General features: G+C 41.5%; 4 protein-coding genes across 11 annotated transcripts in view; all 4 read left to right on the forward strand.

Annotated features, from left to right (window-relative positions):
* Positions 1-14,500: 14,500 nt before the first annotated feature.
* LOC115205886 (uncharacterized) lies at positions 14,501-17,185 on the forward strand. 3 transcript variants are annotated; one of them, XM_029772296.1, is made up of 9 exons: positions 14,501-14,723; positions 14,869-15,192; positions 15,575-15,625; positions 15,786-15,893; positions 16,028-16,052; positions 16,167-16,189; positions 16,284-16,334; positions 16,433-16,545; positions 16,843-17,185. In XM_029772296.1, exons 1-9 carry the CDS (start codon positions 14,675-14,677, stop codon positions 16,999-17,001), a joined length of 903 nt encoding a protein of 300 aa, XP_029628156.1. In that variant the 5' UTR covers positions 14,501-14,674; the 3' UTR covers positions 17,002-17,185. The 3 variants fall into 3 exon arrangements, with proteins under 3 accessions (XP_029628156.1, XP_029628158.1, XP_029628157.1); XM_029772298.1 differs by lacking the exon at positions 14,501-14,723 and having other exon boundaries at positions 15,116-15,206; positions 15,575-15,666; XM_029772297.1 differs by lacking the exon at positions 14,501-14,723 and having other exon boundaries at positions 15,160-15,192; positions 15,575-15,666.
* A 71-nt stretch (positions 17,186-17,256) lies between these two features.
* On the forward strand, positions 17,257-41,247 carry spa17 (sperm autoantigenic protein 17). 4 transcript variants are annotated; one of them, XM_029772293.1, is made up of 7 exons: positions 17,257-17,391; positions 17,667-17,844; positions 17,951-18,021; positions 22,620-22,675; positions 24,267-25,926; positions 37,222-37,435; positions 40,449-41,247. In XM_029772293.1, exons 2-7 carry the CDS (start codon positions 17,691-17,693, stop codon positions 40,502-40,504), a joined length of 2,211 nt encoding a protein of 736 aa, XP_029628153.1. In that variant the 5' UTR covers positions 17,257-17,391; positions 17,667-17,690; the 3' UTR covers positions 40,505-41,247. The 4 variants fall into 4 exon arrangements, with proteins under 4 accessions (XP_029628153.1, XP_029628151.1, XP_029628154.1 ...); XM_029772291.1 differs by having other exon boundaries at positions 17,670-17,844; XM_029772294.1 differs by having other exon boundaries at positions 17,670-17,844; positions 37,222-37,389.
* A 9,273-nt stretch (positions 41,248-50,520) lies between these two features.
* On the forward strand, positions 50,521-56,545 carry LOC115205885 (hepatocyte cell adhesion molecule). The gene is made up of 7 exons (XM_029772295.1): positions 50,521-50,752; positions 52,322-52,669; positions 53,196-53,477; positions 54,302-54,395; positions 54,852-54,931; positions 55,170-55,249; positions 55,360-56,545. Exons 1-7 carry the CDS (start codon positions 50,659-50,661, stop codon positions 55,693-55,695), a joined length of 1,314 nt encoding a protein of 437 aa, XP_029628155.1. The 5' UTR covers positions 50,521-50,658; the 3' UTR covers positions 55,696-56,545.
* Positions 56,546-64,078: 7,533 nt separating this feature from the next.
* The window catches only part of LOC115205888 (high affinity cGMP-specific 3',5'-cyclic phosphodiesterase 9A), a 14,595-nt gene continuing 7,172 nt past the window's right edge, over positions 64,079-71,501 (forward strand). For all 3 annotated transcript variants that reach the window (XM_029772299.1, XM_029772300.1, XM_029772302.1), the window contains exons 1-9: positions 64,079-64,239; positions 64,691-64,893; positions 69,861-69,931; positions 70,297-70,374; positions 70,578-70,621; positions 70,819-70,873; positions 71,000-71,070; positions 71,190-71,277; positions 71,434-71,501. The exon at positions 71,434-71,501 is cut by the window's right edge and continues 17 nt beyond it. In XM_029772299.1, the coding sequence (XP_029628159.1) occupies positions 64,825-64,893; positions 69,861-69,931; positions 70,297-70,374; positions 70,578-70,621; positions 70,819-70,873; positions 71,000-71,070; positions 71,190-71,277; positions 71,434-71,501 (544 nt within the window). In that variant the 5' untranslated portion in view covers positions 64,079-64,239; positions 64,691-64,824. The remainder of the gene's footprint in view (positions 64,240-64,690; positions 64,894-69,860; positions 69,932-70,296; positions 70,375-70,577; positions 70,622-70,818; positions 70,874-70,999; positions 71,071-71,189; positions 71,278-71,433) is intronic.

The raw sequence follows: 71,501 nt of genomic DNA on the forward strand, positions 1-71,501 counted from the left end.
TCGACCACCAACATCTGATATCTAATTTTATGACCATCTAAATGCCATACTAAAAGAATGTGAACATAAGGAGATCATCTTCATGGGCGATTTCAATATAAACTGGGAAAACAAAACTTGCAGGAAAAAACTGAGAGATCAGACTATTTCAACCTGACTCAGATAACACAAGGTCCAAAGAGTGGCACAGTCATCCCAGACTCAAATTGATCTGGTGTTTACTAACATACCTGATCAAATAACTAACTCCACTAACTAGCATATCTGACCCCAATGTTACATTGGTGGTTAGAAAGCTCATTAGAAAGAGATTTAAGAACCATATCAATGTGCAACAGTACAATAAAAAAAATCCTGAAAAGTGAACAGAGTAACTACGATGCAGCTATAAGTCAAATTGACAGGTTTGATCTGTTAACGCTTGTTTTGTCTTAAGGGTCAAAAATGACCCGCCACTATGTTTAACAGTAGAGAAAACCCTCTAAATGATATTTTTTCAATGTGAAATTTGATGACTTTTCCTAGAGTGACCCCAACGTTAGAAAAAGTGAAACATCGCCTTTGTTCATATTTCCATGAAAGCTGTACACCACCAGGGTACAAAGATTGTCTTAGGGTCATTTTTGACCCGGCAGTTATAAAATCATTTACACACCACAAAAACCACAAAGACACACACACACACACAACGAGAAATTGAGATTATGTGTGCTACTGACTGAACTCAGCCAGCAACTCCTGAAGAGGAAGTTCACCATGGGTAGCACAGTTAGAAAGAACAACCCTGAGCTTCCTCCTGCACTCCTCGCAACAAGGGGGAAAGAGGCCTTCTCATCAAAGTTTGCCTTCACCCCCACCACCACTCTAGTATCTTACCTCCCAAAGAGGAACAAGAATGTGGTCCTCCTGAGCACATTGCACAAAACGGCTGAGATCAGTGATCGTGAGGACAGGAAGCCAGCCATCATCCTGGACTACAACCACAACAAAGGAGGCGTGGACAACCTGGACAAGGTGATTGGAACTTACAGCTGCAGGAGGATGACTGCCTGCTGGTCCCTGGTCATCTTCCATAACATCATTGATGTGTCCTCATACAATGCTTTCGTGATATGGAACAAGATCTACCCTACCTGGATGCCTGATAAGCGGAACAAGAAGAGGGTGTTCCTGGAGCAGCTGGGAAAGGCACTTGTAACCCCACACATTCACAGAAGGGAGCGCCTCCCCTGCACAGCAGCCTCGGCAGCGCTTATGAAAGCTGTTCGGGGGCTGAATCTTGTCCTGATCCACCTGAGGCTGCAACTGGGGCAGGCAAGAGGAGAAGAAGCAAATTATAATTATATTTATTTACACATGTTAAGTTTGCTGAAAATAAACTCAATTGACAGTGAGAGGATGTTTCTTTTTTTGCTGAGTTTATTACCTGTTAGATACTCCTGCACTGTCGGATCTAGAAGCATAAGCATTTTGCTACACTCGCAATAACATCTGCTAACCATGTGTATGTGATCAATAACATTTTATTTGATTTGAGATGCTAGTTCTAGGTGCGAAGAAAATTGATATTTTGTTTGATCTGACAATTCATCTTGATGGTTGTACAGTCGTCTCAAAAAAAACTGCAACGGACCTTGGTGTTACTCTGGACCCTGATCTCTTTATTGATGAACATATCAAAAATATTTCAAGGGCAGCTTTTTTCTATCTTCGTAACATTGCAAAAATCTGACATTTTTGGTCAACAAATTATGCAGAAAAGCTAATCCATGTTTTTGTCACTTCTAGATTAGATTACTGCAATGCTCTACTCTCCGGCTACCCGGATAAAGCACTAAATAAACTTCAGTTAGTGCCAAACACGGCTGCTAGAATCTTGACTAAAAGCCATGTGATCATATTACTCCAGCGCTAGTCTCTCTACACTGCCTTCCTGTTAAGGATAGGGCTGATTTCAAGGTTTTACTGCTAATCTACAAAACATTACATGGACTTGCTCCTACCTATCTCTCCGATTTGGTCCTGCCATAAATACCTACACGTACGCTATGGTCAGCCTTGTCCTCAGACTACCAGTCTGAGTAAGTTGGTGATCTGTTGACATCCCTCTAATGGTGTGGAGGCTGTGCTTTGGCAAAGTAGGTGGGGTTTTATCCTGCCTGGATGGCCCTTTCCGGGGGTATCGTCGGACAGGGCCACGCTGTCTCCCGAACCCCCGTCTCAGCCTCCAGTATCTATGCTGCGATCAAGGCAAAGGGTGGCTAATTTGAAGAATTTCAAATATAAAATAGATTTTGATTTCTTTAACACTTTTTTGGTTTCTACATGATTCCACGTATTTCATAGTTTTGATGTCTTCACTGTTATTCTACAATGTAAAAAATAGTACAAATAAAGAAAAACCCTGGAATGAGTAGGTATGTCCAAACTTTTGACTGGTACTGTATATATTAATTAACTTTTTATTTATTTAATTTTCATTGTTGGACATAATAGACTCTAAAAACATCAGGAAATCAGCAGCAAGTGATTTTAATTTGAAAAAAATCTGTTCAAGTACTCCCACGCATCGTATACAAATTTAAGCAAGTTTGGACATGATTATGTTTCAGTCAAACATATCTGTTTGGGCTTCGTGCAGTCAATTTGCAGTCAACAAATTATGTGTAATTATGTTTATATTTTACAGATCTCGGGGTCTCTGGCCAGGCCCTGGGAACACAGGAAGCCTGGAGGGCAGACCATGACACTCAGCATGGCCTCCTCGTTGGTCGTCTTGTTACTGCAGTAGTGGACCTGCAGACAGGGGAAGCACTCCACGAGCCCTCGTCCTAAATAAAAGAAAGAAAAGAGAGCGACAAGAGAAAAGGGGAAATGTATACATTTAGCATGTTCAGGGTTGAGTCTGGGTGGCAGCAGGTACTCTATGGTAACACACATTTGTGACCTTGGCTCATAGAATTCACACACAAACCTTAATGAGTTAATGAAAGTGAAACATCAGATATCGCTAGCCCTTAAAACTGAACCAAGACCATCAAAAAATATTGTTTTACTGGTAAGAGCTACTTTTTCAGATACTTAGTGCCCCCGCAATTAGAAAAGGAAAATGTCAACCTTTGTATTGAAGTAGAGCAATCAGAGTGGCTTATGAGAAAGCCTGAAAAACATTTATATTCATATTGGTCTTGCAGTCAGTCCACCACTCAAAGTGGACGTCATGTTGTGAACTGGGCCTTACAGAGTAACTGCCAGCTTCACACACTCTGGGGCTGATGGTGGCTGGGAGGGGACAAAAATAGCCTGCTGGGTACCCAGAGCAATCCTCCAGGCAATGCCCTCCCTTCAGACGGTGAAATGTAGAGTTAGAAGAGACTGGAAAAAGCATTAAATGACTTGTAGCATCATCCCCATTATCTTCCTTCTTGTCCTTCAAATCATTCATCTTCACCATCATGTATTCATTAGCCCCCACACCTCAGCCAGGCAGTCCCGGCCATGTGGACATTGGCGACACTCACCCTCTTCCTCCAGCCCACTGCGCTCACTCCACATGCCTACTGGGTACTTATGCTGGGTAGGGAACATGGTTCCAGGTTGGCAGTAATTCCCGGGAAAGAATGCCCGGGAAGCCTCTGAGAACCACCTGTACCTGTGTAGGACAATACAAAAGTATGCAGCTGGTGACACATTTTCTAATGTTAAATCTAGGCATTTTACTGTATTTAGCATAATGTATATGTACAGGTTATGAACAACACATCTGCCACGCTGATCCTCAACACGGGGGCCCCTCGGTGGTGTGTGCTTAGTCCCCTTTTGTATTCTCTGTTCACCCACGACTGCGTAGCCACGCACGACTCCAACACCATTATTAAGTTTGTTGACGACACAACGATGGTAGGCCTGATCCCCGACAAAGATGAGACAGTCTATAAGGTGGAGGTCAGAGACCTGGAAGTGTGGGGCCAGGACAACAACCTCTCCCTCAATGTGAGCACGCCCCCATTCACATCGACGAGGCTGTGGTAGAGCGGGTCGAGAGCTTCAAGTTCTTTGGTGTCCAACATCACTAACAAACTATCAGAGCTTAGAATAAACAAATTACTGTGACTAAACGGTCACGTGGAATTTGAATGCCTTCATGACTCGTGACCACCTGGCGGTAATACTGTCACCGCAACAGCCCTAACGGCAACGCCTATTCCCCCTCTGGAGACCGAAAAGATTTGGCATGGGTCCTCAGATCCTTTAAAAAAAATCTACAGCTGCACCATCAAGAGCCTCCTGACTGGTTGCATCACCGCTTGGTATGGCAACTGTTCGGCATCCGACCGCAAGGTGCTACAGAGAGTTGTGCGTATGGCCCAGTACATCACTGGGGCCAAGCTTCCTGCCATCCAGGACCTCTATAGCAGGCGGTGTCAGAGGAAGATCCTAAAAATTGTTCAAGACTTAAGCCACCTAAGTCATAGACTGTTCTCTCTGCTACTGCACGGCAAGCGGTACCGGAAAGCCAAATCTATCTCCAAAAGACTCCTTTAAGAGGTTCTACCCCATGCCATAAGACTGCTAAACAGTTAATCAAATGGCTACCCGGACTTTTTGCATTAACCCCCTTTTTTTAATGGGTTAAAAACGTACAGGCAACCTAGCCAACCCAATTTTGAATATAAACTAAATTTGATCACATTCACATTTTCTCCTGACACACAAATGGACTATAAATACATAACGTTACCAATTAGTTTACCCTGACCAAATGGACAGCGCATAGTAGGCTGTATGCAGCTGCTCTTATTAGTAGCCTACAGTTGATCAGACTGAAAAATAGTTTCGTTTTCATCCCATACAGCATGTCAAGAGTTTTTTGCTTGTGTCTGTCCGTAGTGATTATGTGTTATCATCTTTGCTAAATAAAAACCAAAGTGGAAAACCTACTTGAGCGCAAGCAAAAAAATGCGCTGCGTCAAACTCTCTTTAATCTTTTAATGGATGATACGATGGAAGCGATCAAATCATTCGGAATTGTTTTCGACATCCTGCAACATGGTGCTACCCCAGAGAGTGCTGCAAAAAAAGTTATTTAATCAATTATTTGGTGACATATGAATATATTTAATACATTTTATCTAAAAAGGATAATCTTTTAATGTTTCACTATTTTTTATTTTATTTCACTGAGGAGGATGGTCCTCCCCTTCGTCCTCTGAGGAGCCTCCACTGCTCAAATACCTTGACTAACTTGTACCCCCGCACATTTACTTGGTACCAGTACCCCCTGTATATATCCTTGTTATTGTTATTTAATTTTTTACAAATATTTTCTTACTTACTTTTCTTTTTTTAAATCATTGTAGCATTGTTTGTAAGTAAGCAGTGGCATGTAAGTAAGCATTTCACGGTAAGGTCTACACCTGTGTATTTGGTACATGTGACAAATACAATTTGAAGATGGAACAAAGAAATAAGCATGCTAACAAGCTAGCTAATTGACTAGCAGATAGAGTGGCACCTCGAAGACAGGCGTATCGCGCACATTACAGAGGGGTCATTTAGGTCAGTGTGGTTGCTAAGGGTCCCAGGCGGGCAGGCATTTGTCGGAGCACTAGGTCTCGAAGAACCAGGAAGACAGAGATAATCTAAAAGAGACAAAAAAGTAAGTTGGGCGAATATGATGAAAATCATTCATATTCTATACAATTCAAGGGATTCACAATTCCAAGACAAATCTACCAAGATGGCAAAAAGATAAGAAAACAAAACCTAAGTAAGAACAAATGTACAGTATCGTCAGGAGGATAGCTGTTACACAACATGATCTTTTCAGCCAGTAAGAGTCTGTCAGAAGGAGTTACCCTTGCATGCAGTCTACATCCGGAGCCTTCAGGGCTAATTGTGTGCAGGCCTTTCCCGGGTAGCTCTCCCTGCAGTCAGTAGCCTCATCCTGCCCTTCCAGGGGGTTGAATGCGCCCGGCTAACAGGGCATGGGGTCACGGTACCCTCTCGGCAGTAGAAACAGCTGGGCATCTTAAACAGTCCTTCACATCTAAAGACGTTGAAGACTAATTGTGTTGAAGTTACACTGAACAGAAATATAAACGCAACATGCAACAATTTCTAAGATTTTACTGAGTTACAGTTCATAAGGAATCAGTCAATTGAAATAAATAAATTAGGCCCTAATCTATGGATTTCACATGACTGAGAATATAGATATGCATCTGTTGGTCACAGGTACCTTTAAAAAAAGGTAGGATCAGAAAACTAGTCAGTATCTGCTGTGACCACAATTTGCCTCATGCAGCATGACACATCTCCTTTGCAAGCAGTTGATTGGGGCCTGTGAAATGTTGTCCCACTCCTCTTTAATGGCTGTGCGAAGTTGCTGGATATTGGCGGGAACTGGAACACGCTGTTGTACACGTCAATCCAGAGAATCCCAAAAATGCTCAACGGGTGACATGTCTGGTGAGTATGCAGGCCATGGAAGAACTGTGACATTTTCAGCTTCCAGGAATTGTGTACAGATCCTTGCAACATGGGGCCGTGCATTATCATGCTAAAACATGAGGTGATGATGGAGGATGAATGGCACAGCAATGGGCCTCATGATCTTGTCACAGTATCTCTGTGCATTCATAATTCATAATCAATAAAATGCAATTGTGTTCGTTGTCTATAGAGTGTGCCTGCCCATACCATAACTCCACCGCAACCATGGGGCACTCTGTTCAAAAGATTGACATCAGCAAACCGCTCACCCACACAATGCCATACATGCTGTCTGTCATCCGCCCGGTACAGTTGAAACCACGATTCATCCATGAAGAGCACACTTCTCCAGCGTGCCAATGGCCATCGAAGGTGAGCATTTGCCCACTGAAGTCGGTTACGATGCCAAACGGCAGTCAGGTCAAAACCCTGGTGAGGACGACGAGCACGCAGATGAGCTTCAATGAGACAGGTACTGACAGTTTGTGCAGAAATTCTTCGGTTGTGCGAACCCACAGTTTCATCAGCTGTCCGGGTGGACGATCACAGACGATCCCGCATGTGAATAAGCCGGATGTGGAGGTCCTTGGCTGGCGTGGTTACATGTGGTCTCAGGTTGTGAGGCTGGTTGGATGTACTACCAAATTCTCTAACATGACGTTGGAGGCAGCTTATGGTAGAGAAATTAACATTCTGTTGTATGGCAACAGCTCTGGTGGACATTCCTGCAGTCAGCATGCTAATTGCACACTCCCTCAAAATGTGAGACATCTGTAGCATTGTGTTGCTTGACAAAACTGCACATTTTAGAGTGGCCTTTTATAGTCCCCAGCACAAGGTGCACCTGTGTAAAGATCATGCCATTTAATCATCTTATTAATCTGCCACACCTGTCAGGTGGATGGATTATCTTGGCAAAGGAGAAATTCTCACTAATAGGGATTTAAACTAATTTGTTCACAAAATTTGAGAGAAATAAGCTTTTTGTGCGAATGGAACATTTCTGGGATCTTTTATTTCAGCTCATAAAACATGGGACCAACACTTTACATGTTACGTTTATATTTTATTTTAGTATAGTTAAAGAGATGAAGCAAGTGATGCCTTACGTAAATCCCCTTGGTGAGGAGTGAAGGTACCCCCGGGCATATCACTTCCTCCAGTGTGCCAGCTGGGCAGAACCTCCCACAGAACCTCCCACATAAACAAAAGGATGGTAACAACCATTCAAAGAACAGCCAACAACATAGTCTTATGTACTGTTTAAATTTTTAAAAACTCGGAGACATCGGTACAGTACACTACATAATACTTTATAATTTTTTTAAACATCTCAAATATATTTGTAATAAATAGATACAGATATATTTCTGCAATAAATGTAATGTTCCATTCCAGTAGTTAAGTGCAGTGTGTTAGTACTGTGCCTTACCTGCAGGACGCAATCGTCCCTCTGAACATCTCAGGCTGTCCTACTTGTCTGGCCCAGTTGTTCTCCTGCAGTGGCAGCGGGGCAAGGTGACCCGTGGGGCGTTTCTGTGCCCTCCTCACAGTAATACCCTTATGGGCACATGTATTGGGAGCCCGGTCTCCGTGAGCTGTCTTCCAAACAGTTCAACCCTGATGAAGAGTATTATTATAACTGTCACAATTACTCATCCCTTCCAGACAATAGAGATAACATAAGATGACATGACAAAACATAGCATAGCACACATAACATCACGAAACATACCATTGGCATAACATCACATAAGATAAAATAAACCACAAACGCTGCAGATCTCTGCAGAACAAACAAGAAGCAGGAAACGTACATTTTTCAACTGTATGTTTTACATGTGTATTTTGTTTTTTATGTCAGCCTCTGGTACAACTTGTATATTAATCGACTATACATTGATGTTGGTATTGTAACTTTACTGAATCCTCACTGTGCAGATGACCTAAGGTCATGGTCTGTAAGCCTCTTTGGGTCCGTAGGTTCCTGCTGGGCATGGCAAAGCAACACCTCCAACACAGTTATGACCTGTGAGAATACAATTCATAGATTTCCATTTATACCGTGCACTGTCAATCAAAATATTAAAATCAAAGAGTATTAGTGGAGTCTACCTGTAATGTATTTTATTACAGAATTTTATGAAAATCTAATGACGTCACCTAAAGGACAAAAGATGCAGGCTGCTCCCTCCTTACTGTCCCTGTGTGTCCCAGGAGGGCAGGGGGGGACAGGCTGTCTTGACCGCTGAGTTAGCTCTGCCCCTGTCCTACTCCAGCGAGGTACCACAGTGCCTCCACATAGAGAGGTCCCATTGCAGCTCTTGCACTGTGTTTGGCAAGACAGGTCAAAAGGCTGGGCATGGGCAGTAGCTCCCTAGAGTGGGGAGAAATTACTTTTAGTTGATCTAGTTAAAATGTGCCATGCGGAATTGAACAATCCTTCCACTAAAAGATCTGGGCTGGTTTTTCTAAACATGTAAACCAGATCAAAGTGAGCCTATGTTGTCTCAATCCTGTTCCACCCCATCTGAATTTGTTCCCCCTTCATTTAGAAAGGAGTGACCACATCTGGATTATATATGTATTTTTTAAATTAGCCCAGAAGGTAATAACTGGATCTATAAACTGATGTCTGTATTGAAACCAATTAATTGAGGGAAAGGCAGAGGATTGTACCAGTATACACTTTTGTCCAGGAGTTTTTCCTGACCTGACCAGGAACAACTATGTGCTTCTACTTACAACTTCATTATTTTTCCATAACGGACAGTCTTGGTGACTTGCTGAACATGGATGACACTGGACACTGCACAGAGTGGAGAAGAAGCCTGCTGGGCAGTATCTCTAAAATGTTAGTTAGTGTGCATTTCTCCTTGGCCAAGATCATCCATCCACCTGACAGGTGTGGCATTTCAAGAAGTTTATTGATCAGCATGATCATTACACAGGTGCACCTTGTGCTAGGGACAATAAACGGCCACTCTAAAATGTGTAGTTTTGTCACACAACACAATGCCACAGATGTCTCAAACGTTGAGGAAGCATGCAATTGGCATGCTGTCTGCAGGACTGTCCACCAGTGCTGTTGCCAGAGAATTGAATGTTCATTTCTCTACCATAAGCCGCATTCAACATCATTTTAGAGAATTTGGCAGTACATTCACCTGACTTCACAACCACAGACCACGTATAACACCAGCCCAGGACCTCCACATCCGGCTTCTTCACCTGCGGGATCGTCTGAGGCTAGGGGGGTGGGGGGTACTGAGGAGTATTTCTGTCTGTAATAAAGCCCTTTTGTGGGGAAAAACTATTTCTCATTGGTTGGGCCTGGCTCCCCAGTGGCTGGGCCTATGCCCTCCCAGGCCCAGTCATGGCTGCGCCCATGCCCAGTCATGTGAAATCCATAGATTAGGGGTTAATTTATTTATGTCAATTGACTGATTTCCTTCTATGAACTGTAACTCAATAAAATCTTTGAAATTGTTGCATGTTGAGTTTATATTTTTGTTCAGTACAAAACCAGTCAAAAGTTTGAATACAAACTCATTCAAGGGTGTCAATACTCTCTACGAGTGGTGGGTGTGGAAGTCAGGCGCAGGAGAGGAGTAAATACGTGGAAAAGCGTATTTAATAAAGTTCATCCAAAACCTACAGGTATTGAACCAAAATAAGTCCTTAAATCCACTAGGACAAAACACTAGTGATAAACACCTGAATGAAAATAAAATGAACAAACTAACGTCACCCAAAAACAAACAGGGAAACGCCAACAACCCCGCACGAATCAGAGTGGGTAGGGCGAGAATAAATACCCAAAATAATAAACCTAAACAAGCCACAGGTGAACAATCAAAACAGACATAACCAAACGAAAAGGAAAAAAGGATCGGTGGGAGCTAATAGACCGGTGACGACGACCACCGAGCGCCGCCCGAACAGGGAGAGGAGCCACCTTCGGTAGAAGCCGTGACAAAGGGTTTTTCTCTATTTTTACTATTTTCTATATTATAGAGTAATAGTGAAGACATCAAAATTATGAAATAACATGTCTGGAATCATGTAGTACCAAAAAAGTGTTAAACAAATCTAAATATATTTTATATTTGAGATTCTTCAAAGTAGCCACCCTTTGCCTTGATGACAGCTTTGCACACTCTTGGAATTATCTCAACCAGCTTCATGAGGTAGTCGCCTGGAATGCATTTCAATTAACAGGTGTGCCTTGTTAAAAGTTCATTTTTAAAATTTATTTTCTTCTTAATACGTTTGAGACAAACAGTTTTGTTTTGAAAAGATAGGGGTGGTATACAGAAGAAAAACACCAGTCTCAACGTCAACAGTGAAGAGACAACTCCGGGATGCTGGCCTTCTAGGCAGAGTTCTTCTGTCCAGTGTCTGTGTTCTTTTGCCCATCTTAATCTTTTATTTTTATTGGCCAGACTGAGATATGGCTTTTTCTTTGCAACTCTGCCTAGAAGGCCAGCATCCTGGAGTCGTCTCTTCACTGTTGATGTTGATACTGTTGTTTTGCGGGTACTATTTAATGAAGCTGCCAGTTGAGGACTTGTGATGCGTCTGTTTCACAAACTAGACACTCTAATGTACTTGTCCTCTTGCTCAGCTGTGCACCGGGGCCTCCCACTCCTCTTTCTATTCTGGTTAGAGCCAGTTTGCACGCTTCTGTGAAGGGAGTAGTACACAGCGTTGTAGGAGATCTTCAGTTTCTTGGCAAGTTCTCGCATGGAATAGCCTTAATTTCTCAAAACAAGAATAGACTGATGTGTTTCAAAAGAAAGTTTTTGTTTCTGGCCATTTTGAGCCTGTAATCAAACACACAAATGCTGTTGCTCCAGATACTCAACTAGTCTAAAGAAGGCCAGTTTCATTGCTTCTTTAATCAGAACAACAGTTTTCAGCTGTGTTAACATAATTGCAAAAGGGTTTTCTAATGATCAATTAGCCTTTTAAAATGATAAACTTGGATTACCTAACACAACCTGCCATTGGAACACAGGTGTGATGGTTGCTGATAATGGGCTTCCGTATGCCTATGTAGATATTCCATAAAAAATCTGCCGTTTCCAGCTACAATAGTCATTTACAACATTAACAATGTCTACACTGTATTTCTGATCAAATTGATGTTATTTTTTTATTTTTTTATTTAAAAATGTATTTAAAAAACAAGGACATTTCTAACTGACCCCAAACTGACCCCAAACCTTTTTATATATATACACACTACTGTTTGTAGTGTATATATATATATATATATATATATATATATATATATATATATATTCAGAAAGTATTCAGACCTCTTCCACTTTTCCACATTTTTCTACACACAATACCACATAATGAAAAAGCAAAAACTTATTTTTTTTTGTGTGTGAAAATGTATAAAATGTATAAAACAGAAATACCTTATTCCCATAAGTATTCAGACCCTTTGCTATGAGACTCGAAATTGAGCTCAAGTGCGTCCTGTTTCCATTGATCCTACTTGAGCTGTTTCTCCAACTTGATTGGAGTTCACCTGTGGTAAATTCTATTGATTGTACATGATTTGGAAAGGTACACACCTGTTTATATAAGGTCCCACAGTTGACAGTGCATGTCAGAGCAAAAACCAAGCCATGAGGTCGAAGAAATTTTCCGTTGAGCTCTGATACAGGATTGTGTCGAGGCACAGATCTGGGGAAGGGTACCAAAAAATGTCTGCAACATTGAAGGTCCCCAAGAACACAGTGGTCTCCATCATTCTTAAAAGGAAGTTTGGAACCACCAAGACTCTTCCTAGAGCTGGCCGCCTGGCCAAACTGAGCATTCGGGGGAGAAGGTCCTTCGTCAGGGAGGTGACCAAGAACCCGATGGACACTGACAGAGCTCCAGAGTGGCTCTGTGGAGACGGGAGAACCTTCCAGAAGGACAACCATCTCAGACTTCTGCTGAAAAGTAGGTTCCCTCAGGACATGGACTACAGTGTTACTCAAGACTGAGGCCCAAATCAAGATTCACTTCCGCGAGACCTATATGAATGAATGAATGTTAGGGACAAAAAAAGAGGTCAAACATAATTCATCATAAGTTTGTCTCTTTACAAAGTTCTGTTATTGTATTATTATTTTTAAGTGATAACAAATGTATTGCACAGTACCCTGTATGTCAAGTGAGGGAGCTTTTTAGTGAACAGAAGTATTACATGTAAAGTACTACCGTATATAAAACAATTTGAAAATATACCTGAAGCAAGGGGAGGTTGTTTCAGTAGAGGATTGATCCGTAACACTGACAGACCCAACAACACTATACCACTCATACATTCTTAAATAAATTGTCAAATAAATTACACATTGACCTGTTTATCTGTATCTCTGTTTGCCAAGTGCAGTCAAAGGGTATGAGGCCGTTTGATCCAAAGGATGAAACTGAGACCTCAGTCACTGAAAGTGAAATGTGAATCATGATGCAACCGGATTCCAAGAGGTCTCCTGTTCAGTCATATTTTGGTATTCAATGTGCTCTCCTGTTACCTTGCACTTTCAAAGTGAATGCAATGCATCTAGAAAGCTATGCCAGTCAGGTCTGTTTTTCTATCTAGACTGATAATTCTTGAGGAGGGAATAAAGGATTCATGATGACACAATATGAAAACTAAAAAGCACTTTTAAGAAAGTTGATGCCAATAATCAATCAAAAGTTCTGTATGAACAGTTTTTTTTCCTGTATGCAACACCTGTCACAATGTGGAATATCAACCGTGACACCCCGGTAACCTTCACACTCAGGATGTTCCTAAAATGAACCAAAGCTTAAGTGTAAAGGTGAGGTAAAAAAGTGAGCAACGAATTATTGTTTATTAACGCAGGTCAGACTCAGACATGCAATCATCCTCTTCTTCACCAAGCTTTGGAACAAATGCGGTGACAAAACTGCAATAGGTTTATCAATAGTTGCTGCACCAAGCCGGGAGACATGGGCACAATGTTTCATTTGTTTTGGTGCTTCGAAAGGCCTTGTTTTCACTATCCCTACTTTCCAACAGTACAAACAGAGAGCCAAAAGACAACCTACCAAGCAACACTTAAATGAAAGGATTGAATTAGTCGTGGGCTGAACATTTTAATAGACTTTTGAGTGTTACTATCAGCCTAATGCAGCAGCAAATGTTGTGTGTCTAGAGTTTTTGTATTTTGTCCTCGACACACTCAATAAAATACTGTAAAAATACAGTATGCATGGGTTTTAGCTTTCTGATATAATGCCGGTGTACCTTTGATTGGTGTTTTGAGTTGTGTTTGTGTCCAACAGAACTACCCTAAATACCACTCATAGGTATATACTGTATAACTTACATTATGTGCAAAGTACCAAACATTAAGTCAGAAGAAACAATGTTAGACTGACAAAATATAATTATTCAAAATGTTGTTACATGAAGCATTATTTTTCTGGTGGTAAAATGAACGTAGGATGTTTCCTATTTCTCTCACCCTCCAGCAGTGGGTCAATTGCTGTGCATATCTCTAGCTGCAGTTGTGCAGTCCTGGAGTGAACACAAAGCCTACTATTGTTTGTTAGTATCAAAAAGTAGACATTGTAAGTCACAGTACTATAGGCCTACAGTAATGATAAAAAAAATAGTATAATTTATCATATTATTTTAGGTGGTATTGAAGCCCACAAAAAGACTTGTGTATATTTAACCATAATGTACATTTAATATCTGTGTTGACGGCTACATACAGTACAGTCAGTACCCAAACAAAACTGTAATTGGATATGTGAAATTTGTACATTAACATTACATGAAGTACTTTATTCTAGCAACGAATTACCATTAAAATGAAGAAAATAACATGGGTATACTGTAAAAACCATACCAATGTCATTGCATATTAAAATGCTGTTTAGTTTTTATGTTTCCTATGGCTCTTTCCATTGCCTAAATCTACAAAAGCAGGTGTTTTGAATGGAAAGTTAAGAACACTTTTATCAGGCATCCTGTTGAACACCACTTCCTGTACCTTCTACCTGGTGCATACTGCAATATGATGGCACATCCCACTGTGACACCAGTGGTGCAAGTGTCTTTTTTAATCAAGCAAATACCTAGAGCTAACCTATTCATATAGTTGAAACATAGCGGATCTGGACACATTTGGACAGGATGCTAATCTTAGCCCACTTGTCATTGCTGCTTCTTTTGGGAAGCCAAGGTAAAATAAATTCCTCTACTTTTTTACTTGATGTGTTTTCGGTTTCTGGCAAAAAGATGATAATCAAATGTCCTCAAGCTATATATTTATATCCAAGGCCTACTGACTGAAGAATTGTTGCCTTAATTTATGCCTTTTTCATTAGATTCAGTAACCTGTACCGACCTGCAGAAACAGCATGAAGTCATCCATGCAGCAGTTGGAGAACCTTTAGTGTTGAACTGCACCTACAACTGCTCCTCTGGATTTGTCCGTGGACACTGGCTCAAACTCCCAGACTGTCCTCGTTGTCCTAGGCCAAGGGAAACAAAAAATGTCACAAAGAATGGTGACCTCTGCACTCTACCATTGTATTTTCCACATCTGTCCAGGGAAGATTTTCAGTACAACTATACCTGCTTTTCTGAAGATCATGAAAGCGAACAGTTCCCACGCAAGATAGAGTGTCTGGTATCACTGCAAGCACAAGGTCGGCAAAAACAGGTTGAAATGACCTACCCTATCAATTTTACCTCTAAAAACAAATTGTGTTGAAATGTATTATATTAATTATGTTCAAAAAGAGACTACATTTATACATCAGTAATTCAATTATATTGTATTATCTTTTGCCAGCTCGACCTAGTGCCCTGGAGAATGTTTTACTGAGACTTTATAAGGCTCTGGTCAAAATAAGTTCACTATATAAGGAATAAGGGTGCCATTTGAGACTCAACCTAAGTCTCATTTTTCGTAATAGTCTAATTTAAATTGCTCTGAGGCTGTTAAATGACATAGGCACAAAATAATATAAACCCAGCATATTTCATTAGCTTATTTGATCCTGATGTCTAGCATTTTCTGTGTTTTAGATGAATCGGTGACAGCGTTGGGTAACCATGAGGACTCAATAATAGATCATGGTGAGACAAAATGCTGCTATTCCACTCCTTAAAAAGAAAAGGTGAAACATGTTTAAATGTATTGCAAACAACAAAAGTAACACCCTGTTTGAGGCAATGACTGATGAGTTGCAAATTGAGTTTCAATGATAATATTGTCTCTGTGCTGTCTTCAATACAGAGAAATTCACAGGCGTCAAGGTGTTGGCAACAGTGACAGTTATTGTGGCTGCGGTGTTGGCAGCCGTGTCTGTCTCCTTATGTATGAGCCGCAATCGATATTGCAAAGGTGCTTATAGATGTTGTAAAAACAATTATGAAGGCCCAATTTCTGAATCAAAAATGTTATAAAATACTTTCCAAAGTTGTTATTAACAAAAATTGACAGTATGTTTCATTAACGTGATTTCTTGTGTATTTTAGGAAAACCTGCTGTTATCTGTACAGGGTATGTTTTTTTCATACAAATGTGGTATGTTTGCTAAGGCATTTTAACACACTTTTCATTGGCAATTAGTATGCGGACTCCTTATGTGGAATTTGTTTATTGGTCTTTTATCAGCACAACATCAAGAGAAGGATCAGGTAAATATTAGTTTAATTGTACAAAATTGCTATCACGACCAGTTCACTCAATGTTGTGAATTGTAATTCTAATGGGTTACCTCATATCTTATAGGTGCATGCTCAACCAATTGTGAGAGGGTGGCACTGCGAATAACTCCGGCTGGTAAGCTAATGGAATGTACCATTTATTTCAGTTGCTAAGCTGGGTGAGTAATAAGAGCATCTACTGTACAAAACATTGCATTTCCTGTTTTGACCTAGATTGCCAGAGTGATCATGAGGTTCCTTATGCTGACATCATGATTACTATGCGAGGGGCCAGCACACCTGAGCTCACACAGATCTCCTACCTGGCTCCGGGGGACCATAGAGAAGTGAGGATTGGAAACAATCGCTTTGTGATTTCTGTGTGAAATAGAAAGTGCTCTACAAATAAAATATGATATATTATTATTATATATTCATCGACACCTCACTACATTATTTTACATCAACACAACCATATGTCACCACATGTGACCATACTACTGACATTCACTATATTCAATATAATATGTCAGCGGAGGTTGTATAATGGCTATTATTGGCTAATGCAACCACAGTCACAGGTTTAGACTTTATATAAACCTCACCTGAAATGGAATCCTGTGTGTTTCATGTCCCCCCTGCAGAGGTGGAGAGAAGAGGCAGGCCCTGGCCCCAGCACCGGCCCTGAAGCTAGATCCCACCTGCAGGCCTCCCGCTCAGCTGACAGACTGCATGTCCAGCCCCGAGAAGTCTCAAGGAAGATGAGCACAAACTCTGAGTATGCTGTTATCACCTACTCTTAACCAGTGGGGATGGAGAAAGGATAAAAGAGTGAACAAGAGAGAGCAAGTGAGACATGACTGTCACTGTACTCATGTTAATATTCTCTGGCTTTGTAAGCATTTTTTTTTACTGTAGCAAGTTGTATCTATAACCGTATAAAAAGTGAAATGAACAGTCATCCAATAAAGTCATACTTTTGTGTCATGTGGTTTCATGTGTAATTTTTGTTATCGCACTCATGTGTAATTTGTTATCGCACTCACTCAGTTTGAACCTCTTTACTTGCCGTAGTTTGACTGAGCCTTGTTGCCTAGCAACAAGTATCAACACTCCGGCGTCAACACTTACTGTTGCTGATGCAAAACAAACTTTTTGCGAAGCTGTTTGAGGAAAAAAAACATTAGCTAAAGGTAATGTAATATTCAATACTATCTTTATTACTCCGTGCAGCAGCCTCCTGCTAGCATTACATCCGATGTTGCACTGCAGAAAGTTAGCCAACTAAAACATTTAAGAAAGTTAGGTAACGTAGCTAGCTGACGTTAGTTAGCTAACAAACGTTAATTTCACAACATTAGTTAGTACTTACCATGATAAAGTTGTCAAAATAAATACATTTTAAAAGTAACATAAAAGCCAATATTGCAGTTAATATCTATCTATCCAAATTACTGTAACGCGTTAGCAGACCTGTGTTTGACCAAGGACGATGTCTGTGCCTTTTTCAAACACTCACCTTCGGGTTCCACGTGGGTTTGGCAATGTCTTGGAGGGGTTGGCTCGGGAGGTCCTGCGAGACCAGCCCAAGGACATCCCCACCTTCGCTGCTTTTTACTTCACTGCTCTTCTCAAAGAGAGAGAAGGTAGCTATATATTTTTTGTAAAGATTCTACCAATAATTAATGGGGAATCAGAATGAAACTGTACTTTGATGTTAACTTATTGGACTCTACATCATTTTGTCTTTAGACAGTGGCTTGGACCCCGCAGAGTGGTGTGCCAGGCTTGAGGACAGATTCTACAACAATCATGCATTCAAGGTCAACTTTCTTTCTTCATAAATAGTGATATCAAACTAGAAAAGTACATTTCCTGAAGAAAATGTGGTGTGCTTGTTTTAAAGTATTTGTGGTTTTGAAATAAGTAATAGTAGTGGTAGTGACAGTAGTAATAATGGTAGTGACTGGTTATAATTAAAAAGTAAGTAGATGTAAAAATGTATTGATTGATTGGCTAATTAGGCTAATTTCTACAAGCAACCAGAGGGGAAAATAACACTAGACCACCATTACTCCACACACAGAGACTCATACAAAGCTCTCCCTCACCCTCCATTTGGAAAATCTGACCATAATTATATCCTCCTGATTCCTGCTTACAAGGAAAAAACTAAAGCAGGAAGTGCCAGTGACTCTCTCAATACAGAAGTGGTCAGATGACGCGGATGCTATGCTACAGGACTATTTTGCTAGCACAGACTGGAATATGTTCCGGAATTCATCCAATGGCTTTGAGGAGTATACCACCTCAGTCACTGGCTTCATCAATAAGTGCATCAACGATGTCATCCCCACAATGACCGTATGTACATATCCCAACCAGAAGCCATGGATTACAAGCAACATCCGCACCGAGCTAAAGGCTAGAGCTGCCGCTTTCAAGGAGCGGGACACTAATCCAGAAGCTTATAAGAAATCACGCTATGCCCTCAGATGAACCATCAAACAGGCAAAGCGTCAATACAGGACTAAGACTGAATCCTACTACACCGGGTGGGGCAGGGCTTGCAAACTATTACGGACTACAAAGTGAAACCCAGCCACAAGCTGCCCAGTGAAGCAAGCCTACAAGATGGACTAAATGCCTTTTATGCTTTTTTCGCGGCAAGCAAAACTGAAGCATGCATGAGAGCACCAGCTGTTTTGGACGACTGTGTGATCACGTTCTTCGTAGCCGATGTGAGCAAGACCTTTAAACAGGTCAACATTCACAAGGCTGCGGGACCAGATGGATTACCAGGACGTGTACTCAGAGCATGCGCGGGTCAACTGGCAAGTGTCTTGACTGAAATTTTCAACCTGGCCCTGACCGAGTCTGTAATACCTACATGTTTCAAACAGACCACCATAGTCCCTGTGCCCAAGAAAGCGAAGTTAACCTGCCTAAATGACTACCGCCCCGTAACACTCACGTCGGTAACCATGAAGTACTTTGAAAGACTGGTCAAGACTCACATCAACACCATCATCCTGGAAATCCTAGACCCACTCCAATTCGCATACCGCACCAACAGATCCACAGATGACGCAATCTCAATCGCATTCCACACTGCCCTTTCCCACTACCCTATCCCACCTGGACAAAAATAATGCTGTTCATTGACTGCAGCTCAGCGTTCAACACCATAGTGCCCACAAAGCTCATCACTAAGCTAAGGACCCTGGTACTACAGTTGAAGTCGGAAGTTTACATACACTTAGGTTGGAGTCATTAAAACTTATTTTTCAACCACTCCACAAATTTCTTGTTAACAAACTAGAGTTTTGGCAAGTCGGTTAGGACATCTACTTTGTGCATGACACAAGTCATTTTTCCAACAATTTTTTACAGGCAGATTATTTCACTTATTATTCACTGTATCACAATTCCAGTGGGTCAGAAGTTTACATACACTAAGTTGACTGTGCCTTTAAACAGCATGGAAAATTCCAGAAAATTATGTCATGGCTTTAGAAGCTGCTGATAGGCTAATTGACATAATTTCAGTCAATTGGAGGTGTACCTGTGGATGTATTTCAAGGCCTACATTCAAACCCAGTGCCTCTTTGCTTGACATCATGGGAAAATCAAAAGAAATCAGCCAAGACCTCAGAAACAAATTGTAGACCTCCACAAGTCTGGTTCATCCTTGAGAGCAATTCCCAAGCGCCTGAATGTACCACGTTCATCTGTACAAACAATAGTACGCAAGTATAAACACGCAGCCGTCATACCGCTCAGGAAGGAGACGTGTTCTGTCTCCTAGAGATGAACGTACTTTGGTGCGAAAAGTGCAAATCAATCCCAGAACAACAGCAAAGGACCTTGTGAAGATGCTGTAGGAAACAGGTACAAAAGTATCTATATCCACAGTAAAACGAGTCCTAAATCGACATAACCTGAAAGGCTGCTCAGCAAGGAAGAAGCCACTGCTCCAGAATCACCATAAAAAAGCCAGACTACAGTTTGAAACTGCACATGTGGACAAAGATCGTACTATTTGGAGAAATGTACTCTGGTCTGATGAAACAAAAATAGAACTGTTTGGCCATAATGACCATCGTTATGTTTGGAGAAAAAAGGTGGAGGCTTGCAAGCCAAAGGACACCATCTCAACCGTGAAGCACGGGGGTGGCAGCATCATGTTGTGGGGGTGCATTGCTGCAGGAGGGACTGAGGAAGGAACATTATGTGGATATATTGAAGCAGCATCAGTCAGGAAGTTAAAGCTTGAATGCAAATGGGTCTTCCAAATGGACAATGACCCCAAGCAAACTTCCAAAGTTGTGGCAGAGTGGCTTAAGGACAAGTCAAGGTATTGGAGTGGCCATCACAAAGCCCTGACCTCACTCTTATAGAAAATTTGTGGGCAGACCTGAAAAAGCGTGTGCGAGCAAGGAGGCCTACTAACCTGACTCAATTTCACCAACTCTGTCAGGAGGAATGGGCCAAAATTCACCCAACTTGTTGTGGGAAGCCTGTGGAAGGCTACCCAAAACGTTTGACCTAAGTTAAACAATTTAAAGGCAATGCTACCAAATACTAATTGAGTGTATGTAAAGTTCTGACCCACTGGGAATGTGATGAAATAAATAAAAGCTGAAATAAATTATTCTCTCTACTATTATTCTGACATTTCACATTCTTAAAATAAAGTGGTGATCCTAACTGACCTAAGACAGATCATTTTTACTAGGATTAAATGTCAGGAATTGTGAAAAAGTTGTGAAAAAGAGTTTAAATGTATTTGGCTGAGGTGTATGTAAACTTCCGACTTCAACTGTAAATACCTCCCTTCGCAACTGGATCCTGGACTTCCTGACGGGCCGCCCCCGGGTGGTAAGGGTACCAACAAACTATCATGGTCCAAACACACCAAAACAATCATGAAGAGGGCACGGCAACACCTTTTCCCCCTCAGGAGTTATACAGCTGCACCATCGCTAGCATCCTGACCGGTTGCATCACCGACTGGTATGGCAACTGCTCGGCATCTGACCGTAAGGTGCTACAGAAGGTAGTGCATATGGCCCAGTACATCACTGGGGCCAAGCTTCCTGCCATACAGGACCTCTATACTAGGCGGTGTCAGAGGAAGGCCTCAAAAGTTGTCAAAGACTCCAGTCACTGAAGTCATAGACTGTTCTCTCTGCTACCGCTGTTTATTATCTATTCATAGTCACTTTACCCCTACCTACATGTACAAATTACCTCGACTAACCCTAACGTGTACCCTGCATGTTGACTTGGTACCGGTACCCCCTGTATATAGCCTCGGTATTGTTATTTTATTGTGGTACTTTTTTAAACCATTTTTTACTTAAATATTTTCTTAACTCTATTTCTTGAACTGCATTGTTGGCTCGTAAGTAATTATTTCACGATATACACCTGTTGTATTCGGCATATGTGACAAATTAAATTTGATTTAATTGATAGATTGATTGGATAGGATAGCCTGAACATGTAAAAGTTGGTTTGGTGCCTTTAGCTTGAACGGTTCAAGAGTTACTGTTTCTGAGTTATTTCATGCTAATTATGCAAATATAAATAGTTATAGTGATAATGATTTTAAATAATTATAAGTTAGGATAACCTTGAACATGTGAAAGTTAGATTGTTGTCTTTAGCTTGAACAGTTCAAGAATTACTATTAGTGAATTAATTTATGCTAATGTATGCACGTTTATATAGTTAGAGTTGATAAATGTTTTTAAGAATCGGAGGTAAGGATAGCCTAAACATGTAAAAGTTGGTTTGGTGTCTCTAGCTTGAACGGTTCAAGAGTTACTGTTGGTGAGTTATTTTATGCAAATGTATATAGTTTTAGTTGATAAAAGTTTTTACGATTTGGACGTTAGGAAAGACTGAACATGTGGAAGTTGGTTTGGTGTCTCTAGCTTGAACGGTTCAAGAGTTTGTGAGTTATTTTGTGCTAGTTTATGCTAGTTCATTCAAACCCATGTTAAATGTATGCACATTTTAAATGGTTATAGTATCAAATATCCTTTGACCAGCAATTTAAGTTGGGCCAGTCTGAACATCTCAACGTTGGTTTGGTGTTGATAGCTTAAATGTGTAGGAGGAGATAGGTCTAGCTTCTAGTGTATGGGCCTTTTTTTCTTCATTGAAATTAATTTAGGAGCTCATTTAAATATTGTTATAGTTCAAAAAGTGTAAATGCTATCAAAAATATTTTCTCAAGCAGCCTGACTTGAGGCAGTCGTTTAAGCTCTTGAACAGGCTAAATACATCAAATAATAATATGAGTATGTAAGAAATCTAGAGTTGTGCTTTTCTTCGCAAGTACACTTAAATATGATACTGGCGGGCCTTATCAGTATATCATGCTAAATGTTCTATATTCTGCTCAAAACAGAACTCACCGAATCAAGTCAACACCAGTCCAGCTGATGCAACTCTGAAGATTTCTAAGTGAGTCTCATCTCAATACATTATCTACACCCAAGGAGAGGGACAGCATCAGACAGCTTTTTTCCACCACATATTTAAGAGAGACCAACAAAAACGTTTTTGGGAAGAAAATACATTTGGCTCAATTGCAGTGTTGTTTTATTTATCATTATGAATGATTATTCCAGTTAACATAAGGTTATTTGCCATAGTGACATTTTTCTTTTTCATGATGAATTTGCTACGTTGCTTTTGGTTAACAAAGACACACACGCAAACCTTGTGGAAAATATAGATAAGGGAAGGAAAAGCGCGCCTTTTGCATCCCGTGATATTTTAAGTAGAAATTGTGCACCAATATTTAATTTTAAAAGCCTGTGATACAGTATTCAATTTAGTTCCCTTTAATATAGACAACATGGAGAATTCAATAAATCCAATTTTGTATATAACTAAAGCCTTGCTAAAGTGCCTAAATTCCGCATTTTGAAAACTCTGTCAACCCTGTGTCACTTCTAGGAAGTTTTAACCCACTTAACCCCAAAATGTTTAACCGACTTAACCCCAAAGTTTTCACCATAATTGTAAATCCCTAGTTATTGTGTTGCTTTGACAGTCATTTCTGAAGATTAGTATTTATTTAATGTGATTAATGATTAATTTACATCTGTCCTTTTAAGGTCAACCCTGTTACGTGAACTGAACTCTCATTTTAATATGGTGAAACTATTCCTTTTAAAATATTTTTCTCAAAAGAAACATTAAACATGAGTATAATCATAGTGTAAAAACAGGTGAGCTGGTTCTACACGTTTTGGAAATTTTCTGGTGTTTTGTGGTTAAACTGAGCAGGTCGAGCATAGCACGTCAACCCTGTTACCCACAGACCGACAGGCAAGAAATGTTTTAACAGTTAAAGTGTATTTGTAAAGCTTGCATTCAATTGCTACTTCCTGTTGCACACAACATGTTTCTTTCCCCCTGTCGCAAGGGGATTTACGGCTGATTTAAGATGATCGTCAACCCTGTTACGGTCAACTCTGTTACTTTATTTTGCACTTACTATAGTACTTACTTTTTTTATTTAACCTCTTGAGATGGGAAAACACTTTTTTTATGACATTGAATATGTGCTCTTTATGACAGAATTTTACATTTTGGTGAAATCAACAACAAAAAAAGGACCAAAAGGCACCAAATTGGTGGAACGACCCCAATATCATAGGCCTAAAATAGCCCTCTCAATTCCTGAAAGGAAAATACTGACATTAAATCATCACTCCCAAGAACAGTCATCTCCCCACAGTATTTTCTACAAATGAGAAAGGTTGAGGTACATACGTCAGCTATGGGAAAAGTCTGGAGAAGGTCTGGGTTTTTATGAAGCAGGCAAGCACCCTGATATTCTACGAAATGAGTAAGGGAGCCACAATGCTCACAACCTCAGAAAGACACCAGTTTGAGTCAGAAGATGATGAGGAGACCATTGTCAAAGGAGTCAGGATGTATAAGGACAGAAAGGTAGATTATTAGAGAAAACATTGACATTCAGTACATTTTAATACTTATTTTATAATACCCATAATTTATATAATTATTTATTAATTCTCAGGAAAAAGGATGATCTGACTGAATCTCAAACAGAAGAGGAAACGGGTAATATTGAGCCAGTTGGGATTCCATCTCCCACAAACTCAAACCTTGATGTCTGTGAAGATGTGCAGGGAACTGAAAGTCAAGGAAAAGATGAAATGGTCAATATCACAGATAAAGATGTGATTTCAATGCAAATATATCCCTCAGAGGTATCAGACAATAGACTCACAGATATGGATGTTAACATGACAGGCAAAGATATGAATGAAAGAGCTGACAGAGTGGTATGCCTGTCTGAATTTGAGCCCAGTGAGGACATCTCACTCGGTGGACTTTCAAATGTGGATGTATGTGCTGAAGAACTGAGGAAGACTGAAGAGGGAGAAGAACACACTTATCAGGAAATCAGCACTGGTGATGATGCCATTCTTGGAAGCTCAAACGAAATTAACCGCAGTAGTGAATTTGAACTTACTCAGGAAGTCTCATTCACTGGACTTTTCAATATAGATGTATGTGCTGAAGAACTAAGAGGGACAAAAGAGAGAGAGGAACAAGGCACTCAGGATGGCCTCGGTGAAGGCTTCAAAGATCAAGATCTTGCTGATGCTCAGGAGAGTTCAATATCACTCATGTATGAAATTAGTGGACGATTATCACCACCCCAAACTGAATCCCCTGAACCTATTCTACAGGAAACAACTGACAATTCAGTGTGTGTTCCAGAAGAGGAAGGAATAGAAAATCTAATTGTTTCCACAACATATACAGGGCAAACGCATGAAGTTGCATCCTCCATTGATGATGCCTCCAGAATCTTGTCAGATAACGAAAGTGTTTTAGGTGATGATGAAGAACAAAAGGTGGAAAGTCTTGTTCAGATCAGCACTGAGGAGGTACCTAAAACCCTTAAGGTCAAAATGTATGAACAGCAGCCAGAGGAGGAAGGTTCGGTTGAGGCTTCACAAACTGAGGCAGAACGACCAGATGTTGTGTCGGAGGATGCTGAGGAAGAAACGGGCCTTGTTGGACATGATTCTCAAGACTCTGTTGAACCGAACACTAACATCGAAGTGGAAGAGGAGGCAGTCACTGCTGAGGCTGAAGCTCAGATAAATGCAATGGAGCATGAGGCTGCTGATATAGAAGTGGAACAAGATTACAAATCTGATTCCAGTGATTCAAGTGACGAAGATGGGGAGAAACTGAGTAAGGTGAATGTCCGCACTCCTAACCAGCAGGCCTCTCAAATAGAGCAGAAACAAGAGGATGAAACTGATCATGAGAACAAAGATCTAAATAAGAAGGAAATGGGTGAAGACATCTCTCCGGAGTATTCTACTAAGATGGAAAATACGCAAGAGAATGATAATCCTTACATCAATGATGATGACACGGAAATGGGGGAAAAATACATTTCAAACGCATATCAACAAGGTCCTTCGAACGAGGTTAGACCTGCAGAGCTGCAGCAAGAGGACGCTGAGAAAAAGACAGGGGACACAGCTGAGCAACAGGAGGATATAGACGTAGTGGAGTACAGGGAAACTGAACTAAAAGGACTTGGAAAAGAGGACACAATGACACCGTCTCAGGACACAGACCAAACTGATGACAACCCAGAGCACATGTCAGAGGGAGAAATAAAGGACCGTGTGGACAAGACTTATGACAAGGTAAAGTTAAATGTTTTTATGATTTTTTTCAGAAACATTTATGTACAGTCATTTACCAACTATCACGCAGTATTTAATTTATACACTGCAGATTTTATATAGTGACACAGGTCAGTTTGCAGAGGTCATAACGGCTAGAAAAGCTGTGTGTCAACTACATCTGATTGTTGTTGGGCAAATCCATGTAGCAAGCAGGAATTGTATTATTGTAAAATATAGCACTTCGGTAATACAGTGTACGTATAAGTTTGGCATACAGTTTAACCACATTTTTTTATGTAAACATCTTCCCTAACAGAGAGTATAGGCAGTATGCTAGTAGTAGCAGCTTATGCAGACTATTCACCTGGTTCAGAGATTAACTCTAAAGAAATGTGTCCTTTGCTCCCATTCCTGTCCCAAGTAGACTGTATTAAAAATAAACCCTTCAAGGACATCTCTGATCAACAACATCGCTCTGTACCTCTCCACTCCGGGTCTCCAGAGAGAGGTGATTGAAAATGTCCCCAAAATAGTTCAGCTTCCTCATGATGACGTGTAGGGACTTGGAATGTCATCCTGAGATACATTATCTACCATCCGTCTTAAGCCGACACATTTCAAGTAGCAATCTTTTCAGACACAAATCTGTGCGTATTATGGTTGGGCGATATACTGACAGTATTATCTATCAACAATGATTACATATACACTGAGTCTACAAACATTAGGAACACTTTCCTAATATTGAGTTGCACCCCCTTTTGCCCTCAAAACAGGCTCAATTTGTCAGGGAATGGACTCTACAACATTTCACAGGGATGCTGGCCCATGTTGACTCCAACGCTTCCCTCGGTTGTGTCAAGTTGGCTGGATGTCCTTTGGGTGGTGGATCATTCTTGATACACATAGGAAACTGTGAAAAACCCAGCAGTGTTGTAGTTCTTGACACACTCAAACCGGTGCGTCTGGCACCTACTACCATACACCGTTGAAAGGCACTTAAGTCTTTTGTCTTGCCCATTCACCCCTTTGAATGGCACACATAAACAATCCATGTCTCAATTGTCTCAAGGCTTAAAAATCCTTCTTTATCCTGTCTGCTCCCCTTCATCTACACTGATTGAAGTGGATTGAACAGTGACATCTATAATCAAATTTATTTCAAATCAAATGTATTTATATAGCCCTTAAATCAGCTGATATATCAAAGTGGTGTACAGAAATCCAGCCTAAAACCCCAAACAGCAAGCAATGCAGGTGTAGAAGCACGGTGGCTAGGAAAAACTCCCTAGAAAGGCCAAAACCTAGGAAGAAACCTAGAGAGGAACCAGGCTATGAGGGGTGGCCAGTCCTCTTCTGGCTGTGCCGGGTGGAGATTATAACAGAACATGGCCAAGATGTTCAAATGTTCATAAATGACCAGCATGGTCAAATAATAGTAATCACAGTGAACAGGTCAGGGTTCCATAGCAGCACGGCCAGGTGGACTGGGGACAACAAGGAGTCATCATGCCAGGTAGTCCTGAGGCATGGTCCTAGGGCTCAGGTCCTCCGAGAGAGAGAAAGAAAGAAAGAGAGAATTAGAGAGAGCATACTTAAATTCACACAGGACACACAGGAAAAATACTCCAGATATAACAGACTGACCCTAGCCTCCCGAAACATAAACTACTGCAGCATAAATACTGGAGGCTGAGACAGGAGGGGTCAGGAGACACTGTGGCCCCATCTGATGATACCCCCGGACTGGGCCAACCAGGCAGAATATAACCCCACCCACTTTGCCAAAGCACAGTCCCCACACCACTAGAGGGATATCTTCAACCACCAACTTACCATCCTGAGACAAGGCCAAGTATAGCCAACAAAGATCTCCGCCACGGGACAACACAAGGGGGGGGGGGGCCGCCAATCCAAACAGGAAGACCACGTCAGTTACTCAACCCGATCAAGTGACGCACCCCTCCTAGGGATGGCATGGAAGAGCACCAGTAAGCCAGTGACTCAGCCCCTGTAATAGGGTTAGAGGCAGAGAATCCCAGTGGAGAGAGGGGAACCGGCAAGGCAGAGACAGCAAGGGTGGTTCGTTGCTCCAGTGCCTTTCCGTTCAACTTCACACTCCTGGGCCAGACTACACTCAATCATAGGACCTACTGAAGAGATGAGTCTTCAATAACGACTTAAAGGTTGAGACCGAGTCTGCGTCTCTCACATGGGTAGGCAGACCATTCCATAAAAATGGAGCTCTATAGGAGAAAGCCCTGCCTCCAGCTGTTTGCTTAGAAATTCTAGGGACACTTACGAGGCCAGCGTCTTGTGACCATAGCGTACGTGTAGGTATGTACGGCAGGACCAAATCGTAAAGATAGGTAGGAGCAAGCCCATGTAATGCTTTGTAGGTTAGCAGTAAAACCTTGAAATCAGCCCTTGCCTTAACAGGAAGCCAGTGTAGGGAGGCTAGCACTGGAGTAATATGATCACATTTTTTGTTCTAGTCAGGATTCTAGCAGCCGTATTTAGCACTAACGGAAGTTTATTTAGTGCTTTATCCGGGAAGCCGGAAAGTAGAGCATAGTCTAACCTAGACGTAACAAAAGCATGGATACATTTTTCTGCATCATTTTTGGACAAAAAGATTCTGATTTTTGCAATGTTACGTAGATGGAAAAAAGCTGTCCTTGAAACAGTCTTGATATGTTTGTCAAAAGAGAGATCAGGGTCCAGAGTAACGCCGAGGTCCTTCACAGTTTTATTTGAGACGACTGTACAACCATCAAGATTAATCGTCAGATTCAACAGAAGATCTCTTTGTTTCTTGGGACCTAGAACAAGCATCTCTGTTTTGTCCGAGTTTAAAAGTAGAAAGTTTGCAGTCATCCACTTCCTTATGTCTGAAACACAGGCTTCCAGCGAGGGCAATTTTGGGGCTTCACCATATTTCATTGAAATGTACAGCTGTGTGTCATCCGCATAGCAGTGAAAGTTAACATTATGTTTTCGAATGACATCCCCAAGACGTAAGATATATAGTGAAAACAATAGTGGTCCTAAAACGGAACCTTGAGGAACACCGAAATTTACAGTTGATATGTCAGAGGACAAACCATTCACAGAGACAAACTGATATCTTTCCGACAGATAAGATCTAAACCAGGCCAGAACTTGTCCATGTTGACCAATTTGGGTTTCCAATCTCTCCAAAAGAATGTGGTGATCGATGGTATCAAAAGCAGCACGAAGGTCTAGGAGCACGAGGACAGATGCAGAGCCTCGGTCTGACGCCATTAAAAGGTAATTTACCACCTTCACAAGTGCAGTCTCAGTGCTACGATGGGGTGTAAAACCAGACTGAAGCATTTCGTATACATTGTTTGTCTTCAGGAAGGCAGTGAGTTGCTGCGCAACAGTTTTTTCTAGAATTTTTGAGCGGAATGGGATTCGATATAGGCCGATAGTTTTTATATTTTCTGGGTCAAGGTTTGGCTTTTTCAAGAGAGGTTTTATTACTGCCACTTTTAGTGAGTATGGTACACATCCGGTGGATAGAGAGCCGTTTATTATGTTCAACATAGGAGGGCCAAGCACAGGAAGCAGCTCTTTCAGTAGTTTAGTTGAAATAGGGTCCAGTATGCAGCTTGAAGGTTTAGAGGCCATGATTATTTTCATCATTGTGTCAAGAGATATAGTACTAAAACTGAGCTTTGGAGGAATACGCAGATTTAAGAGGAGTCCGTAATTTGCTTTCTAATGATCATGTTCTTTTCCTCAAAGAAGTTCATGAATTTATTACTGCTGAAGTGAAAGCCATCCTCTCTTGGGGAATGTTGCTTTTTAGTTAGCTTTGCGACAGTATCAAAAAGAAATTTCGGATTGTTCTTATTTTCCTCAATTAAGTTGGAAAAATAGGATGATCGAGCAGCAGTGAGGGCTCTTCGATACTGCACGGTAGTGTCTTTCCAAGCTAGTTGGAAGACTTCCAGTTTGGTGTAGCTCCATTTCTGTAAATTTTCTGGAAGCTTGCTTCAGAGCTCTGGTATTTTCTGTATACCAGGGAGCTAGTTTCTTATGACAAATGTTTTTTTTAGGGGTGCAACTGCATCTAGGGTATTGTGCAAGGTTAAATTGAGTTCCTCAGTTAGGTGGTTAACTGATTTTTGTCCTCTGACGTCCTTGGGTAGGCAGAGGGAGTCTGGAAGGGCATCAAGGAATCTTTGGGTTGTCTGAGAATTTATAGCACGACTTTTGATGCTCCTTGGTTGGGGTCTGAGCAGATTATTTGTTGCGATTGCAAACGTAATAAAATGGTGGTCCGATAGTCCAGGATTATGAGGAAAAACATTAAGATCCACAACATTTATTCCATCGGACAAAACTAGGTCCAGAGTATGACTGTGGCAGTGAGTAGGTCCGGAGACATGTTGGACAAAACCCACTGAGTATAAGGGATCATAGCTTTCACCTGGATTCACCTGGTCAGTCTATGTCTTCAACCTGGTCTCAGCATTTAGTTTTACTCTGTACTTAAATCCGAGAAACTCCATTTAGGTTGATATGGTATGTATTAATTTGTGGATGTCCATCACCCATTTCGTATGATATGTTACAAATTACAATTCGTATGATATGTTACGAATTTGCAAAACGTTTCATATGTTTTGAATTCTAGCTAGTTGGCTAACGTTAAAGGGAAACTGAATGCGTTCAACTGAAATAAGTCTTCCGCATTTAACCCAACCCCTCTGAATCAGGGTGGTGCGGGGGCTGCCATAATCGACATCCTCGACGCTCGGGGGTTAACTGCCTTGCTCAGGGGCAGAACGACATATTTTTACCTTGTCAGCTCAGGGATTCGATCCAGCAACCTTTCGGTTACTGGTCGAACGCTCTAACCACTAGTTAGCTAGCTGGCTAAAGTTATCTCGGCTAGGGGTTAGGGTTAAGTTTAGGAGTTAGGTTAAAGAGTTAAGGTTAGGGGAAGGGTTAGCTAAGTAGTTGCAAAGTGGCTAAAAAGTAGTTGAAAATTTGCTAATTAGCTAAAATGCTAAAGTGTCTGTGATGATATTCAAACTCACAACCTTTGGGTTGCTAGATGTTCGCGTTATACCATCCACCCCGACCAACCACCCTACTTTTGTATTTGCCTTAAGTAACCATTTGTCTTATGTAACCATACCAAACGTAACATATACTAATTTGAGTGTCCCTGATTTACATGTACTATCTAACGTCTACTATAGAAGACCAGGCTGATTTCATGGGAAAGAGCAGGTGTTCCTAATGTTTTTTTTACACTCGGTGTATATCCCGGACACGCCTTAGATAACGGACGCTCCTTAACTATCTTGTGCCTAGCTGTTTTAAAAAACAGGCTATATTCCCTTCCCTTTCGATAGGTTATGAATATGATTTTGGGCAAGGCTGACACACTGAACAGAAACAATTACCCACAAAACCCAAAGGAAAAACATGCTCCTTATGTGTGACTCCCAATCAGCAACAACGAGCTTCAGCTGTGCCTGATTGGGAGCCACACACGGCCCAAAACAAAGAAATACAAAAACATAGAAAAAGGAACATAGAACGCCCACCCAATGTAACACCCTGGCCTAACCAAAATAAAGAACAAAAACCCCTCTCTATGGCCAGGGCGTTACAATAACAGAGTTCCATCTCATACATTACTTTGAATAGCCTTTAAATGTAAGGTAGCCAGGCGACTAATAATGAGAGAGAACAAACAATATCAATAGCCTATAGAAAAGTTTAATCAAGTTTAAGCATTATCTGTGTGGGGGGTGGAAAGATCCTTTAAGACTAGTTAAAGTTATGAACAGCAGCTTATTTCCCAAATATTATAATAGCCTAAGAAGGTATTGTCCTAAAGTTGCCACTTTCAGAAAGAACAATAATGAAAGTTGAAGTCTATATGCCTAGGCATAGACTATTCTCAAGACAAGACAGTCCTTTCCCCATCAGTTGCAGCTGTCACTTTGCTCCGTCATGTGCCCGCCACACAAACACAGACAGACACCCGCAAACCTGTTCCATGCTGAAGCTACACCAGAAAAGAATATTAGAAAAGATTTGCCTGCACTTAGCCTCTGCCCAGGCTTTCAACAACATTAGGCCTATCTTTTGTCATGATTCGTCCAGTTGTAGCATGTGATTTCTTTACTATAGCCCAATGGTGGTTTGACATCGTCCAAACCTAGTGCGTGTGTTTGTGCATAGCCTAATATATTTGATCCGAATTTTCAGTGCCAACTTCTGTTTGCTCTTGGTAATTCCAGTCTAAACAATCAATGAGCCCTAAACAAGATTTCTGCGCTAATGAGAATTGCATGATTTGGACTATTCCCACTGGGCACAGACGTCAATTCAACGTCTATTCCACTTTGGTTCAACGTAATTTCATTGAAATGACATGGAAACAACGTTGATTCAACCAATGTGTGCCCAGTGGGTTGTCACCAATAACCCATTTGATATATTTGGGCCAATGTGTTCTTAAGCTGGGAGGTAGGGAGAGTAGGATTTAGAGGGATGTTACCATGGAAACTTGCACCATCCCTTTCCCCTCTGGGTCTTATCAGGGAAAGTCTGGAAGATGGCGGTGCACATGATGAACTACAAGCAGATAGTTTGTTAGACAATGCAAATTTATCTGCAGCATATCCATCTCTCTTTCTCACCTTTAAATGTAGGCCATCTACTCTGACCGATACCAAATGTCTTGTCCAATGATTTTCTCCACCTTTGTGCTCTTCTTTATTCCCAGGCACATTATGACTGATCTCTATCTGTAGGCAATGTGCAGTTTAGTCACTTTGTACTGTACTCATTCTTAAGTGGGTTTTGATAGATGAACAAGGTGACAATGAAGGATTCATTTCTAACATACATCTGTTGATAAGAACAAGATATTTTCTTATCTCGAAGCTGAAACGAAGCATTACCAGGTGGGTTTTTGAAAGGTAATATATTGACATAATGGGATGAAACAGGGGAGGCAGTCATGTCAGACAGGGACACAGACAAATGGATGTGTTTGCTGTTTCTCCCTCTCCTTTCTGTCTCAGAGGCAATGAGCGGGGGCGCTGGTGGCAGCTGGGATCTGTACGATAGAAAAGTTTTTAGTTCTCTCTCTAATTGTGTACAACTGAGCAATAATTTATAAACCAGTACTACATGATCATGTCTGTACATTGTGTGCGTGGTTTCTCTTGGGTTTTCCAGTTATTCTTTACTTGAAGGTTACATGAATTAAGTATGTACAGTACCAGTCAAAAGTTTGGACACACCTACTCATTCAAGGGTTTTTATTGATTTTTTTCTACATTGTATAATTCTAGTGAAGACATAACACTATGAAATAACGCATATGGAATCATGTAGTAACCAAAAAAGTGTTAAACAAATCAAAATATATTTTATATTTGAGATTCTTCAAAGTAGCCACCCTTTGCCTTGATGACAGCTTTGCACACTCTTGGCATTCTCTCAACCAGCTTCATGAGGTCACTTTGAATGCATTTCAATTAACAGGTGTGCCTTGATAAAAATTCATAGGTGGAATTTCTTTCCTTCTTAATATGTTTGAGCCAATCAGTTGTTTTGTGACAAGGTAGGGGTGGTACACAGAAGATAGCCCTATTTGGTGAAATACCAAGTCCATATTATGGCAAGAACAGCTCAAATAAGCAAAGAGAAACAACAGTCCATTATTACTTTAAGACATGAAGGTCAGTCAATCCGGAACATTTCAAGAACTTTGAAAGTTTCTTCAAGTGCAGTTGCAAAAACCATCAAGCGCTGTGATGAAACTGGCTCTCATGAGGACCGCCACAGGAAGGGAAGACCCAGAGATATATCTGTTGCAGAGGATAAGTTCATTAGAGATACCAGCCTCAGAAATTGCAGTCCAAATAAACACTTCACAGAGTTCAAGTAACAGACACATCACAACATCAACTGTTCAGAGGAGACTGCGTGAATCAGACCTTCATGGTCGAATTGCTGCCAAAAAAAACACTGCTAAAAGACACCAATAAGAAGAAGAGACTTGCTTGAGCCAAGGAACACGAGCGAAGGACATTAGACCGGTGGAAATCTCTCTTTTGGTCTGAGTCCAAATTTGAGATTTTTGGTTCCAACTGCCGTGTCTTTGTGAGACGCAGAGTAGGTGAACGGATGCTCTTCGCATGTGTAGTTCCTACCATGAAGCATGGAGGATGAGGTGTGGGGGTGCTCTGCTGGTGGCACTGTCAATGATTTATTTATAATTCAAGACACACTTAACCAGCATGACTACCACAGCATTCTGCAGCGATACACCATCCCATCTGGTTTGCGCTTAGTGGGACTATCATTTGTTTTTCAACAGGACAATGACCCAACACACCTCCAGACTGTGTAAGGGCTATTTGTCCAAGAAGGAGAGTGATGGAGTGCTGCATCAGATGACCTGGCCTCCACAATCACCCAACCTGAAGCCAATTGAGATGGTTTGGGATGAGTTGGACCTCAGAATGAAGGAAAAGCAGCCACCAAGTGCTCAGCATATGTGTGAACTCCTTCAAGACTGTTGGAAAAGCATTCCATGTGAAGCTGGTTGAGAGAAAGCCAAGAGTGTGCAACGCTGTCATCAAGGCAAAGGTGGGTACTTTGAAGAATCTAAAATGTAAAATATATTTTTATTTGTTTAACACTTTTTTTGGTTACTACATAATTCTATATGTGCTATTTCATAGTGTTGATGTCTTCACTATTACTCTACAATGTACAAAATAGTAAAAATAAAGAAAAACCCTTGAATGAGTAGGTGTGTCTAATCTTTTGACTGGTACTGTATGTGGTACGGTATGTGGCATGTGCCAAATGGTACAGTATGTGCATGTGCCAAATGGCCAGACACAATGTGTTAATTAAAGTGGACTTTAGGCTGTCATAACTTACAATTATCACTTAAAAGATTTTTGCAATGTCTGAGACCCTTAGTTGATGACTTTGTCATATACTGTACTTTGAGGTCAGGTACGTCTTTGAAGTGAGGGGTACAGTAGGTCTGTGGGAGCACAGCAGGTTATCAACCTTAATGAGACTGGAAAGATAAACCACATGGTTTGTGGGCTTGCAGGAGGTCGTATCTCACTCTCTCTTTCTCTCTCCCAGCCTCTTTCTCACGCACTCTATGCATGCGTATACTAGTGAGCATAAAGTGTCTGTTAGCGGGAACGAGACATCTCTAGTGGATACACGAGAAATCTTTCTCGGTCAACACAGAGTACAGGCAAAAGGCATTTTAGGTCAGTTCATCCGAAGACTGTCATCTCTCAGATTGCTCATCATGGACTGCCACATTGTGAGTACATGCTTGAAATTAATAATGTATTTTGTAAGATATTGAACTAATATCTAACAAGTAACTATACAAAACTATTCCTTTGTTACAGCTTTTTAACAGAATTACAGAGTTGTTATATCATTCTAATTGGGTAATGGATTTATTAAAAGGCATTGATATATGTGTTGACAGAGCTTTATATTTTAGTAACCCTCAGAAAATAATTTGTTTCCTTGTTATGGTCTTTTGGCTTGCTTGTTTCATTAAGACTCCGACTATCAGCCCTGGAAACTCGAGCTGTCTGATCTACCAGGTGTCCACAGCACCTGCTTCAGCTTCTTCACAAAGCAACTTTCTGCCAAATTGGTCCTATATTATTTGCATATGGATTAGTTGAAATGCTTTAAATTGATACTTAATGAATATCTATGGTAGAATGATATTGATAGCCATAATGAGTATAGGTTGTTAAAAGTATGAGTAGGCTGTTAAAAGTATGAGTATGTTTATTTTTGTTCATTGATTGCAAGTCATTTGAGCTTATTGAGATGACACATTTAGAGCCTACTGTAGATTAACCCCTTGAAGAGTTAGAAAAACCTCACGCCGGAATGAAAAACACTCCTGTCTTTCTGCTGCTGTAAGATATGCGAATGTTGGCATCCTTTTGAGTTTTGTCTCAATCTCTTCATTCAAAGACTCAATCATGGACACTCTTACTGACAGTTGTGGCTGCTTTGCTTGATGTATTGTTGTCTCTACCTTCTTGCCTTTTGTGCTGTTGTCTGTGCCCAATAATGTTTGTAACATGTTTTGTGCTGCTACCATGTTGTGTTGCTATTATGTTGTTGTCATGTTGTGTTGCTACCATGCTGTGTTGTCATGTGTTGCTGCCTTGCTATGTTGTTGTCTTAGGTCTCTCTTTATGTAGTGTTATGTTGTCTCTTGTCGTGATGTGTGTTTTGTCCTATATTTATATTTTTTATTTATTTTTAATCCCAGGCCCCCGTCCCCCAGGAGGCCTTTTGGTAGGTCGTCATTGAAAATAAGAATTTGTTCTTAACTGACTTGCCTAGTTAAATAAGGGTTAAGTAAATAAATAAATAAATAAAAATCCTACTCAGCCGTTAAAGCTAAGCTAATGAATGCTAGCTTTAATGCTATCTGTAATAGTGGGTGGTCACACTCCCACACTAAGGGGTTTCACTGAGGACACTCCATACAGTGCAGTGGGCTTTCTTTGTGTCGCCTATGCACCAAATTGTTAAGAGGGGATGAGCAACTGGTGGGATGCAGCGGACGTGTTTGGATGATTGCTGACAACTATGTCACTGTTCTGTAACCACTTGTGAATAAGGAGATTTCTACCTCACCCACCTATCCACCACTCACCAACCCAGCTTTTTGTGTTCTGCCAGTAATAAGCTACATGGTATGCAATGGTGCTGTCTTTGTGTCATGAGAGTGTCGGAGAGAGAGTCTGAGAGATCTAAAGTTGAACTCCCTTTATGTTCTTCTCACTCTTGATGGACAGTCTGGCTGACTGTCAGCTTTTGAAATCGGGAATCACAGAGGAACAGAGAGACATATTTATTTTCTGTGCATGCTGTTGAGTGTCAGGTCAAGCAGTTTGGAAACATTGTTTACATAGCAGTTACCCCGTTCCAGCTTAGCAATGGCAGAAGTTCAGGCAATAGCTGTGAGAGAAAAAACTCCTGGAAGATGGAGCTTCTGTTGTAGACTCTTAAGCCCTTGGACCCTTTAGGACCCTGAGGATGCAATTGATGAGGATATTTCACTATCATTGACAACCACAGACAGCCTGATATCCACTGGTGTTGTTCTCAGGTGGATTTAGTAATTTTGGGTCCCTAGGCAGAGGTTAATCTGGGGCTCCTCCTCATGCGACATTACCTCAACCAAGCCCCCTCCTAATTTCCTAATTTCTCAGATATACTTTCCTCCTATAGGAAGAATGCAGCCAACCCCAGGAGGAGGAGGACATCATGGACATACCTCTAGACGACCCAGAGGCCAACAAGGCAGCTGCCAAGATCCAGGCTGGCTTCCGTGGTCACATGACCAGGAAGAAGATTAAGCCTGCTGACAAGCCTGAGGGGGAGGAGGAGGATGAGGAGGTGAGCAGCAGTGGTGAGGCCCTCAACGGCAACCAGGGGGGGACAGGTCAGTGACTCTAGTGTCCCCTGACACCCAAACAGACACACACACCATAGACCCAAACCGGTTTAGGCTGGTATTAGCCTTGATATCCCCTCAGGACTAATCTGGTGTAGACCTATGTCATCAGTAACAGTTCTGCCCAAATTATTGCTGTCTATTTTCAGCTAGTAACTTTCACTTTGGACATTGGCTGACAAACCAATTATGGATCTGATGCTTGTGTCCCTAACATCCTTTACATCTTGTACATCCAGCTTTGCACACTATTAACTAAGTAACAGGATGCCTATTTTGTGTCCATAACAATTTATTGATCTGTTTTCAACATCAAATGCATACATTGTATGCATAATGCAAGGGTCTTATGAAGGACCACCATTTTAACACTGCTTGAAAGCAATTTAAAAGCCATGCATTATTAACTAGGTCTGTTAAAGGCCCCTAATTAAGTTATTTCAGTGTGAGTAATGTGACACACTCCATCCAGTTCTTTAATTACTCTATAAAGGCTGCAGTGCCTGATTGAAACCTACAATGAATGTCTTTATGGAGTGATTATTAATGAATACTCCATTAGTTATATTGTCAAATAGATGGATGCATTCTAATGAGAAATGTTGATCACAACTCAAACGTGTGAGATGGTGTCGGTGCCCAAAACCATGGAAAATCTTATCTAGATGTTCTGAGATGGAAAGGTATGTCATTCACTTTATATTTGAACACGATCTAATCAACACTTTTTGTGGTGAAAATATATTTAGGGCAAAACTGTACAGTTTGCACAAATAAATGTTGAAAGTGGTTTGTCACAATATTTTCATATTTGAGCTCCAGTACATTTTTTGTCAGTTTGTGTTTAAACATATCAGCTACTGAAATGTGAGTTTTTTTGGTGGGTGACTGAAGCCTCGAGAATACTTCCAGGAATCAGAAAGTGTACATTGCAGCTTATTTCACAGGTTCTGATTCCAGGGGCAGAGCATACAACATTAGTGTGTTACCCATCCGAAAAACAATGCATTTGACTTGTTTGCTATCATACAGCAACAGCACATATTATGCAAACAGGCAACCACCACCACTTCACTGGTTCGTCCTTTATTTAATAAAAAATGGGACAGGACATTGTCTGGAGTTTAAAGTGTTTATTGTCAGTTCTATTTGTTGGTGTTCATTCTTTTGTTGAGTGTGTGAAAAAATGGGACAGGGGTTAGAATTAGGGATACACCAATATAACATTTTTGGCCGATATCCAATATTTTCCTTGCCAAAAAAAACGATACCGATAACTAATATTTAACATTTTTACGGCCTTTTTAAGCATTCTAGTACAGTTAAATAGTTGAAACTGTAACGGCTGTCGGGAGAGAGAGTAGACCAAGGCGCAGCGGAGTTAGTGTTCATCATGAGTTTAATTTAATGGACGAAAGGACACTATACAAAACAAGAAAACCGACAGCCAAACAGTACTGTCAGGTGCAATACAAAACAGAAACAGAAACAATTACCCACAAAACCCAAAGGAAAAACATGCTCCTTATGTGTGACTCCCAATCAGCAACAACGAACTTCAGCTGTGCCTGATTTGGGAGCCACACACGGCCCAAAACAAAGAAATACAAAAAACCTAGAAAACGAACATAGAACGCCCACCCAATGTAACACCCTGGCCTAACCAAAATAAAGAACAAAAAACCCCTCTCTATAGCCAGGGCGTTACAGAAACACACACACTGACCAAAACTTTATTTTGTTGGCATTTACGTAGGAGTGTTCATGTTTCCAAGTTTCAAACATGTTCTCAAATGCCATTAAAATGGCAGCAGCGGTATGAGAATCAGCACATTCTTGAGCATGCAATACAGCTTTCCTCAGTACGAAATCCTCGTCGACCCACTATGCTGTCAGACTCATAATGCTCATGGGGCTGACATCGCTGGTCCAAATGTCAGTCGTGATGGATGTGAGTTTCAACAATACTGTGTAACTCCAGTAGGGCAACATCTGAAAAATAGCGCCAACTTGGTAGTGTGTACCAGTGCTCGACCAGTCGGCAAAAGCCAACATCTTCCACGATAGAGGACAGCTGAATGTCAAGGGCAATTAATTCCATTATCTTGGCGTTAAGAAATGTTATTACTCTTTCAAATGACTGCTCGACTTGTTGACTGCTCAATCCACACAGCAGACATTGTGAGCTAGGTTAGGATTGCTGTGTTGCACGTGCAGCTCTGTATTTTTTGTGGCGTCATTACGTCATCTACCTACGTTATATTGGTATGCACGTCAGCTTTGACATCGGTTTTGCACATCAGCGTTAAACTAGACATCGGGCCGATGCTGATGTTGGCATTTTTAGCTAATATCAGCCGATTCCGATATGCTTACCGATATATTGTGCATCCCTTGTTAAAATATGTTCCAGGTCAGGTTGTTTCACCTCTACAGTACTTGAATCGGGTTTGCCCCATCCTTGAGAAATACCAAGAAACGACTTTCCAATTTAAGCATTCTCTGAACCTCACCAACCCCCAACCCAGTTCTTGGTTGCCAAGCATTTTTATATAGCGGTGTTATTTTTAACACCAGGTGCCTTATACCTCTGAGACACACAATAATTAATGTTCCTTGTCGTAGAGGCATCAGTCCGCTAAATCTCTCCCTCCTGGAGTAGCCTCTGCTTTTCATTTGGGTTATTGGCAACACTTCCAATGAATGCAGTCTTTATAATGCATTATAAATGAATTTATTACACCAAATATTCACAATGCATTCATCATAAGGAGGGTATTCATAGGAAGTCTTTCACCAGGATTAATAAAACCAATCAAGTCATTACAGTATGTTTTCAGTACTATCATGCTTATCACAACCTTTCGTGAGAAATCTCAATCTTGCGAGTGTCATTGTGCTGTTGGGGGTCAACATCACTATGGAGTGTGAGCGTGTAATGGCAACATGAATTCATCATTCCATCTGCAGTGCTAAAATCTGCTTCTTCATCTGTTTTTAGAATCAGGAGGATCGGACGGAGTAGAGAGAGATGACACATCTGTGCCGGAACAGTGAAGCCTCTGACCTCGATGAAGAGAAGAAGAAGAAGCATGGCTGTGGCTGTACCTTTTTTTCCTGGAGGAGCAACTTTCTATGTAACACAAAATAGCTGTGTATAATCCAGATTTTGGGATGCATCATTTAATTTGTGAACTCTTTAACACTTTCCTGCTTCCAGCCCCAATTTGTGTGGGTCATCTTTGACCCAAATTTGCATCTCTCACTGCATGTACTTGTGAAACTTCTGGTAGTGTGCTAGTCTAGAAGAAGCTGATAATAAGTGTTTTCCCATGCTAAACAGGGCTAATTTGAGTTGAATATTAAGGTTGTGTACAATTATGCATTATGAATACACTTCAACCGCTGGAATGCTTGTTTCTGCGTTGTTTCAAGTGCTTGTATAATTACTATTTCATTATTTTTGGCCTACACAATATCGCTAAAAGGGAGGAAGAGACCCTATTGGTTATTGTAAGGCATATTATTTAAGTTAATGATTCATTTATTGTTATCTAGATTTGCAGTCTTTAAGTGTTGTGCACCATAATGAGTAATGGAATCACTTTCACATATTGGTCAGCATTACCATTTTCTCCAAATCAGATCTTCCAACACAGCATGCAGTGCAATGTACTATAGTTTATTTGCAGATAGTTGTAATCATGTACAGTTTTATCCTTAGAGAAATGGAGTCATATCATCTGCTACTACAGTATGTTTATGGGCACAGAATTTGTATTTCATATAAAATGCTGACCTAAATCAGGTGTATGGTATTACCATCGGGTTGGAACCTAAATTATATTTCAATCATTTGTTCTGAACTGGTTCTTACCCCCAAAAAGTACCTTTTTTTTTCTTTTTTTTACATTATCTTGACATTAAATTACTTCACCAATCAGTGCGGATAGAGCAGCTTGCTATGGAGCGGGCAAGCTATAGTTGTTTTAGCCTTACAGCCAATAGTGCATGGGCGCTATCTGCTGCCTACATGCTGACCACACCACTCGTGTCACGTGCGCAAGCGTTGCAAAATAAATGTACACATACATGTTATTCAATCATTGCACCCACACTGCTCAAGAGCTTCAACGAGCATCTGCGTAGCCAGTCGCTAAAATAGAACTTGGTTCTATTTGTTACACTTGACGCACTGCAAGTCCCGCCTCTCCCATCTCCTCATTGGTTTTTAGGAGCATATACCCATGTACCATCTCCTCATTGGTTTTTAGGAGCATATACCCATGTACCATCTCCTCATTGGTTTTTAGGAGCATATACCCATGTACCATCTCCTCATTGGTTTTTAGGAGCATATACCCATGTACCATCTCCTCATTGGTTTTTAGGAACATATACCCATGTGGGTGATTGAAAGATGAACTGAGGTCCACACTCCAGCCCAGTTGGTAGTGATAATGTACCTTAAAGTTGGTTTGCAACCGCCATATAAAGTCCAAAGAAGAAGCATGAAGGAGGAGAGTTTACTAGAAACAGACTCAGTTTACCCTATTATCTGTGGATTAATTGTCAGAGTAGAGGACATTGTGCATTTCAGGTAAAATAACAACCCATAAAAATGTAAATGCTTTTCGACCTGTCCCCAAATTAATAGAGTTGGTTCAGCATTTGTTTTGATATTTCTACCTGCGTGTCCTGATTGCGTCTGGTGTGGGTGGACAAAATCAACATGCGCGCAATGGCGCACGCGCGCCGGTCTGGTCAGCATGTTAGGCTACAGTTGTTTACATGCGTGATAGACGGGCAAGTGTATGGCATGAGATTAGACTGAAATTTTGCTGGTCGGGAGAGAGAGAGATGGTGGATGACATGCTGACCACACCGTTCGCATTGCAAAATAAATGTACACACATGTTATTCAATCATTGCACCCACACAGCTTGCGCGCGTCAATGAGCGTCTGCGTGGCCAGGCAATAAAATAGAACTTAGTTCTATTTGTGACGCGCTGCAAGTCCCGCCTTTCCCATCTTCTCATTGGTTTTTAGGAGCATATAACCACGTGGGTGATTGAAAGATGAACTGAGGTCCACACTCCAGTCCAGTTGGTAGTGGTAATGCAGCTTAAAGTTGGTTGCCAACCGCCATATAAAGTCCAAAGAAGAAGAAGCCTGAAGGAAGAGAGATTTCTAGAAACAAACTCAGTTTACTCTTTCATCTGTGGATGAATTGTCGGAGTAGAGGACCTTGTGCATTTCAGGTAAAATAACAACCTAATTTTTAAATCCAAGGACAAATTAGCTAGCAACAGCAAGCTAGCTAGCTAAATTGCTTTTTGACCTGTCCCCAAATTAATATAGGTTTCTATGGAGGAATGTTGAATGTCTTTGAACTTCCGAGAGTTGGCATAAAGTTGGACCAAAGCTAGCTAGCAATCTAACAAGCTTGTGTGTGCAGTGGCACCAGAATTAAAAACACGTCTTCCCTTTTTGTAGTTAATAAATCCAATGTGAAACGTGATAACTATAGCATCTGTAACTAGCATAAAAAAAATGAATCCATTCTTCTCTTAAAAATCTCCCTAATTTCTGAATCACGCTTGTAACGTCAGTAGGCTACAGTAGACTAAGCTTCGTAGGGAGAGGGGCCGGTTGCCTACACATGCACACACTGGCAAAGATTTTCAGCTGTCAGGCAGACAATGGAATATGTTTCTGAGTGACAGAGTAAGGGCATAGGCACCTTGTTGCATTATTTGTGGTACTGATGAAAATGCCTGGAACGTAAAATAACGTTATTAAAGGGTTCCCATGCTTTTAATTACGGTTCTGTTCCAGAACAGTATAGATCACATTCGTTCCGTTTCTGATTCTATTCATCTAAAAAATGTAATTATTTTCCAGTTTTCGGTTTTGTTCCCTGAACCAGTTCCAACCCCTGATTATCATCATGCTTCATGAACAGATTTAATGAAATCATTGTAAAGGAATTACAGTTGTGAATCAATAAATCCATATAAAATGTTTGTGTAGGAAATCATTTTCAGCTGTTCAGAGCACCATATGTAATTCATGAGTAATAGTCTTGAACCTGACCCTTTCCCACTCATGGATAATGGATATGGTGATGAGTGTTTGAAAAAGATTAGTCATTTATATGTAGAAGCAGTGATTAACACAACCTGCAAAGTACTGTATCCAAGATTATTGAACTAGGATTATGGAATGAATCAATAATAACAGCAGCAGCGTCTTCAAGCTCTATCAATATGATTACAAACATGATCACACTGACTACAGAACATGATCTATCACCAAATATTGAATGGTGTTTCATAGAATGCATCAACCCTATTTTTAAAGGGAAAGTTCAGGATTTTACAACTTGATGTTAGATGATTCCTCACCCTGAAAGTAGTCTAAAAACTGTAATCTGAATTTCCCCTTTAAGAGAGAAATGGATTCCAAAAGTAATGTAGGGAATGCAATCTCAAGACAGAACAGTTTTTTTCCACTCAACCATTTTTTTTCACTCAACTGTAATGCAGCACAGCTGTTAATTGAAAAGTCTTCCCACCACTATGAAGTTGAAACAAATGGTGACTGATCTTCCATGAAAAGCTGCCTCTGTAGGGGAACTTCAGGAATAACTCACATCACATGACCAGTAGTAGACTTGATTCATTTGTTTTGTTCGGTTGCACATACTGGTTTGATGAGTGATGTTTGAACAGAATCTAATATTTCCCCGGTTTCCACTCATGTTGCAGCTTTGAATATAATACATATGATTTTTCTCTGAAAAACATTTTCATTGTTTCTCACATCTTAACAGGTGCATCACTGATGTCAAATATCTTATCATCTTACAAATAATAGTAATAATTAATAATAATAAATTATGAGATTTTTATAGTGCTCTTCATAACAATGTCAATGATGTCCAATCTCAGCGATGTCCTTTACAGTGAATCTGTATGGATACTCCTTTAGTCGAAAACATTACAGTCATAGTCAGTGTTGTTTCATTGGCTTAGGTGCTCTTTCTGTTGCCTTTTCTCTCCATATGAGAAAAGTACAGGGTTGAGATATGGAAGGAGGAAGCATAAGACTCACTGACAGCTCACCCACGCTCACTCCCACACACATCTGAGCTCAGCCCAGCCACACAGAGGCACTGAAGGAATCTCTCTCCCCCTCTGAATGGGTCCTGTCACCAGCTGCTGACTGATAAGGTATTAAAGAGACATTCTACTGGTTTTCCATGGCAACACAGCCACAGAAGACAGCACTAGTTTCTCAACTTGACACAGCTCCACACCACTTCTCTCTGTGTTCCCACAGGTATCCAGAAACCAAACTTAGCACTTCAGCAGCAGGGAACTGTAAATTAAGAGTTTGATGGATAGCTTAGTCCAAAACAGTTAAAACTCTCTTAGTTATGTTGTGTATTTCACCATGGAAAGATTAACAGCTTCCAAATACAACAATTTGTTAATGAATGTTTTTCAATGTAGAAACATACTGTTCCAGAAATACAATTCGTTAGCTGAAACAGAATGCAATGTCAGTAATTTGTAAATTAATTTGATCTCATTTTGAATGTAAAACCATTTTTTTTTAAAACAGATATGTGGTTGTGTTTAGTCCTTTAAGGGCTGTTGAATGTTGTGGGGGTTTTCAATGAGTCTGTGTGTTTGAAAGTCTGTTTTTTTTTTGTTTTTTTTTAAAATGTTCATCCAGATTGATTCGCTCTCTTAGATCCCTCACACAGCTTGTCAGTGCAATTACTGTATTCCCCTGGGCAGCAATTAGTGGTGGAAGTGAGTCAAACTCAACAGCAGAGGACACTTGTATGTTCTATTGGTCACCACAGTCATCATCATCATCATGTCTACGACCTCACTCTTTAAGGACAGGGCTCGTATTTATAAAGTGTCTCAGAGTAAGAGTGCTGAACTAGGATCTGTTCTCTCCTGCCCATATAATCTTATTCATTATGATCCTAGATCAGCGCTCCTACTCTGAAACGCTTGGTGCATACGGCTCCAGATTCAGGGTTATCCAAACTGTGGGTCACTGGCGGTACGATTGAACACAATATGAATTTCACTGATTACTGGTTCACTCAGCCCGTACTGAAAAGGGACGATACTGCATGATGCACACTAGCTCATGAATACTGAAGAGCTACATTCATTTGTAAATTTGAGAAGATTAGATCTAATGGAGGCTAGCCATATAAGAGCTAGGAATAGGCCTTTACATTTACGTCATTTAGCAGACGCTCTTATCCAGAGCGACTTACAAATTGGTGCATTCACCTTATGATATCCAGTGGAACAACCACTTTACAATAGTACATCTATATCTTTTTTTTGGGGGGGGTTAGAAGGATTACTTTATCCTATCCCAGGTATTCCTTAAAGAGGTGGGGTTTCAGGTGTCTACGGAAGGTGGTGATTGACTCCGCTGTCCAGGTGTCGTGAGAGAGCTTGTTCCACCATTGGGGTGCCAGAGCAGCGAACCGTTTTGACTGGGCTGAGCGGGAACTGTGCTTCCGCAGAGGTAGGGGGGCCAGCAGGCCAGAGGTGGATGAACACAGTGCCCTTGTTTGGGTGTAGGGCCTGATCAGAGCCTGAAGGTACGGAGATGCCGTTCCCCTCACAGCTCCGTAGGCAAGCACCATGGTCTTGTAGCGGATGTGAGCTTCAACTGGAAGCCAGTGGAGTGTGCGGAGGAGCGGGGTGACGTGAGAGAACCTGGGAAGGTTGAACACCAGACGGGCTGCGGCGTTCTGGATGAGTTGTAGGGGTTTAACGGCACAGGCAGGGAGCCCCGCCAACAGGGAGTTGCAGTAATCCAGACGGGAGATGACAAGTGCCTGGATTAGGACCTGCGCCGCTTCCTGTGTAAGGCAGGGTCGTACTCTGCAAATGTTGTATAGCATGAAGCTACAGGATCGGGTCAACGCCTTGATGTTAGCGGAGAACGACAGGGTGTTGTCCAGGGTCACGCCGAGGCTCTTAGCATTCTGGGAGGAGGACACAATGGAGTTGTCCACCGTGATGGCGAGATCATGGAAAGGGCAGTCCTTCCCCGGGAGGAAGAGCAGCTCCGTCTTGCTGAGGTTCAGCTTGAGGTGGTGATCCGTCATCCACACTGATATGTCTGCCAGACATGCAGAGATGCGATTTGCCACCTGGTTATCAGAAGGGGGAAAGGATAAGATTAATTGTGTGTCGTCTGCATAGCAATGATAGGAGAGACCATGTGAGGATATGACAGAGCCAAGTGACTTGGTGTATAGCGAGAATAGGAGAGGGCCTAGAACTGAGCCCTGGGGGACACCAGTGGTGAGAGCACGTGGTGCGGAGACGGATTCTCGCCACGCCACCTGGTAGGACCGACCTGTCAGGTAGGACGCAATCCAAGAGTGAGCCGCGCCGGAGATACCCAACTCGGAGCGGGTGGAGAGGAGGATCTGATGGTTCACAGTATCAAAGACAGCAGATAGGTCTAGAAGGATGAGAGCAGAGGAGAGAGGAGAGAGTTATGCCTTGCCTACATATACCATTGGGCTAAAGTTATTCCTTGCTGTCATCACAAGAGTCATACACACTGCATCTGTAAGGCTGCATGTACACAGGCAGCCTAATTCTGATCTTTTTCCACTAACTGGTCTTTTGACCAAACAGATCAGCTCTTTTGCCAATAATTGGACAACATATCAGAATTGACCTGTTTTGTGTAAAAGGATTCCAAGTCCACATTCAGTCTCTCCGACTTAGTAACAGTCTGGTCGACAGAGACTTGCTGTGTGTCTTCTCTCTGATATTGTGACAGTGTGTCTCATACATGAGCAGAAGACGGCCCCTTATACTCTTTGTTTTATATTTACAGCAAGTGTTTCCCTTGATTTAGGAGCCGTTAGAAGATGAGAGGGAGAGGGAGGGGTGTTTTTACCCAGGGCACAGAGGGCAGAGCAAGACAGACAGAGTCTGAGTGTGTGTCTCAAGACTCCAGGCTTTGATGGCTTACTACAGAGTAGTTTAAATACAGGGACCATGGGAGAGTTCCACTCAGGGCTGGCTCTAGCTTTTTGGGGGTCCTAAGACCCTCTCCCCGCCCCCGAAGCGGGCAAAAAATGTAGTGGAGAGAAAAATTCAAGTTTTAAAATACATTTTCTGCAATTCTACTTATATTACCATGGGGCAGGGAGACATTTTTGTAGATTTACAGCAAGTTTTCTGAAGTTCTACTCATTTTGACAGTGGGCGCAGAGAACATTTTGCAATTTTATAACACATTTCATGCAATTCTATTCATTTCGCCATGGAGCAGATACTTTTTTTTGCAGTTTTAAAGCTAATTTCCTGCAATTCTACACATTTTGCCATGACGTGGGCATTCGGTCAGTATTCGGCCATGATTGCAAGTTTAGATAACTAGCTAGACTAACTTAACAATCCAAAACATTTTAGCTGACATGGATAATTGAGTGACTCTTAGTGACTGGAAAAAATCTAGAAAAACTGCTGATGCAAAACCAAATTTCAAACTTACACCTTGTGTATTCTATTATTTTAACTCTCAACAGTAAGTTGAGACCCCAACTGAGTTCCAAAAAATGTTTTATAAAATAAACGTCTGGAGGCCCTATGTGTCCGCTAATATCACTTATGCCTGGAGCCGGCCCTAGTTCTCCTATGGGTGAAAAAGATGACGACAACTTCTGCGTTGGCTAGCTCTGACATTCCACTTCTAGGTTTATTGCACTGCCTTTGTTGAATGAAACAGTAAGGCAGAATGTAACCGTAGGGCTTTGCTAAGGTTGACTTATGGTGCAATGTACTTCACTGACGGTCTCTGCATAAACCCAAACTGATATTGAAGTTTTGTCAGTATTGTCTGATAAACAAGTAGAAAGCTGAGAGGTTATATCATGTTAACTAGCACATCTCTGTCTGATCTGACAAGTATGTCTGGTATCAGAAAATCCACCATGACATGCTGATTGCAGGTGTATAAATTGTGAGACTGAGCATTGAGTGGCAGGAGGAAAACAGTCGTGATGATGGTGATAGTCTTTATGTTAAGGTGTTTAACCTTACTGTTTTGCTCATCCGTGAAATTGATATCCGTCGTTTGCATGTACAGTGCCTTGAGAAAGTATTCACACACCTTGAATTTTTCCCCATTTTGTTGTGTTACAAAGTGTGATTATAATATATATATTTTTCACCTTTATTTAACTGAGCAAGTCAGTTAAGAACAAATTATTTTGAACAATTACGGCCTACCCCAGCCAAACCCTAACGCAGACAACACTGGGCCAATTGTGCGCCGCCCTACGGGACTCCCAATCACGGCCGGCTGTGACACAGCCTGGAATTGAACCAGGGTCTGTAGTGATGCTTCCAGCACTGAGATTGTAATGAATACTCAGGGAGAAAAAGGTGTAGATTCACGCTCAGATTGCGGCTGGTGTTTATTTCGCCTTTGCAGAAGGCAGGAATCGTGGTCACAGGCAGGCAATGGTCATACACAGGTAGGCAAACAGGCAGGTGAATCAAAACTAGGACTGAAGGCTATAACTGGTTCTCACAAATGAGCTAGAGAAAGGCTTAGTAGAGTCAAAACGAACAATACCGCTTAAAGGCACAAACAGAATGAACTGAACTAAATAAGGAGCTGATGAGACCAGGTGAGTAACTAACACAGGTGAAATCAATGAACAAAAATGAAAGACAGGGCTACGTTCTTGAACACAAAGAAACAGGTCTATGTTCAAGAACACAAAGAAACAGAACACAAGGTTGACTAAGAAAATAAATACAGAACCTTACAGAGATGCAGTGCCTTAGACCGCTGCGCCACTCGGGAGCCCCTACAACAATAATAGATGCGATTGTACATTTTTGTCAACGATCTCCACAAAATAATCTGCACTATCAAAGTGGAAGACAAACTCTAACATTTAAAAAATATATATATGAAAACAAAAACACTGATACATCTTGATTAGATAAGTATTCAACCCCCTGAGTCAATACATCACCTTTTCCAGCGATTACAGCTGTGATTCTTTCTGGGTAAATCTCTTAGAGCTGTCCACACCTGGATTGTGCGACATTTTCACTCTTATTATTTTAAAAATTCTTCAAGCTCTGTCAAATTGGCTGTTGCTCAACACTGTATAGTGTCAGAGGGAGAACTTTTTATTTGTCTGAACTGCATTGTACAATACTGCAACAAGAAGCTGAATTGCAGAAATTGTTACAATGATAAGATGATCAGAAATATCAAAACATGTTATAACAACATCTATCATGATGTGTCCTTTATTGTTCATATCTCCAGTATATTATTTCTGTAATGATCATTGATTTTCTGTTCTTCTTGCACCACCTAGTGGCCACGCTGGGAACACATTACATGTTTTTTTTTAGTACTTCCCATACTTCTCTTCCCATCCTCTTACATCTGCGGTGTACTAACTAAGAACCAAATGGAAGCAAACGGGCTGTAACAGGGAGCGACTAAGCTAAATTTGTCCAAAAATAATAACTTGTTTTAGTTGCAAAACAGTTTATGTGGACTAATACATAATCATTGTTGCTCTCATTTATAGGTGTGAGTCTGGAGGGGGGTGGGGGTGGGGGTGGCAGGGGGTGGGGACAGTAGTTGGGGAGAGGGGTTACTTGTTTTTTAAGAGCAGTCATTCTGTTTCTCTGATTTGGGTCCTTTTATAGAGCCTTTGGTTTATTAAACAATTCTGAGCAACACTGTAGGAATGACAATCAAGGTACTGTCACTGAATACACTTGTTTTCAATTGCACTATATTTTGAAATGTTTTGAAACCATATACATATGCTTGAAATATATGAACTCGTCATTGCTAATAGCAACTTTGACAGCCATACAATTGCAGTGCAGAAAAGAGCAAAAATTAAATGTAGCTATGTTCTTTGGCCACCCACCATAATAAATACAAAAAAACGGTGCTTATTTATCCCTGTCTATGTCTAACAAAGCTGAGGATACACACACAGTGCTTTTGTTCATGCTGGGATCCTGAGTGCTGTGGTTCAGAGCAGGCAGGCAACTGAGCCCAGTTTTTGCAGTCTTGTGCATTCTCAGGGACGTGCCTGGAGTGGACAAATCATGCTCATTGGGTGGGAGAGGGACTCAGCGCTTTACCCAAGATGAAGGAGGAGAGGAGGAAGACTTCCTTGAAAAAAGACACAGCTATTCCTTCACTATTTTCACTCTTCGGCCTCCTCCTTCTTTTCCAGGCAGGTAAGTGAACACTTTCAAACTTTATGACTTGCTTTTTTGGGATACACAATGTGGAAAAGAACTAGTGGCTGAGTCAGGAAATAAGTTTAAAGTAAGAGTAGTTTGAATGAATAGATATGTGACTATATTGGCAAATATGTTTATCACATAGTAGTCAGGTAATATGTGATAAGGCGATAAAGTGTAGATATTTGAGATTTTATTTCAAATTACAAATTGTTACACATTTTTTTGGTTAGCAAATTAATTTGAAAATGTATTTCTTTTATAATACAGAATTTGGTTGTAACCATTATTCCGTTATGTACTTGATCAATTAATGAAATACTATGTTAAAGTAGGCTAAGTGCTATTCAACATATTTCATTGGCCCAGGCAGTAAGAATTGCTTATCCTGGTGTACCCTCTGTGTAGATTAGCTCCAAGGTACAGGTCTATTCAGCCATACAGCTGTAGTAAAAGGAACCTGGGTGAGTTGAGCTGTTGTTGGAAGTATAGGTTAACAATTATTATATTACGAGAAGAGGCTTTGGGGGACTTGGAGTTGGAGCCCAGGCATTGGTGGTGGTGGTGTCTCTGCATTAGGAGCCTGGCTCAGCCTGCTTCTGCTGTGTGGCTGTCTGTTGTGTCATTGTGACCATCCACTATTAGCAGAATCACTGAACCCTTGTGTCTCCTGCTTCTACAATCACAAAGAGCATGTCTCTCCCAGTGGCTTTTTATACCACGGGAGGGAGGGAGGAAATCAGGCCAACAATCCTGGCCTTTGTCTGCCTCTCTCGGCAACCTCCTTCAGGCTGAAAATTGTTGCCACGGCGATCGAGCGATGCCATGCAGACACGCTACAGGGAGCAGAGCTGTGGCCGAGGAGGGTCGGTACCAGACGCTCTCTCTCTCTCTATTGCCCCAGCATGACATGCAACAGCCCATCCATTAGGTACAGCGCCCCTCAGTGGCTCTAGCCTATGGCTACATGTGGTCAAGGATGTGGTGACTTATAGGAAACTCCACTGTGAGTATAATGGCATTACTGTGTGTGGTTTCCAGGGCAGAACTAGACTCTAAAGGATGATATGCAGGTTATGTTATAAACCATCCTCCTGTATGCTCAAGGGGGATCTATTAATGGTACACAAATCAAAACAGATGAAATACGTTGGGCTTGTTTGGAGAGGTCCTTACCCGTTATTGAATTTTCACTGAATGATTGATTGTGGTAATAATGAGGAAGTCTGAGGGCGCTGTTTTCACTTGTAGATTTAACTGGATTTTGAGTAGTCTTGATTTGAAAAGTCTACTTCTGGAGTCATTTAGGGAATGGAGTGGAAACTTTAGACCCACATCTGACTTTATTTTATACTGTATATGTGTGAACGGCATTTAAAGACAAAATACAAAACATCAGAATGTTCCAGACTCGTTATTAGGACCTTATACTAGAGCAGATCACTCTGCTTGTAGTGAATGTGGTTACAGTAATCAACCACTTACATGTGATCACTATATCCTGCACTGTATAGTCTGCCACAGTGTTCACTGAACGTCATGTGTTGGACTGTGTCCATGCAGTCAGAGTGGCCGGCGTCAACATCACCAGTCAGGCTCATCTGGTCCGAGGCACGTTGGGTGGAGAGGCCCTCCTCTCCGTCAGCTACACCAGCACCAGCTCTGACCAACCGGTCATCAAGTGGCAGCTGAAGAGGAACAAGCAGCAGCCCATCACCATAGTCCAGTCCATAGGCACCAGCATCATCGGGAACCTGCGGCCCGAGTACAGGGACCGCATCATGGTGTTTGAGAACGGCACCTTGCTCCTCCACAACCTGCAGCTGTCTGACGAGGGGGCCTATGAAGTGGAGATCTCCATAACGGACGATCCCTTCACTGCGGAGCGCAACATCAACCTCACCGTAGATGGTAGGAAAGGTTCCTCTGTAGCTCATTTGGTAGAGCATGGCGCTTGCAACGCCAGGATAGTGGGAATCTTCCCAGGACCACCCATACATTCACTATGTAAAAGATTTAGGCACACGTGACTGTAAGTCGCTTTGGATAAAAGTTTCTGCTAAATGGCATATTTAGTTACTATTTCAATAATTGAGATTGTATTTACAATACTGCTTTGGCTGACATATCAAATAAACAGTCCAACAACTGACCAACTATTGACCTTAGTGAATTTACATCACATTATGCTATTCCTGACTGAGGTGTAAAGCTAAAAAGTGTGGCCACACTTTAAACAAAGTATATCTTATATCGTAGTATATCTTATACCTTTATAAGTTATTTCTAAGGCCTACTTTAAAGAGTAGGTAGCTTGTTATTTCTTCACAAATAATTTACTGGTATAAGCCAATGCCATACTATATAAACAGTGGAGTACTGGTTATGTCTCCTGTAGATAATCTATTTGACATGTTGTTGTGTATTGTCCCCACAGTACCTGTGTCCAGACCCTTCGTCCAAATGATAGCCTCCTCTGTGCTGGAGTTGAGTGAACTCTTCACCTTACACTGTTCCCACGGCGATGGCACCAAGCCCACCTATGGCTGGCTGAAAGGGGGAAAGGTGCTGACCAATGACTCACGCTTGCTCCTGTCACATGACATGAAGTATCTGACCATCGCCCGGGTGCTGATGTCAGACGATGACATCTACAGCTGTACAGTGGAGAACCCAATCAGCAGCATGAGGAGTGTGCCTGTCAAACTCACCGTCTACAGTAAGCAGAACCACAGTTGTAGTACTTGCTCCTTAGCAAGCATATTTATCTTGATTGCTTCAGCATGTACCTGTCAGGGAAAGGTTGAGATACAAGTTAATTCTGAAGAAACTTAATTGACCGACCGACCGGACCGGACCGGACCAGAACAGTGAAAAGCTTGAGTTATTTATGAGGGCCAGGAGATAAAGGAAACCGGTGGAGCTGAGGTTTTGCCCCAGTGGAGCACACTAATCCTTCCTTCATTATTCCCTTACTGGGACAAGGGATGTGTACCAAATGGCACCCTATTCCATTTATAGTGCACTACTTTTGACCATGATCCATATGACTCTGGTCAAACGTTGTGCACTATATAGGGAATATGGTGCCATTTCGGTCGTAATCAAAATGTGACGTAATATCAGCTAGCCCAGTGAGGGTCCTATATTCTCTCCGTACATACAGCCCTGAACAAAGCCTCAAAGCAGCCACTTTCACACACAGACTTGGCTGGCACAGCTAGTTCTGGAAAACCTTAGCTTGGTTCCAGATCTGTTTGTGCTATCTAGTCCAGTACCAGGCTAGGAGAACCTCGCATTTGAACTCATTCTGCAATGCTTCCATTTTATTTTATGTTATTGTGGCCTCCACTAAAAGTTCTAAAGTGGAGGGTGTAAAGAGAGCCCTATAGTAGAGAAAGAGGAGAGTGTAGCTAATTTCCAGAGCCTAGAGGTGACATCTTTGTCTAGTCCGAGAGGACTCTTTGCTTGTACAGTGGTGAAGTGTTTGTGGTGTTTGAGAAAGGACTACTCTGTTAATCAAATGCTTCATTCCTTTGCTAGGACGGAGTTCCCTGTATATCATCCTTTCCACCGGGGGCATTTTCCTCCTCATCACCCTGGTGACAGTGTGCGCCTGCTGGAAGCCCTCCAAAAAGTAAGAGCTCCACATTGTGCCTCCATCTCCCTATTTTCTTTTATATGTCTCGGGAACCAGAACTAAGCACTAGGCAAGAAGCAGGCGGCTAGAATCTTAATGCCCTGGCCCAGCTCTCTACTACTCTGTGTCCAATGTTACACTAAGGTTCTGACACTGATAGTATCGTGTGGGATGGATTCTATCACTGTTGTTTACAATGCAATGATAATGGTGTCTCACTAGCCTGGTGCCAGAACTGTTTGTGCTGTATAGCCTACTCCTATAGTCATTGTTAATGTTGTGGCTATACAGCACAAACAGATCTGGGACCAGGCTAGATTTACACTGTATGCAGTATTTTAAAAACGATTGGGCTTACATGTTCTCGAGGAAACAGAAACTGAATGTAAATTGGCACCACACGAGTATACATGTGAAACACTCATCTCCTATTTGTCTCTCATTGGGGTTAAGAAAGAAGCGGCGGGCTGCCATGGCAGCCATGTTGCAGAGCTCTCCAGTATATGTAGAGAGGAGTGACATCAGTCACGAGGGTAAGGGGAGAGAGGGATGTGAGCTTTTGGCAGTTAGGTGCTTTTTGAGTGTGTGATATTCTTTGTTCCATTCGCTAAATGTTTAGTTAATTTATTTATTCTTCCTATTTCAGATATTTGAATGCAAACCTTTTTAGATGGATAGATTTCATGGCAAAGTTATAGTCAGTACACATGTTTTGCAGAGTAGTCCTACACTTAGTTTGTGCAGTTGTTCCACACATTGTTTCATTTGCAGTTGACGTGGTGCCAAAAACAATAGTCCATGGAACACCTGGCCGTAGGAGCCCAATGGCTCTTTACGTTGTCAATGAAGATGTAAGTCACAGATTTTTCAATTTACGAAGACTTGTTTATTTTCAAGAATGTTGCTAGTTTTCCCTTCATATTTTATGCTTAAATCAATTCCTTCATTGTTGTTATTCCAGGACAGTCTCAAAGATGAGGACGAGTATTCAGCCAACTCCATCAGCCTCTCAGTCCTCGCCCCGACCGGTTACCCCAGCCCCCTCCCACCGTCCTCCCACTCACCCGAGGCACCCACCCGGCCTGTCCGCAAATATCCCCATACCCCTGTGCCTTCGCCCCCTGCCACCCCACTCAGGCCCCCTGGCCAGCCACCTGTCACGCCCTCAGCTCCACCGCCTGGTTCACCTCCACATGTCCAGAGCTCTGGGCATAAACTTCGCCCTCCTGTGGGCATCCCCACCAATCGACAGACAGAGGAGCCCCCAGCCACCCCAGAGGCCGACGACCAGGATTAATGTCTGAATGACCACCCCCACTCACTTATCACTGCTTCACCAGTAGAATTCATCCACATCTATCCATGGACATGTGTTTATTATCTTGTCTGTTTAGTTGGGTTTTGATGTAAAGATATTTGTTACACCAGGATCAACTGCTCTGATCATGGTTTTCCTATACCCCTGGATACGTTGTTCAGTTTTTCCCACCAAGGTTTAAAAACATGAAACATCGTTCATACTGCACGACACCGCTTTGAGATTGTTTCTGGTGTGAATCAACTTGGACCAATGGCCTCCATGTAGCCTGACTCTAGATCACTTTGTGCTTTAGCCAACTCCTCTCTGCTGTGGTGACAATGACAGTCAGAACACATACAGATCTGGGACCAGGCTAACCCCCGTGGCTATTCTGATGAACTCAAGGAACATCTCCACACACATTTCTAGTACAGTATCCACCAATCATTTTTGCGGGGCAAGCCATGTATGGCAGTTGCCACATGGTAAGGGGCAAGGGGGATGTAAGTGGCCACAGTCAATTTACACTGGGATCTGGATATGTTATTACTTGAAAGTTAGGGTAATGATAATGCGAGGAGTGCAATTTGTTTGATTTGGTGCATCCAGTAGACCTACTGGGGAAGGGGGTTGCAAAGAAACTTGCCATCCTAAGCCTTGGACTCATTATGTACATATGTCAATAGTGTATGTAATGTTCTTAGAATTGTTTTGGGGACCTTTTACCTCCAAATACATTTTTTCAAATAACATTTAATCCTAAAACTGTCTTTCTATTCCATGCTTCAAAATGAAGTATGCCATTTTATAACCTTAAAAATCGAACAATAAATGCTATGTTGGAAAATACCATAAAATTGTTTTACTTTTACCCGTACAACACCATAAAAACTGTTATTTATTTTCAATACTTTTATTTTCACATGCGTTAATACCTGTATTCTAATTGGCTCTTCCTGTAAGGGCTTCTGGGTAGAAGATTCAGTCAGAGCTGCCAAAATGTGGTGTGTGGGCATGTTGCTATTCCCCTCTCCCATTATTATTTATTTTATTTCACATGATAAGTTATGCAGTCTTCATCATTAAGTTTGCAGTCTAATACAATGATGAAAGCACATTGGGCCAGCTTCTTCAACTGCAGGACCTACAACCACACAGATTTATAGTAGCATACAGTATGTGGGCCATGAGCTGCATGCCAGACTGCAAGTCCTTCTTGTGTCCAGTAGGTGATGCCCAAGGTCTTCTGTGTTTTTCCTAAGAAGTGCAGCAGTGGAAGGTTTGATTGATTTTATTTTATTAGGATCTCTTTCAGCCCACAAAGGGCTATTTTTCCAATTAAAAAAAATATAACGAAATGTTGAAAAACTACTACATCTAAGAAAAAACACAATACACGCAAACACAGTCACAAATCCTTAATACTTTAACATATTACAAGATACAACCCCCCCACCCACATACCTTCTATAGATGAGATAGCTTTGCTCTGTATGCTCTCTCAAATGCATTTAGCTGTAGTATTTCTAAGCAGTAGGGAATTTCATACACAGAACACAGTGATTACCGTAGTAACCTATGTTGTTTTTGCCAACTATCCCATTCAAATTTGCATCTGATTTCATAGTCTGTAGCACAGCCTTGGGCCAGAATAAAAATTGTTCATGACCGGGATGACGAGGTCTGTGATTATACAGAGGGCCTACCCAACCGGTATATATCTAATCATAGACCAGCACTCTTGACTGTTATGGGGTGGATACTTCTAATCAAACTGAGGAGACCCCTGGGTCAATCACTGGGTTTTAAATGGAGACCTGCTCTCCAACACTAAAGGCTACAGAACACTAACTGGTAGATTGAGCTTGAATAGTGGTCTAAAGTGCTTTCAGAGGTTGAGATGAAGGTTGAGGCCCCAGATGAAAAGACCTACAGGTGGAGCATGCTAACCTCAGGGCCGGCGTCCAGGCATAAGCGACATAAGATATTATTTTAGGAACTCAGTCTGGGTCTCAACTTACTGTTGAGAGTTAGAATAGTAGAATACACAAGGTGTAAGCTTCGAAATTTGGTTGTGCACGAGCAGTCTTTCTCTTGTCACTGACAGTCACTCAATTAGCCTCAGTTAGTCTAGCCAGTTATCTAAACTTGTGGTAGTCATGGCCGAATACCAACCGGGCATGCAGGGCGCCCCCTTTGATTTTATTATTCACTCTCCCTCAGATACTATATCATTAACATGGCCTAAGTCATACCAAAATGTGTAGATTTATAGGAAATTAGCTTTAAAACTGAAAAACTTTCTCTCCAACCCATGGCAAAATTTGTAGAATTGCAGAAGATTTGCTTTAAAACTTAAAAAATATATCTCTACCCTATGGCAAAATCAATAGAATTGCATGCCATTTTTTTATAAAATTACAACATTTTCTCTCTGCCCCATGGCAAAGTTGGTAAAATTGCAGCAAATGTACTTTAAAACATATTTTGTTTTCTCCACTGTTAAGAGGGCAGTCGGTAAAAATGTTTGCCCGCTTGGTGGGGGGAGGCCCTGACTAACCTTCAGAACTTCACAGGGCACAATTGCACGGTCAATGGCTCCGTAAAGCCCAGGAACAGACCATTACAACGGTATAAGACATTTGGATGCCCCCACCTGAGGACATTTGGACTACATAATATCTTTGGTCTGCTACTTCCATAGAGGCTTCTTGTGTGAAGACCAAATCTTTTATATTGCTCTGTTGGTGGACATACAGTAGGCCAGTCCAGAGCCTTGTATAAGGCTCTCGGCCAGTTCACCTATAACAAAGGTGCCCAGTAGTCTCCCCAGCCCAAGGACCATTAAAGAAGCCCTCCATCTGATTATGCCCCCATTATGCTCTTTACGCTAGCCTCTGATTAGCGACAAAGATTCTGGGCAAATAACAATTCAGAGAAAAATTGTGACTTAAAAGTTAACCCTTGTGTTGTCTTAAGGGTCAGAAATGACCCGCCACTATGTTTAACAGCAGAGAAAACCCCCTAAATGATATTTTTTAAACTTGAAATTTGATGACTTTTCCTAGAAAAAGAGAAACATCGCCTTTGTTCATATTTCCATGAAATCTGTACACCACCAGGGTACAAAGATTGTCTTAGGGTCATTTTTGACCCTGCAGTTATAAAATCATTTACACACCACAAAAACCACAAAGACATACACACAGACACACACACACACAGACACACACCATGAGAAATTGAGATTGTGTGCTACTGATTGAACTCAGACAAAACTAAAACGTTCTTGTGCATGTGGAGCATCTCCCCTCCACGACCCCACACATGACTCAAGTTCACAGAATAAAAACAATTTCAGACAAAATAAACATTTCTTGAAAGCATTGTTTACTAATGGGGGGATGCAGTCAAGAGACTAGTAAGGTGCTGCAGATGACAGTCCCCCCAATTCTCTCTTTGCTGAAGCCATGAGTGCACGTTTCAGTGCCCAACAGTTCATAGATCTGATTTTTTCAGATGTCTAGGAGGAACAAGAGAACAATGATTTAGAAGAGGAGGAGGTATCTGAAGAAGAAGATGGTGAAGAATACAGAGCACGATATATCATCGATACATCATCTTCAGATGAAGAAGAAATCCCCCAAGCTGAAAGAGAGACATTTTTTTGTCAAACAGCAAAATAACATGGTCCTTGTCACCATATGACAACCAGGGCAGGATGGCAGCACAAAATGTCATAAGGATGACTCCAGGGCCCACAAGACATGCAGTTGTCAATGTCCAGGACATCACCTCAACATTCTACATGTTCATCACACCAGCCATCGAAAAAATAATCCTGGGGATGACAAATTTGGAGGGTTTTCGTTTATATGGAGACAACTGGAAAAGGATGAATGAGATTGACCTGCGTGCCTACATAGGGCTGCTAATCTTAGCAGGTGTGTATAGGTCCCGAGGCAAGGCTACATGTAGTCTCTGGGATGCAGAGAGAGGAAGGGCGATTTTCCATGCCACGATGCCACTGAAAATCTTTCACACTTTCTCAAGAATGCTATGATTTGATAACCGTGAGTCAAAACCTGCAAGACGTGTGAGAGACAAACTGGTGGCCATACGAGAGGTCTGGGAGAAGTGGGTGGAGCGTCTGCCATACCTCTACAACTTTGGGCCTGAAGTAGCAGTGGATGAGCAACTGGTTCCATTCAGAGCTACATTTTTATTTTCATGTCTGTAATGTAAGTGATTTTCACTGTTAATTGTATTATGTATTGCTATAATATCATTGATTTATTTGATTTTTTTCTGTGACACTGATTATTGATCGTAATCTCTATTGTCAAAAGGTCGCTGTCCTTTCCGGCAGTATATACCCACCAAGCCAGCAAAGTATGGCATCAAGATATGAGTGGCCTGAAACGCGCAATCCAGCTATGCTTGGAAGATGCAAGTCTACACAGGGAAGTCGACCGGTGGAGGCCCAGAGAAGAACCAGGGGATGCGGGTTGTGCTTGATGTGACAGATGGACTGAGGGGACACAATGTCACGTGTGACAATTTCTTCACCTCTTATGAACTCAGCCAGCAGCTCCTGAAGAGGAAGATCACCATGGTTGGCACAGTTAGAAAGAACAAGCCTGAGCTCCCTCCTGCACTCCTCACAACCTTCTCATCAAAGTTTGCCTTCACCTCATCACCACTCTAGTTTCTTACCTCCCAAAGAGGAACAAGAATGTGGTCCTCCTGAGCACACTGCACAAAATGGCTGAGATCAGTGATCGTGAGGACAGGAAGCCAGCCATCATCCTGGACTGCAACCACAACAAAGGAGGGGTGGACAACCTGGACAAGGTGATTGGAACTTGCAGCTGCAGGAGGATGATTGCCCGCTGGCCCCTGGTCATCTTCCATAACATCATTGATGTGTCCTCATACAATGCCTTCATGATATGGAACAAACCCTACCTGGATACCTGATAAGTGGAGCAAGAGGAGGGTGTTCCTGGAGTAGCTGGGAAAGGCACTTGTAACCCCATACTTTCAAAGAAGGGAGCGCTTCCGCCACACAGCAGTCTCTGCAGCGCTTGTGAAAGCTGTTCAGGGGGCTGAATTTTGTCCTGATCCACTTGAGGCTGGGGCAGGCAAGAGGAGGAGATGCCAATTCTGCCCCCCAAAGAAGGACTGTAAAACAAATACTATGTGCTGCACATGTGAGAAATACATCTGCAATGTCTATTCACACACACTTGCATACTATCCTACATGTGCTAATTAGAGTTGATTGATTTATGTTCTTCACGTTTTTGTTTTGTATCTATTATCTTATTTAATTCTTATTGATGTTGTTTATACACCTTGTGGTTGGGGCAATGGTTAAAAAAATGGGAGAAGACTAGTATTTTGTAGTTGAATTCCTCATTGTACAGTATATAAGAATATATCACTATGTTGCCAAAAAAGTTCAAGACTGTTAATGTTTCCCTTCAATAAAATGCATTCAAAACTACGTTCTTCACATTTCTGCTACTTTCTTAGGCTATACAAGTGCTATCTCTTTCAAGAAAAAACATGTTTACACCTATGCAGTACCTTTAGCAATAATAATAATAATATTAAACCTCTACTTTAGTAAAGAAAACCATTTTGACACGTGTGTTGTAATAAAAATGAGTGGTGTCCACTGATTAAATGCATTGTGAAGAGGGAAAACCCAGATATTCACAAAGTTTGTGATGAATGGCAGGTTGTTTCTTCATGCAAAATAGATTTGGGGTTTAAAATTAAATTAAGCTGCTATGTTTTAGGGGTTTAGGGAATGTTAAGACTACACAAGGGTTAATAGTATTTATGCAATGTGTTTATGCAATGTGTCATTAACTTTAATTGTTAGGTGACTTTGTACCATTGTACATGTGTTTTGTTGTTGTTGTTGCCATTGATGTTATTGTTGTTTGACAGATGTCCCTCCTCTTTATAGAAATGGCCCTAAGGCAGTAAGATAGCCCTGATTTACCTACAGGACAGTATCTGTGCTTGATGTATCCGATAGCTACAGAGGAGGACAAAGAGGAAGAATAGGTAAATAAGAGTCTTTCATCCTCCAGACATGAGGACACAAAACATGAAGGATGTGGAGAAAGGAGATAAAAGGAGCTTCTGAGCAGTGTTCAATATTTCTGAGCTGTGTTGGGGTCTGAGGGGAGTGAGTGAGTGAGTGAGTGAGTGAGTGAGTGAGTGAGTGAGTGAGTGAGTGAGGATAAAGTGTGAGAGTGAGAGAGAGATATATAGATAGAGAGTGAGAGAGTGGGGGGGTAGAGAGAGAAAGAGAGAGAGAGTGGGGGGTAGAGATAGAGGGATGGGGAAAAGGAGATAGAGATAGAGGGAGAGAGGTGGGGGGGCAAGAGAGAGAGAGATGGGGGAGAAAGAGAGGGATGAGGAGAAGGAGATAAAGGGAGAGAGAGTGAGCAAGAGAGAGAAAGAGAGAGATTGGTTGGTGCCCATGTTCCATCCTTATTATCAGGTTAATGGCTTCCTCTCAGATCTCCAGCTGTACATCTTTTATCATGAAAATCGGACCGCACGTCGCACTTTGTCGCCTTTGTTCTGTTGATTCTGCCTCCCTGATTACCCAAAAAGGTGTAATGCTCCTTTCTCTCAAGTTACATAAGCGTTGAAAATGTATCTGGTTTTGATCTCAGCCCAATTGTTCCTATTCCATTTTTAAATATAATTTGGCTCCGGCCACACAACGCTTGAGGCTACTGAGCTGGGCTGGCACAATATAATATTGTAAGCAAATACAGAAGAGTGGATCTGTTAGATTGAGTTTATTGCTTTGGAAAACTGTCTTTGATCTACGGAGCCATCTCTCATCTCTCGTATTAGTCCGAGCTCTCAATGTGCCTTTCTGCCTCTCCCACTCAGGTGATGTGTACTTCGAAGCCTATAATTATACCTTAGGGATAGGTTGGCCACAGCAGCTATGTTTGTGTGGCTCTATCTGGCTTGTGTTGTGTTGAGGAGTCAGTCAGTCAGTCACATATCAGTCCCTGTGAATCAAGGTGGAGGAGGCTGTTAGTCCTCCCTCAGGGCAATTAATTATAGCAGACCTGTATGGTTGGAATAGGCTTTCCCCCAGCCTAGTGTGAGCGTACCACACACACACACACACACACATATGGGAATGCAAGCATGCACACGCATGCACACACACACTACTCTCAAACAGCGGGATAGATAGTGAGAGAGGGAGGACAGTGACAGCATGAGCATTGCCAAATAGAAGCCAATGTCTTTATGAAGACATCTTTGTGAGTCAGTGTTGTGGATCGTTGGCTCTAATGCTAACCTTAATCTTGATTGAACTCAGTTGTCTCTGTTGAATTTTGAAGGCTGTTGATACCGAATGAGAATAGACGACTAGAACGCAAAGTGTATTTGATTTTGAAATGGTCGAATAGCCCATTGGTTTAGCCATAAGCGTATTTCTTAATCCAGAGTGAATATTGATTGATATTGACTTTTATCATAATATCTACTTACTGTAGGCCTACATAGATTGACAGCAGAAAATATGATGTTGAAAGCGGAGTTAAATGAATATGGGAAGACTGGTAGATCACTCCAAGATGTCTGCTGCTGAACTTGTCTGACTAAACCATGTGCCAGTCTCATTTTCAATGAGGGGTTGAGGAGAGGGAGAAGTGTGTGTGTGTGTGTGTGTGTGTGTGAGAACGTACGTGTGTGTGTGAGGACAAACAGCTCTGCTTTCACCTCTATGGCTCTAGCTGTTGGATGACCCCACAGGTGGACAATAAGGTCACACTTGACCTCAAACCACCTTTTTGGATGATGCCTTCAAATGAAATAAAGACACGTTTCTTTGTGACCGTGGATTGTGCATCTACAACACAGCAGAGCCATCCAAATAACTAAAATAACAGCAGAGCCATCCAAATAACTTTATTTCTATATGTACTTCCGAATGGTTAAATGTCGTATCTTCTGTTCTCCTGATAGTGAGAGAAAGCAGCAGTCTCACTTGATCCATTGTTCTCATCCTTGTCATATGCCCTTCAAATCAATGTACTGTATTTGATGTTTGACATGTACTAATTGCCTAACTAATATCCACCAAGCCACTAACCCACTAGTCCTACAGACCACCTCCTATTGTATATTGACCTCCAGAAAATTTACTTACTGACAAAGCACACAAGTAATAATGTATGAAGAAATAAAGATACTTGAATCACCCCGTGCATACATGCATATATCTCATTGATAAGACATATGGCAATGGGTGTGCAGTGACCAGCAGGTTTCGCAGCTTCTATACTAAAGACATTATGGAGATAGGAGGAGGGCAGCCTATTTTTTTTCTCACCGTAGTAACAGTCCCCTGGCAACGGACCAGAGTGCCAATTATTGCTAAAGTCCCCCAGGTTCTCCCATCTCACTCTGTGTATTAGTAGCATCAGCAGCGCCGGGAAAGTTTAGAAGCTTCTCGCGTCAGGGGAAAACGCCATCGCTGACACAGTAAGTCATTGGGATGTGTTTAATTATTCTTTTACCATGACATATTAGATTCCAAGATAGAGCTTTAGAGTACATTTGTGATTTCATTTTGTTAATGTGTATTGTTTTTACAATCCTGTTTTTCATATTTCTGTTACCATGAGTCAGAATAGTGAGAATATTTCAAATGTCTTGATGGCAGTAGATGGAAATGTATCCGCAATTATGAGATGATAGCAATAGATCGATTATATTTTATCAGTGAATTTAGTGTGCAGTTGAAAATAATAATGCAAAATGAAAAAATGTTGATGGTCCTTTAATTGTTTTTTGAATTATAGATGAATTGAGACAGTAAAATCAATAAATGTAGTTATTAATAATTTTCAAGTCTCAGTTCCAATGTAGTCTATTGCAGTATTTCAATAGTGGCTCCTGTGTTGCAGTCATAGCATCTCCCTGTATTTCCCAGGGCTCTGACACTGGCCATATAGGCTCCTCTGCAGGAGGACGGGGGCTCCAAACCTTCCTCCTGCTGGATTAGTGAGAGCGCGAGAGAGAGCTAGAGAGAGAACGAGAACGTGAGAGAAACATAGAGGATTCAGCATGGGGTCCAGCTCTTCTTCCTATGCCCCAAAAACCATATATCTGGATGTGGATGGAAAGGTTCAGAAGGTGGGTTCTCCTCTATCAGGTTTATATTATCTCTATTTTCCCCATTCCTTTTTCAGATCCCCCCCCCTGATTTCTAACTGATACTAATCTCTCTAGATAAGGTAGGTCCACCTCTTTATGAAACCTCATAAAGTAATTGTATCGCTTTTTTTCCCATTCTTTTTATCTTCAAACATTTTCTCGAATTGTATCTATTATTCTCCGGATCAGCCGAGTTAACAGATTGTGCCATCAGCTATTTTCTCTACCGTAGCTAGTCAGCATACTTGAAATTAAGTAGTGAACACCAAGAATGAATCTCCTATTACCTATCCGTGAGTTCCATCCATTTTCATTAGCGCACATCCTGGTTGACCAGAAAATGAGATCCACAGACACAGTATCCATGTTCTTCTCTCTGTGTAAGAGAAGATGTAGTCTGAGCTAGTCAGTGGGAGCATTGGGGTCTCTCCGTGGGGACTCCTGTATCAGAGTTAGACTCTTATCATAGACAGCATCCAAAGTACCTTGTGTGATTACATCTCTTCGATCATTGAGGTCCCTGGCTGCAATGATGGAGTCAACCAAAAGACAGACTGGATGGTGAAATGGTGTCTGTTTTTTTCTAGTAATGGTAGGCTACACTTAGAATACAGTATGGTTTGACTACTGTAAGAATCAGGTGACCAAATCAAGAGTTCACCAAAGTCATATAATCTCTACAGGTGGCTAATGATATTGACACAATGTGGGTTCATTATGGCTCCACGGTTTTTGTTGGTTACCACACACCTAATCTTGTGCACCAGTCATTCTGTGCCCCTTGTTGCCTGTATGCTCTATTTTATTTCTACATTTGTGGTGAAAAAGTTGTGAATTCTCCTCAAAACATGAGTGAGGCGTGAGGCCTCTGAAATAGCTGTGTTTTCAATAAACCAAGAGGTGGTGTGACATTGTGTTTCACAGGTGTTTGTGGCATACTTTAAACGAGCACAGACAGTGCCACCTGTTGCTAGCATGTTCTGTGCCTCCATTGTTTTCTACTCCCCCCTGAGTCTGAGGAAAACTAGAGATGGTCCTGTGTGGCTCAGTTGGTGAAAGCACCGTTGCTTTCAAGGTTTTCGGTTGAATTCGCGCAAGGATCACATACAGGAAAACATATGCACTCACTGTACTGTAAGGAAAACCAGAATTGTTTGGTGGACTAATTCATTATCAAAGGGGGAAGAAACAGAACATGGTATTTGTGAGGGTAGAAACATCACCAGCCTACCCAGTATGTTCTTGTTACTGCAGCTCCCAGGCCATTGCACTGTAATCATGTAATACATATACTGTAACAATAACAATATAGGCTACTGTGTCTCATATTTGCTCTCATCATATGCTTCAACATCGTGGTGTGAGTGTCGCCACCGACCCAGAAGATTGGGTGATCTCGCTCTCTGAGGGTCGACGGGAGTAAATCACTAAGAACTTAAAATGCTATGGGCTCTCAAAGTCTTTAATCAGGTCAATGGTATTCCAGGACGCGTTCTCAGAGCATGCGCAGAACACCTGGCAGGCATATTCACGGTCATTTTCAACCTCTCCTTGTCCCAGTCTGTAATCCCCAAATGTTTAACCACCATCATTCCTGTTCCTAAGAACTCTAAGGCTTCATGCCACAATGACCACCGCCCTGTAGCACTCACATCTGTAATCATGAAGTGCTTTGAGAGGCTGGATATAGCACACATCAAGTCCAATTTGCATCCCGCCCCAACAGATCCATAGACGACACAATCTCAATTGCACTCCACACTGCCCTCACTCACCTAAATATGTAAGAGGAGTACCAACGTGAGAATGCTGTTCATTGACTAGAGCTCGGTGTTCAACACTATTGTCCCCTCCAAGCTCGTCACCATGCTTAGGACCCTGGGACTAAACACCTCCCTCTGCAACTGGATCCTGGACTTCCTAACAGGCCGACCCCAGGTGGTGAGGGTAGGCAACATCACCTCCGCAACGCTGGCCCTCAACACGAGGGCCCCACAGAGGTGTGTGCTTACTCCCTGCTGTACTCCTTGTTCAACCACAACTGCGTGGCCACGCATGACTCCAACACCATCATCAAGTTTGCTGACGACACGACGGTGGTAGGCCTGATCACCAGTCACGATAATACATCCTACAAGGAGGAGGTCAGTGACCTGGCAGCGTGGGGACGGAAACAACAACCTCTCCCTCAACGTCAGTAAGACCAAGGAGCTGATCGTGGACTACAGGAAATGGGTGGGGCAAGCACTCCCCCATCCACATCGACGGGGCTGCAGTGGAGCAGGTCAAGAGCTTCAAGTTCTTCAGTATCTACATCACTAAGAACTTAAAATGCTCAAATCCTCAAAAAGTTATACAGCTGTACCATTTGAGAGCATCTTGACTGGCTGCATCACTGCTTGGTATGGCAATAGTACCACCCTCGATCGCATGGCTCAACAGAGGATGGTAAGGAAAGCCCAGTACATCATTGGGACCGAGCTCCCTGCCATCCAGGACCTTATATCAAGCAGTGTGAAAGGAAGGCCCTGAAAATTGTTAAAGATTCCCACCACCCAAGCCATATAGACTATTCTCTAATGCTGAGCGATTAATCGAAATGTCAGTCATTTTTCCATGTTGGCTCAATTATTTCAATTCCATTTCATTCATTTTGTTTCTGTGAGCTCAATGCACACATTGTACTGCAGTTTCTTTAGAGATTTTTCCGATCATATGCCCGAACGGTGTGATGTAGTAAGGAGCTGTAGTTTCCAACAGGCCAGTGTTCTACATAGTTTAGTGCAGAAAACGTGATAATTAACTACAATGACCATTGTCCATTGCGGGGCTAAACTTCTCCAGTCTACATTTATTTTACGCTTGCTATGTAGGAGACAGAAGAATGCGAGATCAAGAAGTGGTACATAGAGAGCAGTTTCTTCAAGAGGTATCTCTACCTGAAAATACATGATCTAAGTGATTGATCGTTTAGTATTCAGCAGTCATAAAAGCGTGCTGTATTTACCTTGAAGCACTTCTAAAATATTGATTTTGTCAGACAGCATAGGCAGCAGCTCTTTAGAGGTGAGATGATGACTTGGAATGAAATAATAGTCATCAAATAAAACAAATGGAATATACACAACAACTGAAATATTTTATTAAAGTAAAGTAATGTGAATAAATGATAGTTAATAGGTGATGAGCAGGAATGGGCAGTCACTACCATGGGACTTTTATTAATTAATTTAATCTGTGTTGTTACAGCATTCAACCCACATAATGCATAGTGCATTTAATGTTGACAAAAAATTGAAACCAAAATCAAACATTGTGTCACGTCCTGGCCAGTAAAAGGGGTTCTTTGTCATTGTAGTTGGTCAGGGCGTGGCAGGGGGTGTTTGTTTTGTGTGGTTGGGTATTGTGGGTTTAGGTTCTAGTTTTCTTATTTCTATGTTTATCTAGCTTTTCTAATTCTGTGTGAGTTTTGTCAATGACCTCCAATTAGAGGCAGCTGGTTGTTGTTGTCTCTAATTGGAGGCCATATTTAGTTGTGTTTGTTTTCACTGGGTTTTGTGGGTGGTTGTTTCTAGTATAGTCTATGCACCTTACTGGACTGTTTTGTCGTTTGTTTTGTATTGATTAAGTGTTTTCTTTAATAAATAAGAGGATGAGCACTTTACCCACTGCATTTTGGTCCCCCTTCAACGACGAGTGTTACACATTGTGATACTTAAAAAAAATATATCGTTACAGAAACAACCTCTGAAAGCACTAAACACTTTTTGTTCTACCTTGTAATTTTTACATTGTTATTGATTGCTGCATTGTTGGGGTTAGAGTTTGCAAGAAAGGTATTTTACTGTACTTGTGCATGTGACATTAAAACTTGAATCTTCTCTTATAGAATGTTGCATATTATACAATGGGTGGATTTAATCCTGGATGCTGATTGGTTAAAACCCCTTTCCAGCCAATGTCTATTGCAATGTTGCATTTGGTAGCATTTCAAATACCTACTGCTTCTCTAATGGATGTGTCCTCCAATTTCTTTGGCTCATTAAATCTTGAATGCATTTCAGAATAAAAATGGTAAATTCCCTCTGCATATTTAACCCACTTAGCACAAGTGAATTTACTGGATTTTGTTACCTTTGTACACCGACTAGCCTATTTCCTCAAGTCTGCTTTTATTTTGGATTACATAGGGCCAGGCACTTAGTAAGCCCAGTATACTTGTGATGACACAAACCCCTGTTGTTACGGTCGCATAGAGTGGTTCAAGTAGAGACCTGAAAGTGACACATGTCCATTCAAGGGCTCGAGAGTTTGAGGGATTGTCTACTGCATCTGCTTGTGCAAAAGGTCTTCAAGTTGTTGGAGGCTAGCCAACATCGCAAGCTAAGATACACTTTCCTTGACAATGAATCTCAGACAGACACAATATGAAACTAATATGTGTTCCATCAGTATACCACAAATAGGAACAGACGTTGTTTGTGAAATGTATAATCTGTTTTGACATTTCTATGTATATTGCTGTGGTTTACAGAGAATGATACAAACTCTTTCACTGGGTTGATGACGCAAGTATTTGTTGCTATTATGTTGATGGAGTGTCGTATTATCTACGAGTTTGGGTTGGTCCCTGACAAGGGTAGGCTACACTGTGTTGAGTTCACACACATTTTCAACTGCATGCCTTTGTGATTTAGTCCTCAATATATGAACTCATAACATACAGGGCTCACTTGAAAAAGAGATGTGGATCATTATGTGACTTCCCTGTTTAAATAAAGGATAAATACCTTTTAAAAAACAATTGTTTTCTTCCCCCACTCTTTCCACTGCAGACTTTTTTTTTACAACAGACTCAGGTCTCACAGAGAGCAGACTCTTTTCAGGTGGCTTGAGATGCGTAGGGAGACAGACGACTCTCACCATTCGTCTGCCTTTTTTTTCAGGTGGTTTTCAGTCGGCATTGTAGCCCATGTGACATCAAGGAGCTTCTTTGTTCCTCGTCCAACATCCCCAGGTCAGTGACATTTCAGCTGCAGCCGTCTCCTTCCCTCGTTTCTCTCACCATTCTCTCACAGTCACACATCAGTCGAAAGTATGCATGACACACAACACATTTGTTTCAAGTTCACCACAAACTTATCGTCTCTCTATCCTGACTGAGCTTCATGAATGAGAAGTAAACTACAAGTAAACACCAAACGACAAGCTTCGCGTGTGTTGTGTTTTAGAGCATGTTAACAAGAAATGTAGGTTGCATTCTGAATCGATCCCTATATAGTGCACTACTTTGGTGCCCTGGTCAAAAGTAGTGCAATTTGGGAATAGGGTGCTTTCTGTAACGCATCCTTATTATTTATTATTGTTGTTCCCCCTCCATAGGAATACTGCCATCATGATGGTGGATCCTGAAGGGGCCCTGGTGTCCATAGACCCGACCATGCCTACCAACTCTCCCAAGTAACACGTCACCTTTACCCTAATCACCAAATCTCAATGATACAGTATTTGCTCTATTGAGCTCAGTCATAGAAAAGCATTGCTGACCGTTGTTAATCCAAGGAATGCATAGCCTATGTACTATGTGTAAAACTACTTTTCAAATGTTATGTAATCAACGACTTGATGAATGATGTTGGAATGTTACTGACATGTTTTTACAGCTCCTTGTACAAAGTCATTTCTTTGTCCACCGGTCAACTAGGAGGTGAAGTACCAACATGATATTTCAAATTCAGCAACACTTTTTAACCTTTGACCTTTTAGATCTTAATTCATTCTTACTCACATAACTCACATTAAGCTATCACAACAAAACTTAAAAACAACGTTAAAACAACTCTGGGTACTAAACATGATTTTTGATCACTAGAGTGGTTTCTTTTTATTTGTTTGCGCCCACAGAGAAAGAAGACATGTTTCAAAACGTGTTATCTCAGGTGGCAGAGCAGTTCAGCAGGTAATTGGCGTGTTTATGTTTCACTGCAGACAGAAGCATTCCGCTTTAGCCTTTTCCCTTCCGCAGAAATACCTCCATGACACCAGGTCCTTTTCAAACAATCCTTTTCACGTATTTTTTTTGCAGGGCTTTCCGAATCAACGAGCTGAAAACTGAGGTGACCAACAGACTGGCCATGTTGGAGAAAAGAGTTGAGTGTATGTGCAAGGTTTTTTTGTTTGTTTGACTATCGGTGTGTTTCTCTCTTTGTGTGTGTGTTGCTTCACTGTTACTGAATTCACCACTTTATGTACTAACAGTCGTGTTGTCGTTACAGTGGAGGGACTGAAGGTGGTGGAGATTGAGAAGTGCAAAAATGACCTAAAGAAACTACGCGATGAGATGACATCCAGAGGAGGAGGGAGGTATGGTGACCTTTGACCTAAATGACACTCACCAAGCCATGCTTCAGATTTCTTAGGATATTCTATAGTAAGAATTTTATATTGGTTTTAAAATGTTGTTCTGATTCAGAGGAGATTAATGATATAAATATGATGTGTTTGCTCCCATCTCTTCAGAGTTGGGAACTGTCCCTGCAAATACAACTTCTCAGACGACGGGAAGAAACTTAATCCCAGACGTGACG

The sequence above is a fragment of the Salmo trutta genome, chromosome 13 (genome assembly GCF_901001165.1).
Source record: "Salmo trutta chromosome 13, fSalTru1.1, whole genome shotgun sequence".
NCBI lineage: Eukaryota > Metazoa > Chordata > Actinopteri > Salmoniformes > Salmonidae > Salmo > Salmo trutta.

Coding starts and splice junctions, on each gene's coding strand:
- LOC115205885 (XM_029772295.1), top strand. CDS start 50,659: ATGAAGGAGGAGAGGAGGAAGACTTCCTTGAAAAAAGACACAGCTATT. Junction 53,478..54,301: donor TGTCAAACTCACCGTCTACA/GTAAGCAGAACC, acceptor TTCCTTTGCTAG/GACGGAGTTCCCTGTATATC. Junction 54,396..54,851: donor TGCTGGAAGCCCTCCAAAAA/GTAAGAGCTCCA, acceptor ATTGGGGTTAAG/AAAGAAGCGGCGGGCTGCCA.
- LOC115205886 (XM_029772296.1), top strand. CDS start 14,675: ATGCTAATCTTAGCCCACTTGTCATTGCTGCTTCTTTTGGGAAGCCAA. Junction 15,193..15,574: donor GGTATCACTGCAAGCACAAG/GTCGGCAAAAAC, acceptor TCTGTGTTTTAG/ATGAATCGGTGACAGCGTTG. Junction 15,894..16,027: donor CCGCAATCGATATTGCAAAG/GTGCTTATAGAT, acceptor TGTGTATTTTAG/GAAAACCTGCTGTTATCTGT.
- spa17 (XM_029772292.1), top strand. CDS start 17,691: ATGTCTGTGCCTTTTTCAAACACTCACCTTCGGGTTCCACGTGGGTTT. Junction 17,845..17,950: donor TCTTCTCAAAGAGAGAGAAG/GTAGCTATATAT, acceptor TTTTGTCTTTAG/ACAGTGGCTTGGACCCCGCA. Junction 18,022..22,619: donor ACAACAATCATGCATTCAAG/GTCAACTTTCTT, acceptor TGCTCAAAACAG/AACTCACCGAATCAAGTCAA.